The sequence below is a fragment of the Meles meles genome, chromosome 4 (assembly GCF_922984935.1).
Source record: "Meles meles chromosome 4, mMelMel3.1 paternal haplotype, whole genome shotgun sequence".
Lineage (NCBI taxonomy): Eukaryota > Metazoa > Chordata > Mammalia > Carnivora > Mustelidae > Meles > Meles meles.
The window spans coordinates 137,035,449-137,107,537 of record NC_060069.1 but is presented as its reverse complement, the minus strand read 5'-3'; the positions used below and the strand labels follow the sequence as shown (position 1 = coordinate 137,107,537).

Sequence of the window (72,089 nt, the reverse complement as noted above, 5' to 3'; positions counted from 1 at the left end):
TTTATCTGCAAATTTTACTTATCATTTCTCAGCGTCTCTACTACTAACTACCTGGGCCAATGTGCTATCATCTTACATGTTTCTTGAAGTGGCTTTCCAACAGGGTATCCCATTTCTACCCTTGCTTCCTTCCCTACTTCTTACTCAACTCAGCAGCTAAAGTAGTGCTATTAAAATGTAAATGGTATCATGTTAATTCTCTGCTCAAAACTTCTAATGATGTAGCAATTCATTCAGAGTAAAAGGACAAATCCTTAAAATAGCCAAGACCTTAAAAGACATTACCCTATTAACTCTCTCATCGTTTTCCCTGTTAGTCTTCCTTTTGCTTTTTCCTCTTCTTCAGCCATAACGACCTTCTGGTATATTTGTATGCCTACCAGCATCCCTCATTCAATCACAGGACACACGTATTATAGAATGTACACCACGGTCAAACTAATTCATTCTTAAAATAACCATAACTATCGTCTAGAAGAATGGGTGGGTTCTACCACGCTTGATAAACAGTTAGAAATCCCTGGCCTGTAGTCAAACCAACTCTTAAATGGAAATGCTAATAATACCAATTCTGGAAGCTGAATTTCTGGATCCTTGCCTTATTTCCAAATACAACCAGCCAATAATAGAACTTGTAATGTGCTAAACTAACAGATTGTTTCCTCTTTTATTACGTGATGTCATCAAAATTCATCTGATCCTTAAAAACAAAAGTGTATTCATCACGTCGTTAAAATATTTTTACTTAAGCTTATTTACATAAGTATTCTCCTTAGTAGAGATACAACAGAATCCTGTTTTTAAAAAGTAATAGAGATAATCTGGAAAATTCTAGAATTAAGTGAAGCTAATCCTTTACGTAGACTTTGGAAGCACACTTTAACCATTTAGCTGAATGTGAGCCATATAAGCTCTGATCAAGAAGAAAGTACCTCTGGTCAGTTATCTTAATTCAAGGATGTCATTATACCAATAATAGAGATTTATACTTGTATAGTGCCTACATAATAACTAAGATCTGTTTATATGACAGAAGAAATAAATATAAATGGAAAAGTAAAATGTTAATATATCATTTCACTTGTACTAGGGTAACAATTCAAGCCTCCCTCACTGTATATACTTAGTGTTTTCCAGAAGCTAAGATAGAGAGAACTCAACCTACAAAACAGTAATTTCCCTTTCGGGCATTACAAATCTATGTTAAAGTAAAAATTTAGACATTATATGCATGTGTTTATTAAAGTGCTGTTTGTAGTAGTGCAAACTGGAAAAAACAGTGTTTAACAATTGAAGAAGGATAAAAATAAGTGGTGATAGACCAGTAAGAATTCACTTATATAGTCATTAAAACAAAATTTTAAACAATGTTCAAAAATATTCATATAGTTGTATGAGGTACAAAAGGGTAATATGTGCCTCATTTTTTTCCCATTAGGTATATAAATATTTACTTGTAATGGGACTAGAATGATTGAAATAAAAAATTAATATTTTTTTAACTCAGTGATAAAATGATGAGTACTTCCAATTTTCCTTGTTTTTTAATTCTTTACAATAACTATATTTAATTTTATAATAATTCAACACCTTGCATTTGGGTTATTTTTGTCAGATACATAGGAAAAAATCATTGGTATTGCAATATATTCTGAAGAAAGGAAATTTTCATAATAATATTATCCAAGATATTGTTAATTTTCTGCTTTTGGTTTTCCTTTCTTTCTTCTTCAAAATATTTCATGATATAAATTTTGAAATAGACCTGATTGGTTACTAAAAAACTTTATTCTATCTCAAATAAAACTGATTGCATCAGAAAAAAATATAATACCTTTTGTTAGATTTGACAGACTGCTAATAATTCATTTCTTGGTCATTGAAAGCTTTAAAATACTAGCCAACTGTCATTAGAGATGGGTTACAGTGTTTCTAAGCAATGAAGCTGAAAGGGTAAAGAGTGATCTGTACATGGGGGCGCCTGGGTAGCTCCGTGGGTTAAAGCCTCTGCCTTCAGCTCAGGTCATGGTCCCAGGGTCCTGGGATCGAGCCCTGCATCGGGCTCTCTGCTCAGCGGGGAGCCTGCTTCCCTTCCTCTCTCTCTGCCTGCTTCTCTGCCTACTTGTGATCTCTGTCTGTCAAGTGAATAAATAAAATCTTTAAAAAAAAAAAAGAGTGATCTGTACATGGAGCTAGGAAAATCTTGCACTGTGAAGTGTCTATACACCATCACCAGATAAAGACACAATAGTGAAGCCAAGTGAGCACAGAGTGTGTTTTATACATATGTAATTTGCAGCTGTGTTTAGTCATCAACTTTGATTATCCAAGGAAACCACAAAGTTTCAGAGGAGATGCATATTTTCTATATTTACATTTAAAGTGTGATTAGCCATACAAGAACCAGAGGAACTGCAGACCAGAAGGGATTACTAGTGATCAGCAAGAAAGATAATTATGCTGAAACTTTACAAGAAAAATGAATTGAGTCTGATGTTCAATATATACAGATTATACTATCAACACTCCTACTTCAGGAAATGAATGGACTAAACTACATTATTAAAACTTCTTTTTGGCCATGTATCTCCAAGACTGACCTTGATAGCAGCTGCATATATGACAAGAAAACAAAAATAGCATGCATACTTTTGGAAAATTACTTATTTGGAAACATTATTCCTAGAAAGCCTTATATCACGAAGTAGTAATTAATATTAAAAATGAAAACAAATGGAAGTAAATCCTAGAACTTCTCAGCTATAATAAAAGGGGATGGCCAATAAAAGAAGTAATTTTAACCGAACCCAAATTGTATATTCATTTATGGCCATATAGAGGGAAGATGAAGTTTCTGTTTTATACCAGGTAATGTAGTGATAAGGAAATTAATCAGTGCATTTAAATATGTGAAAGATGTATTTTATAATAGCATTTTATCATGTAGCAATCATGTAGCAATTATATTACAAGATATAAATGTACCAAGCCAACATGTTGTACATCTCAAAATTACACAATGTTATATGCCAACTATATATCAATAAAATAAATATAAGAGTCTTATTAACCCTTATGTATTCATTACATGTTGGTTTAGTAAGATGTTACTATTTGCATAATATTGAGATTTTTAGTCAGAAGCTCCTATGGAATCAAGATAAGAAGAACTAACATCCTAATCAATATTAGCACTAGTTGGATTACAACCTGAAGGAATTCAGGTTATAACACTTGGAGACATAAACAAGAACAAAAGGTTTAGATGCCCAAGTCAAGAAATGACGCTTCACGCTAAGAGCAATGGAGCCATTGAACAGTTTTCAGCATGAAGACAATTCCACTGGAGAAAGATCACTGTGTGTTGAAAGATGGAGAAAGAGGCTGAAAACAAGAAAACCAGTAAAATGTTTCAGTAATTCAGTAGAGAGATGGTAGCCAAATTTAGGAGAGTGAAAGTAATGATATAAATAAGTAGATAGAATTAAGAACTGTTTAGGAGTTAGATGTGATTGATTGATGAGGTATGGATAGAGAGTTGAGAAAGAGGTCACAGGTGACCTATAGGCTGCAAACCTGGGCAACTACTGGTTTAGAAATGACAGGAGGAAGAGCAAGTTTGAGGATAGGTGAGTGTTGAAGTCTGAATATAGACGATAACTTCAGAACTTATATAACGCAGGAAAAGGAGGCATTCTTAGCAAGCATAGAGAAGTACTGTTAAAGCGTGAAACCAGTTGTACAGGGAGCAAGAACTTGAAGTAGGTGTCAACTTAGGATAATTACATTGTTAAATATACAGTTCTTTCCTTGGAAGTCTAGTTTTAATTTCTCCAAATCAACTCTTTAATTCAACAGTTCTATAATTAAATCTCCCCAGGAATTTTTACAGATCAGTGATTTGCAAAGTATTATCCAGAAAACAGAGGTGCTAGAGGGCAAATATTATATTCAAATTTCAAGCTTTGAAAATTATACATTTGAATGACTTTAAAATAGTTTAACAATATGAATGCTTACTCAAACGTGATACAGGGATGCTACTTTGATGACAGATCAACAGCAAAACCACTAATACAGTTAGGTTTATAAACTCATTTGTGCAATTATCAGAGGGAAGCTTTTGTTTTCATCTTAATATAACACATGAATGTCTGGTAAATGTGTCATTAATTACATGACTGCATATCTGCGCTGATCTGTTTCTGAAATCAGACTATTACCAGCTTGTCTGTTGATAGAGAATTCTGCAAGCAAATATATTTCCCTATAATCAAATGACAGGTAAGGCTAAGAGGCCTCTGTCCAAGGATGCCTGGGAGGCACAGTGGGTTGTGTCTGATTCTTGGTTTTGGCTTAGGTCATGATCTCAGTATCATGAGATCTAGCCCCATGAGGAGCTCCACGCTCAGTGGGGAGTCACCTTGAGATTCACTCTCTTCCTCTACCCCTCTCCACCCTCTCTCAAATAAACAAACAAATAAATAAATAAATAAGTCTATCTTAAAAAAAAAAAGGCCTCTGCCTGGTGCTAGCCAACATGATGGTATGATAACCATCTAAAGTATAAAGGGGACCTGATGAAAACCTTAAGAGAGCATATTTATTGTTTAATGTAAGTTTTAAGATTTTTTCTGATTTATTTTTCTGATTTTTAAAATGTCAAGTATAATGCATTTTTTCATATCTTTGTTTTTGTTTTCTTTTCCTGCTCAGCACATTTTCCCATTAAATGGCTTCTGAACAAAGCAATCCCCTAGACACACAGATGAACATAGGACCCAGGCATCTCCATTTTTCCCAGCAATACCGGTAGAAAGAAAAAATGGGGGAGGAGCACAAATGTTAAGCATCTTTCCCCTGTGGTTGACATGGCCAAAGCCTTTCTGTCGCAGAAGAGAATAAGGCACCCCTTTCAGGTGAAGCAGAAATGAGAAAAGGATGGAAACATAGACTGGTAAAGAACTGAGTAGGTCCATTTCTTCTGAGATTCAGGTCTTCCTTTGATTCAGTAAGTTACTTACTAAAGCAATATTCCCAGCACAATGTTTCAATAATTCACTTTTGTTTTTGTTTAAACTACTTTAAGCTAGACAACTCTCAGTAAAGCCAAGAGAGTTCTGTCTAGTACATTAAATAACTGCAGTTTGGAATTTGAGGGTTAATTGGTATTAATCAACAGCGATCAACAGATATTTACTGGTATCCAATGAAAGCATATCAGGTATAGTCACAGCATTTTTCAGGTGTCAACTCATTTACTCATCACAACAACCCTATAAGAAAGTAACTCTATTGTCTTCATTTAATTGATTAAGGAAATTGAGACAAAAAGAAAATTTTTTTAATTGCTCAGAGCATACACTAGTAAAAAGAAGATTCTCAATTTGAACTCAGACCTTCTGTCTCCAATGTCCCAACTCTTCACCTTGACCATATACTACCTTTCTGCACCTGAAATGAGTTCTGATTCAGTCATCTAATAGCTGAGTGCCTTAATCTTTACGAAACTTAATTTTTTTTTAATCTATGAAAGACAGTTACTGTTTCTTATGTGAAGATTGTTCTAGGAATCAAAAGAGATAATGCTTACAAAAGCATATTGGAAACTGCCTTGTGCTAGAGAAATGTCAGTTCATATTATAAAATTATCAACTACATTAAAGTTTTATCAGCTATGAATCTTGTAACTGAGTTACTACAAAATTTAATCAACATGTTTCAGCCAATATTATCTCAAAAAAGTAGATACAAGAGTCAATTCATGTCAGGAAGGAGCTTTTAATCTAAACTAAGATAAATAATTCTGGTGTATAAAATCTGTCTTTTTCCAATAATGATGATGATGATGACTAAGATGAAATTAACTTACACTTCAATATCACTTTAAACTTTCAAAATTATTTTACATTTTTTACTTTGTTAGCATATTTCGATGCCTTGGAAAATGGATTACATTTATTTTTTACCCTGTTAATGTCAATCCAATGCTACTGGGCAAGTTTTAGTAATAAGTCCTCTGGATGACAAAGCTTTATGTAGTTCACCATGGAGCTCTCAAAAATGGTAAATAGGGAATATTTATTCAGATCTGTTTTTGAATGTCTTTCTTTTACCTCTCTTGACAACTAACTAACATCTTAGAATTTCCCAATATTACATGCAAATAAAATTAAAACAAAATATTCACTATAAATATTGACTTACACATTTGCACCCAATTGTTTATTGCTAATATGAAATAAAAGTTCCCCAATTCCTTATGGTTCATATAAAATAAAACTTCTCTAATATATGTTCATGCATTTACTCATTTCTTCTAAGTTTAGCACTTTCAGGGGATCTTTATGTATTTAGAGGTTTTAATTCATGTTTATTTTTATTTATATTGGTGTATACTTTACAACTGGGCTATGCTAATTAATCATACAATAAGGAAGAAGGTCTTTAATATTGCTAAATGTTATGATTTAGTTTGCCAACTCTAAATCTTATATTCATAATTAATATTTGTAACTATCCAAATATCCCACAATTCTGTATAGCCCTACATGATTTAGAGAAGATTTGGGGTTGAAGAAAAATTTTTTGGCCTGAATCATATACTGGATCATTTACTTTACTAATGTAATGTCTTTATGAAATTTGCAAAAACATTCTAATGAGGTCACTACCAGGAAGTACATTCAATTTATGTAAATCTTAGAGGAAGTCAAAAGAGAAGGGAATCAAAAACTGGAGAATGTGAGCAAAGAATATATTAGAATGTAAACACCCAGGCAACAACAATACCAAAGCTAGAAATTAAATGTATATGTTCTGAATTTACAGGGTGATAAATTTGATCTCCATAGATACCTTTAGCAATTCTAAAGTAGTTTACCTAAGCCAATTTCTTATGCCAATATTATTTCTCAGAAATAACCTCTTTTCACATTTATACAAGTCACAGAGGTTTATTTTATGAGAACACATAATCAGGCAATAAAATGTTACATAAATTGTAAAAAAATATAATTTGTTTTTTAGTAGTATGTTAATAAGCCGCAGCAGAGCAATTCTTTTATAGTATCTTAAAATTAGACAGATACAAGTATAGCTGCTGATTTGTATTTCCCTTATTTGACTTTTTATACATATGCAATATTATTTTTAAGCTCATTTGTATTCACGTGAATCGGATTGCAATTTAAAGTCTGGAAGGTTTGATTTCATTAAACATTTTTGCCTCAATCAAAAAGTCTGTATACACATGAATGTTTTAAAACTGGTATCCATTTCTTTTAAGACCTTCGGTGCTGCATTATTAACTATAATGGCAAGGAAAATATACAATGGGGGTCTAACATAAAATTTTGTGAAAAGGTGGGGCACCTGGGTGGCTCAGTGGGTTAAAGCCTCTGCCTTCGGCTCAGGTCATGATCTCAGGGTCCTGGGATCGAGCCCCGCATCGGGATCTCCGCTTGGTGGGGAACCTGCTTCCCCCCCCAACCTGCTTCTCTGCCTACTTGTGATCTCTCTCTCTCTCTCTGTCAAATAAATAAATAAAATCTTTGAAAAAAATTTTGTGAAAAGGTTTATTGAATAATCTGAACTTAGTAGGAACCAGAGTCCAGAGTAAAACAAGTTTATTTTCTTATTTTTACTACTGTCTTTAATTCATGCTATTCTGAATCTACATCCATTCTTCCTGGAAAAAAATCTTGGGAATTTTTTGTGGATCATTTGCATTGCAATTTGCAGTTGAGTCTAATACTTTCATCTCTTCTAGTTGGGCTTGCCTCAGGCTCAAATTATGCAATGGTAGAGAAAGAGTAAAAGTAGTCTCTTCTTTCCACAATTCATACCTTGAGTTCCTTTTCCCCAGTTACTATGCTGGCTCATGATACAGAAGAGAAATGGAGAGCATAGGGTGTGGAGAGGATCTTTCTTACTTAGGTCAGCTGTAACGTACATTGGTGACATTTTTCATGGGATGCTTTTGTGAGCCCTTATGGTCAATGACTGTTCCTTTCAAAACGAAACACCCAGGTTACTATCTCTAGTGTCCAATCTGGGGGTTCAGAATATTGGTGCATTTGCCAATGTGGGCACATTTACCAATGTGGGCACATTTACCATGGCTTTCAGATATGAGACCTAATTCAAAATTCTAGATCACCAGGAAAAGTCGCACCTGACATCCTGTTATATATACTATTATATAAGTTTCCATTTGAACAAACTATATTTGGGATGCCCCCCAAAACCATCACTTTTAAAGAAAACATTTAGAGATTTCATTCTAGCAGAAAGAGAATTCAAATCAAGATGGCCCAGGATTCATACTTGGATATATTTCTACCACTTCAAATACATAGCAAGGTAAAGAATGTATAGGAAGAAAAAAATCCAGCAGAAAAAGATAGGCTCAAATGGGATGAAATCTCAATGAATGAAAGCCAGAAGAGGAACACACATCAGCAAGTTGTGGTTAAAGGGTTGGGTCCATAGTTTGAAAGCGATCAGAGTGATCCTATAGGCAGCCCCTGATGGCAAAAAAAATTGTCCACATGAGTTGGAGAACCAAAGACAGCCACGCCCTTTGTTCGAAATCAGGGAATAAGGTAAATAAAGCTCACTTGTTGAATGAAAGTTTGAACGGGAACACGGAACAACAACAAAACAAGGCAATCACACCTGAAGCTGTCAGGGAATTAGCTTTACAGATGGATAGGGCTGAAGTTAAAGGGAATACAGAGAGTTTTTCTATCAGCAATTAAACCAAACTGTCAATGGTTATATGGCTAAGATAATGGGTTTCCAACCTCAATGCAGAAATGGGATAAGGGAGGCAACTGCAAACCTGCTGACAGGAAGCTGACAAGAAAGAGAATGCGAGACAAGGGGAGGAAAATCCCCTAACTTGCTTCTCACTCAGAACGAGTTTGCAAAACTAAATACCTAAACAGATGGACAAGTATAAAATAGAAAAGAGAACAACCTCAAAATTGGTATTTTAATTCATTCACTTGTGATTTAATTGATCTTACACAGCAACCTAACAAAGGCTAATAATAAGTATGCTCGGTAATAATGTCCACTTAAAAATAGTGTATCATAGCAGATATATACAAAAATACGCTTACATGAAAAATAATTAAAATCATAGTAATTAAATTCTACAATCAGTAAAATGGAAACCTCAATAGATAGGAAATATTCTAGGTTAAAGAAAGAAATAGTGAACTGGATATACCCAACAAGTCACCCAGTTTTACAGGTAGATTTTACTATCTCTACCAAAGAACACATGTCCTTTAATGTTCACAAAATGCTTCATAGAGAAAAAGAATAGAAAGCTATCCACTTCTCCTTATAAAGTTAATATAATTTTGATAATAAGACTAATAAGAATAGTGCAATTAAAAGTTGTAGTCTTGTCTCATATGCATAGGTGAGGCATCTTAAAATATCAATAATCAAAATAAAAACATAAATTAATATGTTTTTGAAATATAATCAATGTATTTAAAAGCAAATTACCCTATAAATAAAAGACTACTTCTGTATCAGATAGTCCAATCTTGTAATTTATAAATGAGCAGATCACAGGAGTTAAACTTATCCAATTACCACAAGAGAGGAGTGATTAGACATTCATTTATTGAAAAACAAATAAAAACCCAAAAAATGTTAAACTGGGAATCATAAGACATGCCTTAAGTTTCTTTTCTTGCAACCCCCCCAAAATGCTCTCCTTATCCTTTTTGTCAGCTTAAATTTCTCTATGGAATTTATAGCCATACAATGTACTATATATTTTACTTCATGTACATCTGCCTTTTTCTAGTACAATGTAAACTTCAGGGTGGCAGAATCTTTGTTCTGTTCATTGTTGTGTATTTAACATCCAGAAGTTTCTCTAGGATCTACTCGTTCTCTCTTCCTGAGTCAGCTGTCACTCATATTTACATTCAATAAGATAGTGAAACTCCCAAGAGTGATTTGAGGGTCCCTGCTTCTTGTCAGTCTTTTTTGCTACCTTTATGAGACAAACTGAAGGTTAAAAATTAAGTTAGACTTTAGAAATGTTAGAACAAAGTAAATTTTAAATATGTGAAATAAAACAGTAAGTGGGGGATTGAATCTTAAACATCTTATTTTATTTTCTCTAGAAATGTAATTTTATTATGTTTTCTAAAAATATTAGTGTGCAAAAATTAAAAATTTTTTAAAGAGTCTCCTTCACCACCAGTAATTTAAGAAGTACTACAATAGAGAACTTACCAGATTGCCTTATCTTTTTTTTCTTGACTTCCCAACTAGATTCCTAGTTCTTTAGCAAAAGTAGTATCTTTTGTTTTCTGTAGTATGTAATACACATTTGTGAAAGCATGAATGGGGTTGATTTACAGTCTTTTATTTCCACATTATTAATATAAAGTATAATATATCCATCTCACGGACTTTTATCTAAAAAATATAGATGTGAAACACTTCGGCATGGTTTGGAGTTCTATTATAATTCATTGTATGACCAAGAGGAAGCTGGTGTCATTATTAGGATTAGGAGCAATAGTATTTTACAGGGAAATATGATTAATGGACTCTATAATTTCATTGAAATAATATACTACTTTAAAAGTAGAGATTGAGAGGGTTGTGAAGAATCTGGAAAATTTATCATATAAAGCATGACTAAAGTAAGTACTGGAGTTTTCACACATGAAAATGTAAGGCACGATAACATAACTGTTTTTAGATCTGAAGAAGGTTTTGTTTAACTATAGGAATGGATTTTAGGTTATCATACAAATTAAATTTCAAAAGTTATAAGGGTTGCCTTGTGAAGTAGAGAGTTCTCAGTATTGGTAATATCCAAACATAATTTGGAAGAGCGTCTGCTTTTTGGTAAAAGATTAGACTAGAAGTTATTTAAGGTACTTCAAGTCTAAGCTGTTAGGATTCTATGACTGAATGCCCATGAATGAGTTGGACGACAGCTAAAATTTGGTATCTGTTTACATTAAAAATCAACATGGTGCCAACAATTTGGAATAAGGGGGAGATAGGAGAAGGCAGCTGAAATTTATTAAGATTCTACTCTACTACTTATTGTGATAGTTTTCTAGAATCTCCTCATTTGAGACTTTTAGTAGTACAACAATGTAGTCTTTCTATTTTCTACTTGATGAAACCAAGGCTCAGAGAAGTTGAATTACTTGGGTGTCTATAGCTGGTAAATGCAAGGGTTAAAACTGAATATGTCTATCCACAGCCAATTTGAATGCTAAATTGAAGTTCTTTTCACAAAACCAAACTGTCCCCATACTCAAGATTTCTCTAGATCCATAAAAATTGTATTTTTACCCCCAAATGATTTAAACTAAAGGTCACAATAATACTACGACCAACACCATCCAATATTTAATGGTATTAGTAGCCACTGTAAAAATTCCAAACCAGATTACTATAGCAACATTCAGGAAAATGTTTTAAATTTGTAAAAGTGTCTTATCTTAAAAAGAAAATCCAATAATGTCTTTACTTGTGCCTCATGTGACTCTAAATTGAGGATTAAGTTTTTAACATCAAGCGCCTTGAATTGAATTTGTCTGATAGGGAAGCCACAAAGAGAGAACACAAGTGGAGGCAACACAATGCATGGGGAGCCTGGGTTTGGTCAAACTTTTGAATTAATCATGTGATAGCCAAGGAAGGTGTGGGATAGAAGAAAAATTTCAACTGGGCAGCAAAGCTACTCCATGTTCTTACGAAAATGTCTAATTAAGCAAATTGACACAAAGGGCCAAAACGGTGACAGAGCATGAACAATCTCAGGCCCAAGATCATATAAGAGAGGAATTCACTTTATGATACAATTTAAAATATAAAATTTCAAACTACCCAAATAGATAATCCATTTCTAATCTGGGAAAACTAAAATCTGAGCTTGAGCTTCAGGCTCCTGAATGCAACCACCACTGGACTTTGCATCCAACTTGAGTTCATTGGACATGTATGAAGTGACCTCCAATGATGCCTTCAGGAAATTCATGTCAATAATGAAGCTTCTTTCTAAGCGTTATTTATGGAGAAATAATTGAAAAATCAGCAAACCATTTTATGGAATAAGAAAATTAATAACTTCTTTTTTTTTCCCATTTTATTTATTTTTTTCAGCATAACAGTATTCATTGTTTTTGCACAACACCCAGTGCTCCATGCAAAACGTGTCCTCCCTATTACCCACCACCTGTTCCCCCAACCTCCAACCCCTGACCCTTCAAAACCCTCAGGTTGTTTTTCAGAGTCCATAGTCTCTTATGGTTGGCCTCCCCTCCCCAATGTCCATAGCCCCCTCCCCAGAAAATTAATAACTTCTTAAGAGAAGAGGAAACTCAATGGTGTTCTAGCTTTCTTTGGGGCTCTAGAATTAGATACTTCCTCCTGAACTGTAGCTTGTTTTCTTTCTATTACAGAAAATCCATACTGCAACTATTAAATTATCCTATTCGTTTTTTTCTTAGTCCTTAGCTAAGTCATACAAATAAACATTAATGAATTTATTCCTATGCTTTAGCTGAAAATACAATTAATTTTATTAAAATATTTGTTATGATTTTCTGTAACTTTTTAAAGAAAGACCAATAACAAATAAAGTGATTTTACCATGATTATTACCTTCTACAAGGTACAATTTAGTTCTATTTACGATAAAGTGCTTGCCAAGCAGAATTTACCATATATTTAATGTCAGTATAAATATTAAAGGCAAACTAAATTTCCCACTTTTTCTGCATGAGACTGAAAGTCAAAATTTCTGGGGAAAGATAAATGGCCTGGTGTCTTTGATAAATAGAAACAGGAAAAAATAAGGCATTTATGGCATACCATATTTGGAAATACTTGACTAAGGAAAACGAAAAACCATATGGTCCACACACACACAAAAGCCCTTCTCTTTTCTCTGAAATGATGCAAATTAAAAATGATGTCCATATCTATGCAAAAACTGCCTTACTACTGTGTATTTTCAGATTCCTAAAAGTGCATGCAAAAACATTTTTTGGCCTTCATATTAAACAAAAAGTACACCAGTAAAATTATGGAGGCCATCAAGTAACTTGTCAAGGAATAATATTTTGCTACCATTTCATGTATTTGTAAAACTAAGCACCAATTTTCTGCAGATGGCATGCCTTTGATGAAACACTAATAGCAAACATCATAGTGGTTACAGTGAGAAACCTCTTATGGTATTAATCAAAATAATTTTTAAAATGTCATTTTGACAAGCTGAATTTATTCCTTTTCAATAAACATCAATATTTATTAAATAAGAATGAAGCATATTTATCTTATAGAAGTTCCAGTTAATATCTACATGAAATGTTTTCTTCTATTTTCAAATGGAGTCAAAATAGTAATTATAATCCATACTTGGAATTGTTTACTTAATAATTCTTAAAGAAAAATTTTTATGTTCCTTTAGTCAATTTATTGCTGAGATACTAATTAGCTTTTAAATATAATTTCTATATCACACTGATAGACTGATCAAGTTATTGGTAGGTGATCATCTTGTCAGGAAGGCTTTTTTTATAGTTAAAATTTTATGTAAGAAATGAGTGAGATTGAGTGAGATAAAGATATTTTTTGATCATAGAGGACAAGAATCATTAGTAAAACAGGATGTGAAGAAAAAATGTGTTTTCCCTGATTATTGTTTATTATTGCTATTTATTTGGGTTTGAAAAGCTCTAAAATCTCTAGTCTTGTGACTGCCAGACTTTGAAAAAAAAATCACAGAAATCTTAAGACATATGCTATCTAAGACAATACTGTCCAATAGAACTTTCCGGGCTGGTGGAAATATTCTACAGTTTTTTAACATCTAATAAGACAGTCAAAAGCCCCTTGTGTCTGTGAACATTTCAGATGTGGGGAATACAACTGAGAAACTGAATTTTACACTTTCTTTAAATTTAGTCAATTTAAATGTGAATAGTCACAAGAGTCTAGTATTATCGACTGTGAGTTTAAAAGCCCTCTGTCCATGTCCTTTTGGTTCCAGATTTCTAGTATTTCCAAGAAACTGTGGTCAGAAAGAGTGAATCTGGTAGCTCTAGGACAGCACTTTTCTATCTGAGAAACCTGATGCCACTGACCCTCCCATTAGAATTCCAGATGACCCTGATGTAGCTCAAGATCCTGACAAAAAATACATTACAGACTGGGATGGACCAAAATAAAATGGAACCTTGGTAAGTTTGAGTTGCTCTAAAAATAGAACTCTCCCCACCCTACTCCTCCCTAATCCCTCCCCACCAACGAAATCCCCACAAAACCAAAAGCCAAAACATTGCCAGACTCATCAACATCTCTAAGGCTTGTACCTCAGGAACAATTTCAAGATCCAAGGATCGGAACTGCCTTTCCTCCCTACCCACCTGGTTGGGAGGTTCCACTCTATTCTCACAGAAATTCTTAGACTTGCTCTTCCGTGCTAACTGGCTATCACTGTCTCCAGCTGGACTCTCAACTTTACCTCTGAATCCTTTTTGTGATTTCTCTTCCCCATGCTCAATAAGAGGATGACTTCTGACTTTGGCCTTCTTTTTAAAAAATTTTTTGCTTTTAAAATATCTGCCTGCCCGGGGCGCCTGGGTGGCTCAGTGGGTTAAACTATCTGCCTGCCCATCTTATCTATTCTCACAGCCTTCATTGCTAAGTTTACATAGGTATATCTCCCTAATGTCTACTCCTACTCTTTCCTAAGTTCCAGTCCAGGATTTCTAGCTAACAGTTACATATTTCACCCTGAAGGCCTTGGCACCACTTCCAATTCAAGACATTTTAAATTGAACCTTTCTTCCTTCAAAAAACAATAATAGCAACCAAACAAAACAAAACAAAAAAAAAAGAAAGAAAAAGAAAGAAAAAAAACAGACCAAACATACCCAAAAAACCTCTATCTTTTCACAGTCTCTACCGTATTTTGCTAATGATTCTAGTTATCCATGATCAAAATCCTTGTCTTTTGACTATTTGTTTCATGCTTACAGTTTGAAGAATCAAAGTGGTTAAATTCAGACCTCAGATTCACCAGAGAGGGAAGCTGGATTCGACCCTTGCCCTTACTTTTATGGCTTGCATTAACTCGGATATATTATCCCAATTGTCTAAACTTTACCACAAGCAATGAAACTAGGAATAACTGACATTTGTAGAGTGAGTTCAAAGTACCTTATGTCCATTAAGACATTAAGCCTTTACAACTCCATGAGGTAGATCCTATCATTATTTCTTTCCTATAGATGCGAAAACTGAAATTCAGAGAGTTAAATATTTAAGTTTCCAAAAGCCACAGAAGTGTCTGGGATGCTCTCCCAGACACTGTGGCTCCAAGACTGAAACCACCATACACACTGTCTTCCTGATTATAACAGCTTATCTCATAGTATTGCTGAGGATAAAATTGAATGAAGTCTATAAAATATTTGTCAATATCGGTTGCTATTATCCTTGTAAATTCTAGATCGCCAAAGTCAGAAGTAACCTGTCCACTTTATGAATTCCTATCCCACTTACTCTTGGATCACATGGGTTATATACTGCCTTGTACTACATCACTTCAAAATTGTGTCTTCTTACACCATACAGATTATAAAAGTGCTTGAAGCTAGAGATAGTGTATAAAATTATCACATGCTCAGTAGCTATGAAAAGAATTAATGGATGTGAAGGACTTTTACAATTTGTGATTATGACCAATATCTATTCCACAGTCTCTTAGATCCTAGACCTTGGTTGTCCTCCAGTTTATAGATGGATGGACTGTCACTTCTCTAATTTGTGAGACCTTTGCCTGAGCTCATCCTCCCTCTACCAAAGTACTTTCCAGTTCCTGTTCACTCACTTCTGAAGCAGGCTTATTCCTGTATTCTACGTGCTGTTTGTACCTCAGCGTGGTCTCAGCTCAGTCTCAGCTCCCCAGCATGCCCAATATCTCCTTACTGGCTCCAGAATGTGCTCAAGGACCTAGAGCTTAAACACAGATGTTAGGCTCCAAGGTTACACTCCCAATCACCTAGACTACAAAGAACATGTGTTGATTGGCCAGGAAAACACTAACTTGGAATGTACTTTCCTATCCTTGCCAAATAGTCTGTGAAAATCAACAGGGAGGGGCTACATTCTTAAGTGTTAATTATGCTGCTGTTAATATATAATATTCAAAATTCTCAAAAACTATAGACCTAAAAAGTTATCTCCAGTATAGGTTAAAAATGCTAATTATGAAAGAATGCATACAACATGGGCCAACCGATGTATGCAAAGATGTATACGTGCAGAGAAAAATGTATGAAATTTTGTATACCAAAATGAGCATGATTGACAGAAATTACGAATCATTTCTCTATTTCTTGTTCAGCTGCATCTGTTTTTTTACCATAAACATTTACCATTCATACAACAAATACAGCATTTAACAATGTATTAAGCAACAACGTTTTCATTAACTCTTGCTGTTGTTTCCAGAGCCATAAAATTAGCAAACTATCTAGCAGTATTTTACATCAGTAATCTGAAGCAACAAATTTTGCTATACTTTTTTTTTCCCTTTAGGATCTTACCTAACATCCATTTTTCAGGCAATTTTTAATTTTTTTTTTTTTTTTTCTTCCTGGCATCAGATACATGGATCACTGATAATTTATAAGCTACTTTAAATGTATTCTACATTTCAAGGACATTTTTCCTCAATCTTTAACTATACATCTTTCTTAGCCAATTTTGCTGGTCCCTTGAGTTGTTGCTTAAAACAAGATTTGCTGTCCACGGGCAAGTTTTTTATAACATCTATTTAGAAAACAGAGTACTCTCAAAGCTGGGTAAGTCATTTGGGTTTTACATAGGTCCTTTTAAAGAACAAATTTGCCATTTGCCATTGGAGGAATAATAAAGTTTAAGTGGCATGTAGCAATTAATAAATCAATATGACATACCTTCCATACCTTCTATATGTCCATATAAAAAAACAGTCTAACCCTATAAAGAAGTATGAAAACAAAATACATAAATTTTTAGACAATAAATGTGGTCTTTAAACCACTGCTTACCAGCATATTGTATTAACACAGCAATCCAGTTATACAATGTTCCTACCTAAAACCAAACAGGTCTGTTTTCTAAAGTGAAGTAATACTGATGACCAGAGTTTCATCCCAGAGCACTGATCATCCATGAATAATTCTAGATGAGCTGTGAGAGCAAAAATCTGCCTGCAACTCCATAAAGTAAAACCTCAGTGAATAGAACCCAAAAAAAGCAATCCAGAATAAGCAGGCAGGCAATGAGTATACTTCACAGACAACTTTGTGCGAGGAAAAATATATATGCATACGAAAAACATTTTAAATGAGATATTCAAAATTGTGTAAATACTGTTATATCTCTCAGCGGCATCGTAGGAGGTTTGCAATTCAACTCTTGCTATCAGCTTCAGAACTGACTCTTTCAGATTTAGGGGTAAAAAGTATTCTATCTAAATATCTGCAGAAGTTTCGAGTTTCTGCCCCTTAGGATTGTTGTAATGGAAGCTGCTCCAGAGAAGGATGACATTCCATTGATTAGAGCACCTGTGTCCAACAGGTTCTACCTAAAGAAATTTTCAGTGTAAATTAATGTATTCTTTGTTACCATTTTTTTTTTTCTTGAATAGACTCCTGGACTAAGAATATGTACCAGAAACACAAGATTTTCAATACTTGGTCCATACCTTCTGTACAACATGCAGCAGGGAATGAGGAAGAGGTTAGATTTGGAATTACAAGTCCTGATATTCAGTCCTCACTGTGTGACTTATTAACCTTGTGACTTTGCCAGTCACAGCTCTTTTATTTTGGGAATGTGTTTTTTTAAAGATGTGTTTATTTATTTGAGAGAGACAGAGAGTGAGCAAGCAAGCATGGTGGGGAGGGGCAGAGGGAAAGGGAGAGAGAGAGAGAATCTTAAGCAGGTTCCACACCCCGGGTGGACCTGGACTCAGGGCTTGATCTCACCACCTTGAGATAATGACCTGAGCCAAAATTGAGAGCCAGAACTTCAACCAGCCGAGCCACCCATGTGCCCCTATTTGGGAATTTTTTTATTTTAAAAAGTTTATTTATTTATTTGACAGAGAGACACACAGTGAGAGAGGGAACGCAAACAGGGGGAGTGGGAGAGGGAGAAGCAGGCTTATCGCAGAGCAAGGAGCCCGATGTGGGGCTCGATCCCAGGACCCTGGGATCATGACCTGAACTGAAGACAGATGCTTAATGACTGAGCCACCCAGGTACCCCTCTATTTGGGAATTTTTAAAATAATATTTTGGAGAGGAATTTTGGAGGGGTTGATGTGATGGTCAAGTGAAGCTACATACAAAATTGTACAGTAGGCTGAAAATGCCATAAGGAAATATTTGGTGATATTGTTATTAACTCTATCTCTCTGATAACAGGTATGGAGTGTGAAGGGTGGGAGTGAAACTTCTGGGTTTTGTACTTGTGTTTACTCTCTTATGGCATTTATGTATCTTGGTCCTGAAGCTCATTTTCGTGACCCTCTATTTCATATATTTATAGAACAGAGTTTTGAGTTGAATTTGTTACTTATATCAAATTTATATCTCTGTATCTTGAAAGCTCAAATAGAAACAATTACAGTAGCAGAAAAAAATGATAAACACTCATCATTCAGAACTATGTGTCTGAGATGGTGGTGGGAGCCTTTAATTCTCCTGTAATTCCTTACAATGCCCAGATTTACAAAGAGGAAACTGAGATATACTGAGGGCTACTTAATGTTGCTCAAGGGGATTCAGGTAAGTGCTTTCCTGCCTTACTTTCTACATTCTTTGGGTGTAATCATATTCACTCTTATTCTTTATCATATCAGACTGGTGTTGAAGTTTGCAGATAAAGCTAACATTACCTTCATCAAATCACTTTCTGTTTTTTTTTCTTTATGTATCTTAACATGTGGCAAACATAAATTCAAACTCAAATTGAGAAGTGCAGGTATGAGAATAGACAATTTTCTTTTGACGAATTGTATGGTTTCCAAAATATACATTTATGTTGTGTTATATCTGGGGGTTCGTCATTTTTATAATTTTTAATGTGCTAAAATATACATAACATCACAGAATTTATCACTTTAGCCATTTTAAGTGTACAGTTTTGTGACATTAAGCACATTTACACTGTTGTGCACCCATCACTATTTTATCCAGAACACTTTCATCATCCCAAACTGAAAATCTGTACCCATTGAATAATAACTCCTCATCTCCCCCCTCCCTGAGCCCATGGTAACCACTGTTCTACTTTCTGTCTTTATTATTTGACTATTCTAGTTACCTCATAGAATCATACAATATCGATTCTTGTATGTCTGGTTTATTTCACTCTGCATAATGTCTTCAAGGATCATCCATGCCCGAGCATGTATCAAAATTTCATTCCTGTCATTCCTGTCTAAGGCTGAATAATATTATAGCATTTGTATATACCACATTTTGCTTTTCCATTCATTCATTCATCACCAAACATCTGAGGGGCTTTCACCGCAAAAATAGCTCTCACATAGAACGCTGCAATCAACTTAGGTAAGTAACTACCTGTTCCAGCTCCTGTTTTCCAATTCTTAGTCATGCATCCAGAATGTTAGCCATCTTTTGATACAACAGATCCCATTATTATGTCTTTGGGGTCTAGAATTCAGTAATTCCTTGATCCTTTTATATAACATCAGCTTGAATTTCATCAGCCAATAAATACAGTTTAACAATTTAACTGCTTTCTGCTGCCCATGCTGAATAATTACATTTTTCTTGCCACCATCCTTGTGACTTAGAACATTAAACTTTAAACTACATTGTAATAAAAATTACTTTTCTTATAAAACTAGTTTATAACTCATCTTTTATATACACGAAATGGTTGGAAAAATGTCAAATTCTCGAATTTTAGAGAAAGAATTTTCAGAATTAAAATATGTTATTTCTCACTTAATAGCATGTATAAATACTCATGAACATTAATTTAAGCTAATCATATCTGACCCTAACTCTAATCCATAATTTAAAAATATCAAATTTTGTAATTCTTTATATACTTCTCTGCAGTTTACCAACAATACTTTATAAAAGCAAAAATAAGTATACTTCAGGCAAAGCTTAAAACCTTAGGGTCAAAATTAAGAGATTCTTATTCATATAAGCAAAGGTAGTAACTTTACTCAAAAGAAAACAGAAATGATTTCATCCAAGTGGATTAAAGTTATCATCCTTTCATCCAATTATAATGCTAAAATTTTATTTATTGGAGCAAAACTATAAAAACATGAATCATTTATCACATATTTTTATAATTCAGCACACAACTAAGGAATGTAGCATAGCTTATAAAATCTTGTAAAAACACAGCATAAGAAAGACAGGACAGAAAATTCAACTACAGAAAATATGATTTGCTTTAATAACTTAGACAATAATCTATATTTTTATGGCCTATTTTCCCCACGACAGGCTTGTAACAGTATTAAATCTTTCTAGAACCTATGCCTTTTTATGTCCTCACTCTGCATATGTGCTGCTGTGTGATATGGATTTGGTGCTGAATAAAAATACATTTCCCAGATAAGTAAACTATGGCACACCCAGACAATGAAATACTATTCAACACTAAAAAAGAAATGAGCTATTAAGCCATAAAACGACATGGAGGAAACTTAAGTGTGTATGACTATGAAAGAAGCCAGTCTGAGAAGGCTACATACTGTATGACGCCCACTGAATGACATTTGGGAAGAGGCAGAACTCTGGAAACAGCAGCAAGACCAGGGGTTGCTACGGGTGAGGAGAGAGGGGAGGATGAAAAGGCGAAGCACAGGGAATTTAGGGGGTAGTGAAACTATTCTGTATGATACTCTAATGGTGGATTCATGTAATTATACATTTGTCCACATTCATAGAACATGGGGTGCCTGGGTGGCTCAGTCATTAAGCATCTGCTTTCGGTTCAGGTCATGATTCTGGGGCCCTGGGATCGAGCCCACATCGGGCTCTCTGCTCAGTGGGAAGTCTGCCTCCCCCCTCCCTCTCTCCCTGCTTGTGTTCCCACTCTTGCTCCGTCTCTCTGTCAAATAAAAAAATAAAACATTAAAAAAAATTTACAGAACATAGTCAAGTGTAAGCCCTAACGTAGACTGTGGATATAGGTTTAAAATGATGTGTCAGTGCAGGTTCCTCAGCTGTTACAAATGTACCACTCTGGTGGGAATTTGAAAACGGAGGAGTCTATGAGTGTTGGGAGGGAGGGGTAGGAGGCATATGGGAAATTTCCATACCTTCCTTTCAGTTTTTCTCTGCACCTGAAACTGCACTAAAAAATGAATTCATTCTGCTTCCATTCCAGACTTGGTTCCAGGTAATATAAAAAGGTGAAAGTAAATAATCCCACTATTTCTTTATTGAGGGTGTTTCTTTCTATTCCCCACACCTAACTAGATTTCTTTACAGAATAATCCACACATTTCTTATTTTTTTTTCCTTCCATGAAACCTCAAGGTAACACCTTTCACAGATTTACATCAAGCTTTTTGTATGGAAATTTCAAAATTGTCTCTTCTTTGAATAAAATTTTCTAGGGTGTGAGTATATTCATGTGTCCATAAATTTACTCTGCGACACTTGCTGGTGATACTAACGTGTATCGGCTACTACCTGCTGAACATTATGCTGCATAATTTAAACATTCAGTTTTAACTACATAAAATTTTAGAAGTCTGTTTTTAATCTATAAAAAGGGAATTCCCTATGGCTCATTACGAGATTTTTCTTTTAGCTCATTTATTCCTCATGAAAACCATGGAATGCTGGTACGACTGCTATTTTATTTTACAGACTGTGAAATTGAGGCTTAGAGATGTGAACTGTGTATCTTGCCTTGGGTTACATATACAGTAAGCAACAAAGCTAAGAAATGAGTGTAGCGATCTGACTCCGATTTGGAAGAAATCTGCTGCTGCGCTATAGCAAGATGGTATACAGTGAAGTATATTTTGTGGGCATTTTTCTTCATTCCCGAACTCCGTCCCTAGAATAATCTACTCAGAGGAGATCACTACACAAAGGAGGACCTCATCACAAACAGCAACCCAAAGGTCACCTGCGAGCTTTCAGAAGTGCCAAATCTCAGGCATCCTAACACTGAGTCTTCATCTGCATTGTAATGAGATTTCCAGGTGACTCCTATGTCCCTTTAAGTTTGAGAAGATCTGACCTAAGTGATCTTAATTTTTAAGACAACGAGAGGATGCAAAACCCTTAATTCTACAGTCCGATGGGTATAAATAAAGTGTACAAGTAATACAAATGTTCTGTAACCCCACTCTGTCCAGTGCAAAATAACATTTTTATATGTAATTTGGTTCTACACAAAATGAATCTTACAAATGCGTGCATCCCCTCCACCCTTTTTTCTCCCCACAAATCTCTTTAACTTATTCAGGGACTAGATATCTCTTATATTCCAATATCCACAAGAGCGTGTCTTTGTTTGCTGTTTCACTTCCTGTAATACACGCAAAAGGTGGCCTTCCCTTTACTCCTAGAACGCTTTGGATAGAATCCTTGACATGGTGACACGGAATATTTTCTCCCACTAGATGGCAGTAACAGCAATTTAATAATACATTTTATAAAGCAACTGCCAGCCTGCCACATGCAGACAATGACTCTTTGTGAGGCTTTCATGAATTGCTGGTTTTAATATAGGGAGCAAGGACTTAGTGACAAATTAGAGAACACTTTTCTCTATTGATGTCTATGTTTAAATTTCATTTTGCTTGCTTTCCAAAATTAAAAGCAGTCTTGTTTGCCCATCTCTTACCCTCAGCTATAAGAATCAGCCATTAAGAATAATTTTCACTTGTAAGAGTTTGAAAAAACCACAAGTGGTTGCTAAAATAAGATACTTTGTTAACATAACTGTCAATAAATTATTTCATTATTCCAGTTTGTGAAGAGATTTTTTTCAATGTCTTCTCTATCAAAGACCATACATGTATGATTTCTAAGTGCAGAAATTCAAGATTTTCATGAGAAATCACAAAAATAATATTTTGTTAATTTTTTTCTAATAAATTTTTAGAGATCACCACATATAAATACTATATACTATAGAAATTAAGCATTACCAACGAGGAGAAACTGGGTTTATAGTAAACTACTATCTGGGTTTTATAAATGCAGCTCTATTGACATTCTATTTAGTGTTTAAATATGACTTCTTGCATGCAGAATGTTTTCACATAAATATTTAAATATTTCTTAGAGAAAGGAAGAAGTGTATTAATCAAATATAAGTTCCTTTGGGGATATAATTAAGCAACTTCATTGTAATCTTGATGCTTCCAGGGAGTAGAAAAACAATACACTTTACTATTGATCAGGCTTGTCTTGTAATGATCTATGTTAAAACTGTAAAAGCCTTAGCCCAGTGCTTCTCATACTAACTATGGTGAAGAGCCAGACTATCATTTTTTTTCCCAAATAATGATGAACTGATACTTCCAAATTCATAATAACAATAAATAACTAGAAAAATTATATTAAAAAAACTAACAACCCCATTTTATAGAGTCAATAGATACAAAATAACTCTGCTAATGTTTTATAAAAATTTGTAAATGCTTACTCTTAATTTTTATACTTATGTTTTCTGATTGGTATCACAGCATTCTCAGAAGGATCTGGCCAGCCGATCACACTTCATGTAATCCTGCTCTAGACTGCCTCCTAGCAAGTGAGCCCCATCTACTGGGAGCTTAGTAAGATTTTAAGTAACCAAATGTAGTAAAAACCATTTTTGGTTGGAATTTACCATTGAAAATTTCTAGGGAAGGGGCCCACTTGAAGACTAATCTGGGTGTCTTGTTTCATCCAACAAAGGTAGACTATTTTACTTTTCTTTCCAAATTTGGTTCTTTGGTTCTGCGACACATGACAGTAATTTTGCATTGAGGTACTAGGTTGCAGGAAGAATACTTCTATGTCACCACTGGATTTACGTGCAGCCCGAGATGTGGGCTCACAATCTGATATTCCCTGACACAGGGGGATTCTTTCCTCCCAGCTGGGGTTCACCTGAGCCTTCACCTAACCCCCCTCCAAGTCCCCACTCTTGTCCTTTTTTCCCTCCCAGGTGAGTACTCATGACCATATTCTCTTCCAGGGCCAGATCTGGACATTAACCAACAGCAAGTTCTACTGTGAGCAAGAAAAGCAGAACCCTTGCCTCTGCTTGCATGATGTGGCAGCTTCTAAAAGTCAGCTGAACTGTGTACACTCCTTTGGTAGCAGGATGAAAGGCCAAACAGCTCTCTATGGCAACATCTTTCAGAAGGCACTTTTGTGCTAGGCTGATGGCAAATAGGCTTGAATGCATGTTTTTATTTCTGAGGTTTCAATTCTGTTGGGACATTGTCATATTAACTTTCTAAAGACTGGCAATTTAATTTTAAGATCATTCCGCAAGGGGCACCTGGGTGACTCAGTAGGTTAAAGCCTCTGCCTTCAGCTCAGGTCATGGTCCCAGGGTCCTGGGATCGAGCCCCGCATCAGGCTCTCTGTGCAGCGGGGAGCCTGCTTCCCTTCCTCTCTCTCTGCCTGCTTGTGATCTCTCTCTGTCAAATGAATAAATAAAATCTTTAAAAAAAATCATTCCGCAAAGAGTTATGAAAGCATATCTATATCAATATTGATACATACAGTTTGGAGGGGCTTGATGTATGTGAAATTAACTTTTGTGATGTAGGTTTTACATTTAAAATCCAAAATGAGTTTGGTGTCAGCTTTTATTAATCCCACATATGTTAGACTGACTTTCAGCATTAGAAGATTTCAAAGTTGTCCTTAGATATGCAAATTCATTTATCATTAAATTGGAAAGATTTACTGAAAGACAAGCATTCATGAGGTGAGAGTCTTCCAAAATATTACTAATACCTTTTATGACTTTAAACACTTTATTTTTCTACTTTAGTATACAAAATATGGGATATGTTGAAATTATCCAGTTCATTTACACACAAGACTGGTGAAGTTTCCAAGGTATATAAATTGGATTGTCCAATCTAGGTCTGAGAAGCAGGACATTTTGTGTATACTATTTTTTCATTCACTTAATAGTCTGCTTTTGTTTATTTTGTTACTACATTAAACGTGTATGTTATAAATATCAATCAGTATTTGAAGCTCAAGTTAAAATTAGCACTATTTGTCATTCTGTCAGGCTACAAAGAAAACAACATCCCCTCCCCCCCCCAAAAAAACCACAAAATACACACACACTCACAAAATAAAAAAACCCGCGTAAAACTGATTTGTGTACCAAATAAACCCTTTGTTATAGAGCAGTCCTCAGGAAACTAAAGAAGCAATAAGTCGAAAAACAACTTAGAAAAGAACAGTTTTCAATAATATGCCCCTCTCTCTGTACCAAGCCATGGATTTCAAAGAGCCCAGTTACTGTGATGCATGGTTGTGTAGACATATGTACCATTCCTAGCAACTGAGACTGAAGCACTGAAAAAAATTCATACAAAATAATAATACACAGAAAAGTCATATCTAAGGATTAGCTAGAGCTTTAAAAAGTCAACCTAAAATGAATATATATATATATTTGAGGATCAGATTTTCATAGAAATGGGGGGAGCTTGATTAGACCTCAATTTTAAAAATGGAAATAGAGGGGCACCTGGGTGGCTCAGTGGGTTAAACATCTGCCTTCAGCTCAGGTCATGATCTCAGCATCTTGGGATAGAGCCCTGCATCGAGCTCTCGGCTCACCAGGGAGCCTGCTTCCCTCTCTCTCTGTCTGCCTCTCTGCCTACTTGTGATCTCTCTCTCTGTCAAATAAATAAATAAAATCTTTAAAAAAATGTAAATAGAAATGTAAAAATAGGTTTATTTTAGCTGCTAGTTTTCTTTAAATTAGGTCATAATTATAACTTACCCGCAACTTTAGAATGAATAAAGCAGTGGATGTTACACATATTTTTCTTAAATGATTCTATGTAGTATTGCACACCCCCAAATCCTTAATGTTTGATTTTAGCAAGGAAAGAGGGCTATATTTGTAAAAGCATTTGAGGGGACCATCATTCTTCTTAAGGGCATCATTTTTCCTTACGTCTTTTGATAATGTTAATGATGATGATGATGATGATGATGACAAAGAGGATGAAGATAATAGGATTTACAGGAAACTCACTATGTGCCAGTATTGTTTGAAAGATCCTACACACAGAGTATTCCGTTGTGAAGATTAAATAGATTATAAATCAAACATCATATATTCAAATAATTCTATTTAAAAGCACCTACTGGAGGGGCATCTGTGTGGCTCAGTCAGTCGAGAGTCTGCCTCTGTCTCAGGTCATGATCCCAAGATTATGATCCCAGGATCCTGGGATCAAGCCCCATGTCAGGCTCCCTGTACAGCAGGGAGCCTACTTCTCCCTTTCCTCCCTGCTCATGCTCTCTCTCACTATCTCTATTGCCATCTCTGTCTCTCTTGCTTTCTTTCTTTCTTTTTTTTTTTTAAGATTTTATTTATTTTTTGACAGAGAGAAATCACAACAAGGCAGAGAGGCAGGCAGAGAGAGAGAGAGAGGGAAGCAGGCTCCCCGCTGAGCAGAGAGCCCGATGCGGGACTCGATCCCAGGACCCTGAGATCATGACCTGAGCCGAAGGCAGCGGCCTAACCCACTGAGCCACCCAGGCGCCCCTCTCTTGCTTTCTTAAATAAAATCTTTTAACAAAAGTAAATAAGGGCACCTATTGGATACAAGTCCAGTCTTCTGAAGTACTACTGTAAGTATTGTATTGTAAGTACTGTAAGTATTGTAAGTATTGTATTGTATTATAAGTACTGTAAGTATTATAAGTATTCAACTGATCTTCCACTTTTCTCTCAGGCTATTCTTTACACAACAAAGTGAACTCTTAAACATCAAAATCAGTTCGTATCTCGGATCAATTGCCTGTGATGGATGGTTTCCCATTTGACTTAGAAGGAAAAAAAAAGTCTAATATTCTGAACATGGCCAAGAAGAGCTTATATGGCCTTGCCCCACCCTATTGGCCACTTCAGTGTTCCCAAATATGCCAGGTACCCTCTCCTTGGAAACTCAACTCGGGTTCTTCACTCTGCCGGGACGTGCCTTCCTAGATATTAGTGCATAGCAAGTCACTTCTCAGATGCTACTAACTCAGAAAAGCCTTTCCCAAACTAAGATAGACGATACTCTTCCCCTAATTTCCCACTTGATTTTATTTTACTCCACACTATTCATCACTATCAAAAATAGTATGACATTTTTTTTATTTTGTTGGTTGTTGGTTAATGTCTACACTTCCTCTGCCCCATCACCACCACAAGAATGTAAAAACCTCACTTGTCAGGACTTGTGTTCACTATGTACATAGTGAACATAGCAAATGTTTAATAAATAGTGGTAGATATTGAGTAATTCTTGAGTTGGATCATTGAATCATTCCTGTCAATTTTCTCTTCACACATTAAGTAGGCTAAAACTGCCTGATCCCCAGTGTTAACTCCCAATGTAGGCTCAATGCTAAAAATACATATGCACACACCATATCCTCACACAGAGACTTCAAACTTGTGAACTTGAGAACCTTTTTAAAAGCAATGGGAAGAAGATATGAACAGACTCTACTCCAAAGAAGACATACAAATGGCTAACAGACACATGAAAAAATGTTCATCATCATTAGCCATCAGGGAGATTCAAATCAAAACCACACTGAGATACCACCTTACACCAGTTAGAATGGCCAAAAGGAACAAGACAGTAAACAACAATTGTTGGAGAGGATGTGGAGAAAAGGGAACCCTTTTACACTGTTGGTGGGCATGCAAGATGGTGAAGCCACTTTGGAAAACAGTGTGGAGATTCCTTAAGAAATTAAAAATAGAGCTTCCCTAAGACCCTGCAATTGCACAACTGGGTATTTACCCCCAAGATACAAATGTAATGAAAAGAAGAGCCACTGTACCCCAATGTTCATAACAAGAATGGCCGCAGTTACCAAACTGTGGAAAGAACCAAGATGCCCTTCAACAGATGATTATGGATAAAGAATATATGGTCCATATATACAGTGGAGTATTATGCCTCCATCAGAAAGGATGAATACCCAACTTTTATATCAACATGTATGGGACTGGAAGAGATTATGCTCAGTTAAATAAGTCAAGCAGAGAAAGTCAATTATCATATGGTTTCACTTACTTGTGGAGCATAAGGAATAACATGGAGGACATTGGGAGATGGAGAGGAGAAGTGAGATAGAGAGGAGAAGGAGAAGTCAGAGGGGGAGACAAACCATGAGAGACTGTGGACTCTGAGAAACATACTGAGGGTTTTGGAGGGAAGGGGGATGGGGGTTGGGTGAGCTTGGTGGTGGGTTTTAAGGAGGGCACATATTGCATGGAGCACTGGGTGTAGTGCATAAACAATGAATTTTGGAACACTGAAAAAAAATTAAATTAAATTTAAAAAAAAAAGAAGACATTTGCAGCACATAAAGCTAGGAAAGATTAGTGACCAGATTATATAATGAGGTTTAAAACTAATGGTTTTAAAAATCCACTTTTTAAAAATGGTGAAAGATGCAATTTAGACAGATGGAAATCTGCATGCTCAGTAAAGATAGAAAAGAAGTACTCAAGCTGAATAAAAATGGGAAAATTAAGGCCATGATGGGGTTCATTCCCAAGCACAACAGATTGGAAAATTTTTAAAAGTCTGGTAATACTGAGTATCAGTGATAAGGTGATAAGAGAATTTTCAAAATTGTTTCATTAAAAGCGGAGTACAAAAAAATTAAAAATTAAAAATAAGAAAATAAAAGCATGATCTAGCTTTGTCATACTGTTGTGTTAAGATTTACATTTTATAAAATAAAAACACTGTATGGTCAAAAGCCGCACCTATCAGGATGGAAGATATATCAGTATAATATATAGAATATATAAATATATAATATAATAGATATACCAGTATATATGTGATATATTTAAATAAAGAATATTACATTATAACACTTTATATAATACATGTGTAGCTTTCTGATGACCAATACCTTTGTAAACAAAATTGCTTAATGTTGTCATTAATGAATGCTATTTACCCTCAAATATGATTTTACTATGTTTATTTTCCTTGAATTATGTTCATTTGTAAAAGTCTATGGTTTAATTTATGTTTGCTCTTTTCATTCTGCCTAATCTTAAAAGAGAATCCTGAATACTTTCACCACTAAAGATAGTATAACAGCAAATCCATCCTCTAACTCATTCCTTTCTACGGAAACACAATTTTATAATGTGATTCTTTTTTCATCAAATGCAGTGTCGGAAGAATGCAACCATTACCTTGTAGCAAAGCAGCATGTATTCTACTGTAAGGATCAGATACTGTTGGAGATGGATGACAACATACCACGGATAGATGAGTACGAGAACTCATGTTTACTGAATTATTATCCACTTCATAAATCTTGATATCTGTTCTAACATAGGACTCAGAGTCCTTTTCATGACTATCAGAGCTGGAATGAAAATATGCCTGAGATGTGCCATTCATGGCAATGCGGGTACTTTCGAATTTATGTCTGTGATAGACAAAGGACAGTGAACAACCAGATTTTTATTTTCTTTAATTAAAAGTTAGTGTGGCAAAGTATGGAATACTGTGCATATTAACCTGAAGGGATAATTATAAAAAACAAACTGAAGAGTTATGTTTTTGGTATTTTGTTTATAAAGACAAATATCAAAAGCAAAAATACTCCTTTCTGACAAAAGAGATGTAAAAATATGCATCTGTGCTTTCTGAGGTGGGAGAAACTCATGTGAGTGAAATAGAGCGGCCCCTGGCGTACCTGGACATGGTCTGCCCGAGGGGAATGGACACCAAGAGGAGGAAAAGGTTAGAAACTTTCTCTTTATAGGAGTCTGTTGTGAGTTTTACAACATATAGCTTTATAAATGATATATCAATATAATTACATATATTTAAATATTTGTATATACTTATATAATTTACTTATATGTACTTACATAATTTATTTAAATATATTACATATTATTATATACTCATATGTTATATTATTACATAGTTCTAAAACCTGTAATGATATATTACTATCTAACCACTTAATCTCTATGTATGTATGTATTTGTGGGTTGCACACACACACATATGTATTTTTAAATTCACCAGTTGTTTTGAATTTAACATTGTTCTTCTGTGTCTTATGACTGAGGCTTTGTTAAGTGCATTTTTGTATCAGCTGTCTTTGTGTAGAAATCTTATAAACAGAAAAGTCTATTTTCATGTCAGAAGAGGAAGTAAATCCACTGCATTAAAACAATACTTTATTAAAGTGTTGGCTAATAATTTAGCCAGAGCAGATATTTTAAATTATTCTAATGAAAAATGACCAAAGGTAAAATATTCTTCCAGTCTGTTGTGTAGGATGTATGTCCATTTCAGAAGAAAACATGTGGATGATCAAAATAGCTTATTATAAATATGAAATGTAGTAAGATTCATGGTTTAAACGAGCAATGGCAATATTTAAATATGAAATGTAAGTGTATGATGTTGGATCATCTAACTCTAGTAAGGAAAGAAGGCTTCTTATCATACCTATCTCATTTGGTGTAATAAGTAGATGTTCTGACTGACAAAAGTTTAAATCCAACATAAACATTAATTCTTTTCAGCACAGCAAAAGATATTATTGTTGCTCTCAAAACAGTTAAGTTCATAAGCCTTTGCTCCAAAAGGAAAGATTGTTTCAGGGGGGAAAAAGGGATATTGAATTAGAAGGGAAATACTTTGTTGACTTTTCTCAAAAATAGGACTGGACTACAGCTTGCCAAATCCAAAAATTATTGACTAGCAGAGTTTAGTGAAAAATATTTTGGCTTCAAAAAAAAATATTTTGGCTTCATATAAAAATATACTTTGAGGTCTACAGGTTTTTGCTCACATTCTATGGCCGACACTAGTGTACAAAATTAGAAGGGAAAATAATCGCCAAATACGCTGTCATACATTTAAGTACAACATTAAAATGATAAGTCTTTCAAATGATTAAGACTTACTGTTATGTCTGCATCATCTCTTTACAGTGCCATTGCAATGCTCGATAGCCTGAAAGGAAAAGAAATGAATCAAGACGTGGTCATCATTAAAAATGTCCATACTTTGCTAAGAGTAGAACTTTAATGTTCTTACAAGAAGAAAAAGATAAGTAGTGAGGTAATAGATGTATTAATTAACTCTGTGGGGGGAATCCTTCTCTACTCAGTATGTATGTCGAATCACCACAATGTACACTTTAAATCTCTCACAATTTCATACGTAGTTATACTTCAATAAAGCTGAAATGTAAAACGAAAGTCCTGAACTAACACACATCCAAAATGTTCATTTTACATTTATTCAAAGAGAGATCTTAAAATAAAGCATCCTCATTAAGATGAGATGTCTAAAGAATTTACATATTTCACTATAAATTCTGTCAGCTGGAACCACTTTTCCTATAATAAAAATAGTCATTCTCTTGGGACCCCTGAAAAGTATTGCAATGTAATAGGATCATTAATATCAATAAATTACTTTGCTTGGAATAATCAATCCAACTCACTGTGTTCTTTCTAAATTTGGAAATATATGACTTCCAAAAATAAAAATTCACAGGAATCAAAATTAATAAAAATATTAAAGCAGGTCCAGCCAAACTTAAGTTTACATATATTAACTATGAAGGCAAATTGCCCTCTTATTGTTATTGTTACTTTTTATAAAATATCACAAATTAACATTAGAGACAGAAAGTTGTCACATGGGTAAACACATGAAATACAACCAATTAATTTTTTAAGTATGTGTAAGTTTACAAACACAATTTTTTGAATCATAGGGATTATTAGTGGAATGATATTTTTAAAACAGTTTTATTTTAAAGTGTTAATATTAAAATATGTCATCATAAATTACATCTAATGTCTCAAATTTTAATATTAAAGACCCTACTCCAGGTTTTTGGTTTTTTTTAAAGATTTTATTTATTTATTTGACAGAGATCTCAAGTAGGCAGAGAGGCAGGCAGAGAGAGAGGAGGAAGCAGGTTCCCTGCGGAGCAGAGAGCCCGATGAGGGGCTCGATTCCAGGACCCTGAGATCATGACCTGAGCTAAAGGCAGTGGCTTAATCCACTGAGCCACCCAGGCACCCCCCTACTCCAGGTTTTTAAGAAATATTTTTAAATCAGTCTTTTTATATGCTTTGCATACAATAAATTTCCTTACCAATTTTATTTGCTGTCAAAGGCATTCAGAAATTAATTTATATATAAAAGTAACTAAGAGAATTTGAAATGAGGTGAGGATTTGGAGAAACATATACTGACTGATGAGGTTTTACAAATTATACTCCAACTCTGTGAGAGAGAATCTACAAATATTAACAAAATGATTGATGGGCTGATCCAGTTTTTCAAACAGCAGAATATTCATGTAGGCTGTAGAAAGAATGTTTTCCTTCATTGACCTAGTTCATTCACAGTTGGCAAAATGTTTGGAAACTAAACCATTGAGGAAGGCTAGTATCCTTTCCAAATCATGAAAATGCAGAAAGAGGACAACAGAATCTTAGTTTCTATCCCAAATTTTCAAGATTTTCATTTTAAGCTGACATAGTCTCTCCCTCTCCCTCCCTCTCTTTCTCTCTGTATTTTTTTTTTTTTTTGGCTTAAAAAAACCCTACACAGTATATAAACAGTTCAACAATTATTTTTTGTTTAAGAAGTACAGCTAGTTATTTGTCTATTTAATACTAAAGTGAGTACAGAAATATGGAGAACTTTATGAAGTCCAATGTAAACTATTAAAAATCAAATACTATTATATTTACATTTGTGAAGTAAAATAATGTATGACCAGTTCTATGGTTTTTACACTCCTTGTAGAACATAAAGGTAAGTAAACAAAGATCTAAACTTAATTCTGTTAGTGCCTATAATTTAGTTTAAAATACTCCAGTAGGTATAGTATGAAGTACATTAGTTTACCTTTAACTTACATACTAGAAAAAACGTTAAGATTTGAAGAATTCTAGTCAAGGACTTACTCTCTAGGTTATTTAGGATTTCAAGTTTCTTAATCAATAGTTTGAACTCCAGGGGCAACAGTGACGAATGTTTTGAATTTGCAGATATTGCTCTGTGAAATTATACACGGGATAGGGTGTTTGATAATTTACAAAGAATGTGACACTTTTTCATTGGTGAGACAAGTGGGCTCCAAGATATGTGACTGGCTAGAAATACAGGGCAATCGTCTCTTCATTCCAGGAACACATGTACAAATCCTAGCAGAAGGCCAAGAGACTAACATCTTTGACACCTGAGATTTGAAATTCTTTATTTGTCACCCACTCCCCAATTAAGATGGCGCCTCCTTTGCCTCGTGCTACTAGATGGCTCATTGCTCCTGTCACTGGAATACTGTTGTGTTTGCTCAACAGTTGAGCTGTAACACGCTGAAAAGGACAGAGAACAGAGACTACCCTAGATTATTAGAATGGGCTGTTTGGTGGATTTTATAACTGATTGTTAGTAACAGTTTGTATGTTCACAGAAATTGGTCTGTAACTTATCTGGGGTTTTTTGTTTGTTTGTTTGTTTGTTTGTTTTTTGAACAAACTACCTGGTAGGAAAGTTGTAAGAGAAGAGATGTATAGTGTCTACCTATCTTTTATTGTCAAGAAGAAAATATGGACAGAAATCCCTGAAAACTGTTGAGGAAAAAAAAAAAAACAAAACCAAATTCTCTTCAGTCAGATCACAGTATTCATCTATGGACTGGAAGATAACTCAGGTCCAGTTTTGCTAGAGAAAATAGGTTGTGCGACAATAATAACCAATCTCCATTCTAGTGGCTTAAAATTACAAAGGTGTATTCGTCACTCATGCTAAATGTGTATTACAGATTGGCAGAGGAGCTCTGCTAATCATAGTAACTCAGGTAAATAGAAAAACAGGGTAGACTCCATCTCAATTACAGAGAAAGACACAGGAAAGTGGAAGGAAGACTGGCGATTAAATGTTCTGACCCCAAGTATAATACTTATTGGCCTCAACTCCTTTACTGGCTCACTTAAATCACAAGAAGACTAAGAAATGCGTTACAATTCTATCGTGTGCCCAGAACAGGGGAGAATCAGAAATATTTAGCAAACTTTGTAAGTATCAGGGCAATTCAGCGTCTAAAACTGAAACTGAGTTTTTTTGTTTGAATATATCCTAAAGCTGCAGTATATCCTAAAATGGAACCTTTTGGGGGGGAAAAAAAGATGACTAAATTTGACTTTGCTATTGAGTTCCTTAATTGAAGAACAAAATCTTTATGACTGAAATAAATCCTGTTCTAATAAAAGTAATCTAGAATATGAGTGGGCAGGTTTAACTATGTACATGATATAAACAGTCATTAAAATTTTTTGCAAAGGGAGATTCTTAAAAAGGATAAAAAGTCTATACTTTGTACTTACACACTATAGCAGGAGTGGCCAAATCTTTATGTGCATGCTGGTAACAAGGAGTATTTGTTATAACACGGATTCTTGAAACTTGGGCCAATATTATTATTTAATAGAACTAGTGTTTAAGTTCAGGATTCTACATTTTTAAAACACGCCCATTTAATTCTGATGCAGACAGTTCTGGGTCCTGGAACCAGATTTTGAGAAGTGATGGTTAGAGCTAACTGGTTCCAAGAAGCAAAAAGCGTAAGCATGGAATTGAATTGGGGGAAGAGCGAGTAGAGCTTTAATCAATTCATGGCATATGAATGTACTTAGTTGCCTAAATTATATTATAAAACAATGGAAGAAGAGAACATCTGACTCAGCTGTCTCGAGATGAAACAGCCATGCCTTGGTATTTCTTCTCTGATTTGCATGAACCATTTGAATAACTAATATGTGATTAATCTCCATTTAAATCATGAAGAACAGGAGCATACCATTTTCTTTACAGACATTTCCCAAATTGATATTTCTAGTCCAGACTCCTCTCCCAAGTGCCAAACTCAAATATCCAACTTTTGACATGAAATCTCCATTTGGACAGACCAGAGAGACATCTCAATCTTCACATCTAAAAAACCAGATTCTTAACACTTGCCTCCCAAACTGCTCCTCCCAAAGCCATTTCCAACTCAATCAGTGACAACCATTCGTTCAGTTACTCAGGTCAAGAACCAGGAAGCCAAAAAGAAAAAAAAAAAAAAAAGAACCAGGAAGCCATCTTTGATGCATCATTTTCTCAACCATTTTCCAATCATTTTCTCAACCATTTTTGGTTGTATCATTTTTTCAACCATTTTTCAATCCGTCAGCAAAGCCCCTCAGTGATTCTTCTGGAGATGCCTTCCAGAATCGGACAACTTCTTGTTGTCTCCTGAACTACCACCCTTGTTTAATTGAAGCCTCCACCACCTCTCACCTGAACTGTTATAATAACCTCCTAGTGTTCTCCTCTGAGATGTGATGATAAATGATAACTTTATTTATAAGTAATACATACTGATAATGCTATGAAAGAAGGAAAAGGAAGGAGAGAAAGAAAACAAAGAAGGGAAAAAAAGAAGGGGAGGAGGGTTGAAGGGAGGAAGGAACAAAGGAGAGTAAGAAAGGACAAAATGAAGAAGGGGCAGAGAGAGAGAGAGAAGAAATCTGTGATTGACAGTTTTTGCAAACTTGCATGGTATAAAGGCTCCCACCGTGACTAACTGAAGGTGACATGACTGTGTGTCCTAGAAGAGATGAGCACAGTGACTTTTGGGGAGCCAGAGGGAATACGTTCTAGCGTGTCACAGGTCCTCCCTTTCACACTTCCCAGTGGATCTTCTTTACCGTAAGGCTGCAAGAGTGACCTGAGTCTGATGACGTCACTCCTCAGTCCAAAGCCTTCCAGAGACTTGCCGTTTCATTCAGAGTAAAGTCTCAGATCGTAACACAACTCTGAAGCCTGCGCTAGATAGGACCCAGGATCCCTGTGCTCTGTGGTCCCAGCGTCTCCAGTCTTGCCTGGTCCATTGCCCTCCAGGCACCAGGGGCTCTTCCTCACTTGACCTTAAAAATACCAAGCATGCCCCCACTTTAGGACCTGTGCACTTTCAGTTCTCTCTGCTCAAAATACTTTTTCCTGTGATATGTCCCTTCCTTACTTCCTTCTGGTCTTTGAATAAATAGCACCTAATCAGGGGTCCCTGTCTTGAATATCTGACATAAAATGGCATAACCATCTTCCCTCTTTAGTCTTTCAGCTTGCTTTATTCTTTATAGCATCTTTTACCACCTGATGTTTATACATATAGATAGCTATTATTATCAACATTTATTACTGTCTGTTTCCTTAAGGGCACACATATCAGTTCGGTTCCTGTTTTCCTATCTCCAGTTCCAATGGCACTGTCTGTCCCATAATGAACTAATAAAATTTTATTGACTAAAGAGACATACAACATATAAGCAAATAAATGAAGAAGGTAATTTTAGTCTTGAAAAGTGCCATAAGGCAAATAAAGGAGGATGGCGAGGGATCCCATGGGGGCGCCGTAGCCAGTGGGTGGCAGCAATCTCAAGAAAGGATATTTAAGCTAAAGTTAGAACGACAGTACAATTAGTACAGCCCCAAACAGGAGTTCTTAGAATTGGAAAGAACTTTATACTTTCAAGGTTTATGATTTTCAGATTTATTTACTACTTTATGTCTCTCAAAGACTCAAAAATAGGCAGAGTTTATTATTATTATTATCCCATCATTATTCCCATCACTAAGAAAAAGTGCCTAAGACTCACAGAGAGGAATGCCTTCTCTAAGGTCAACAGACTAGCAAGTTACTGAACAAGGATTACCTAGCAGCCAGGTGTCCTCACAGGGACCTCACATTATACTGTATCCAGTATGCTATGCCACCTTGATAAAAACTGGCAGGAGATTACTAGAGATCGCCAATCTGCACTACCTGAACTCAATTCTCACAGTGGATTTGTGTTTAAATTCCAGCTGCTTGAATTAAAGGTTGACTTTGAATGCATGGCAGAAAGGCCAAGAGTAACGTTAACCTTCAAAGATTCCTCTTGTCTCCTCTACTGAGTACAGACTCCTGAAACTGGTATCCAAGGGCATCGCTGTGACTCCAGTGGGAATTTCCAGCTTTTCCTCACACATACCTTAAGAAAAATTTTAAAACCTTCTTGCTCATGCCAGATCACTTGTCCAAGTCACTCACCATGAATAAAAGAGAGGAAAACATGACTTATTCCACCTACAATATGGATATTTCCTTTCCTTCCTCTCCTCTCTTTCTGTCCAGTTTAGCCATCTTTAAGAAGTCTCAGCAAAGCCCTCAAATCAGCTGTGTTGTTTCTTTTTTTTTCACTTTTCAAGCATTACACCAGTAATAGCCTGCCTTGTACTATAGTTACTGGAAAAACTATGAAATACCCCATTCCTTAAATAGAATAAAACTGAGGTGACAAAAGGGACTGTCCTTTCTGTCACTTCTTCAATTTTATATTCCTTTTGCAGGGAATCTGCCATATAGTGGGGAACCAGTGAATATTTGTAGAACTGGATAAAACCGATTTTAAAACTGTAGCCTTCAAATGAATGATTTCAACACTCTTGAACGCAGAAGGAAAGATATGAGAGGTACAGAGCACAGAGTGAAATCAATAGAAGAAATTATATGAGAGAATGAAGAAAAGTAGAAGTGAGTAAAAGAAGTTAACCATATTTTCAGAAGCTGGCACAATGCATGGGGCACAGACGCTTACTCAATAAATACTTGCTGAATGAATGAATGAATGAATGAACAAAAAGAGGGCAAATGAGAACAAAAAACTATTGAAAGATAACCTTAAAATTGGGTCCATCATTTCAAGCTAAATGGGCAAACACCAACGGAAATTGGGGCATCAAATACACTATTGAAAGGATAAGAGGAAATATCTGTATTACCTCCTCTCATGCCCTTTTGTTAGAAAACATTTTTCTAATTAATTTAATTTGAAACAAAGAAAAGTTCCATGAAGAGGCAGGAGAAATATGATTCCACCCATTTTATAGATAAAGAACAAGGTTGAGAGGGAAAAGTCTCTAGCTCAACATCAGAACTGAGGACAAAGTCAAAACCTGAACCCTTTAGTTACCTCTTTGACATTCTGTGCTCCACAGACCAGCAGCATTTGTCACCCGTGAGGTCTCATCAGAAAAGCAAAATCTCAGACTCCCCCCCGAGATGCCTGAGTCAGAATCAGAATATTAACATTGCTAGATTATCTTAAGTGTCCAAGTTAACTGTTTACCTGACACGAAACAGGAAAATCTGTCTGCTTTCATAGACAGATGGGTAGATAGAGAATGGTATATGATATGATACCATATATGATATCACATATATGCCATAGATAAGATTTATAGGTATGTATGTACACACATGTATTGCTATATATGTATATATATATATATAGCTAGAAGAAACATTACATAGATATATTACTTTAATAACATTGAATATTATTATCAATATATTGTACATAATATATATATTATGACATATTTAATATGATTAAATGATAATATGATGTAAGTAAGATATATGATAATAAATATAAATTAGAAAGAAACATAGTTTGGGTCCATGGATACAGCTCTAAAAGAAATATTAAAGCAAAATTGAACAGTTTGCTGAACATATTAAAGATTCAATCATGTCTTTGAGAAAAAAAGGAATGCAAAAGGGAACACAAATATAGCAATATATTTGCAACAAAGCAAGCACAATAGTTGGCATCCATCTATAAAAACAAAATACTGAGAGATGCTAACATCGGAAGTTTCTTACACACACACACACTCATACACACTCATACACACACACAAAATAGTTGAGTAGAATGGATTTGATGTTCAACCAAAATAACAAGATTGTGGCATGCAAATCAAGGGATATTCTTTATCTATAAAATGGGTGGAATCCTATTTCTCCTGCCTCTTCATGGAACTTTTCTTTGGTGATCTTTTGTTAGTAATAACAAACAATAATTTTTGGAAAGCAAGGCAATAACGGAGTCTAACGGCTTATTATCAACACATGTACACCTCATGCTTTAGATAAAAGAATGAGCTGCAGTAGGAAGTTCATTTCCCCTTTCAGAAGGGTTAGAGATTGTTTTTACTCTGCATTTTTTTTAAGGTTGAGACAAAACATTTCTTAAAAAGTGGTTGAAAGTTCAGAGCTAAGTTTCATATTCAGTCACTAGAGCTTTTAGTGTGAAGATTTCTGCATATATTTTTCAGTTTGCCCATTGCCATCTATTTTATTATGATTTTACCTTGGTGAAAATGTAAACAGAACAGATGGGTAGAGAAAATGAGTGGGTAAGGTGGACAAAAAGGCAGGAAACAAAGCCGTTCCTGAGAGAAGGGAAATACTTACAAAAGAGAGGATAGTTGAGCTAGGTCCAGAAAGATGAATTAACTTTTCCAGAAAGAAAATAAAAAAGAAATTTTGTGTTATCAAAAGGCAAGATAGATTCTTAAAAAAAAATGTTAAAGGTCTATTTTCACCTCTAAAATCAAAAAACAATGTACTTAAAAGTGTATAAATATAGTAGGGCTTATAAATTATCTATCAAAAATCAAAAGTATTTTCATTAAAGACCTTACATCAAATAGTCATTTAAAAACCCTTCGTGTGTAAGTCTCTTGCATTAATGTTATTTTCAAATTGTGAAGTACTATTTGAAAGAAAGAAAAGTTCCAAATTATGTGGCATAGAGAAGAGAATTTTCCAAGGCTAAAATTTTGTATTATGCTCAAGATGGTAGATATAATGAGAAAGCAAAACCTTCAACAAATTTTGATTGGCTTTAGAGTTCTCAGAAGCATAATATTAGTATATTCAAATAATTTTTTTCAACTATCAGAAACATCTTATTTAAGGAGTACTCAAACGCGTATGTTACACATATACACAACACAATGTCGTCTACGTTGGATGTCTGTGGCAATTTACATTGGGTTTAGAACTGATTATGTTTATCATATGACAATGGTGAAGTACCTTTGAGAATCCTGATTTTATGTGAACTGTTTCCTTTCATTCATAAATAGGACGTACAACTAGTTTCTGTATTTTATCTGTCTTTACTAACTCTTTACTTAGGTCTATATTAAGAATCATGTCCATACCATCTTGACTATACTGTTCATATTGTATGTGTAGATATGGAGCTCTCTGTGATGGGAGTTGAAAACAGAAAGCATATGAGATTATGTGCTGGGAGTTGAAAACAGAAAGTACATGAGATTAAACTTGGAGAATTCTTGGAATTTGTAATATAAGTGTATATTAGATTTAAAGTAGATAAATTTATATTCAAATGGTTTTCTCTCATGATAGCAGCACATTTAAGCTTCTTTCTTCTCACACTTGATGATCAGGGCTCCAGAAAGATAGAGATCATGTATTAATCATGTCTAGATCCTGAAAGTATTTTTGGACACAATACTTGACCCAAATATAGACACTCAGATTAATGAACTAATTTGAGGGCAATATAAGCTGAGGTGCATAGTGCTTGGAGTGCAGTGATTGGGAAGGTAAATGAGAACCATCATGTAAGTAGAACTATAATATATCATTTCATCTACTTTACAAAGTAGGTCTCAGAGATACTTGAAAACACGTCACCATAAAATTCATTTCTTCAAGCAAAAAGGCCAAAAAATAATCCATTCATGGGTTACCATAAATAATTTATTTATATGAATAGATATATTATATGACTTTATTATGTATTTATATAAATATAAAATATATTTTGGATATCTGAACATATATTTATATGTAAATATAAATATAAATATATAAATATAAATGTATTTTATATTTTCATATATAAATGTATATATAAGTATTTATAAATATATAACATATATAAAATATATAATAAAATAATTTTATAGCATATCTCACTTTATTTTTATAAATAAAACAAATTTATTTGTTTAATAAATACATAAATAATTCATTATTTCACCAAATATCTATACTTATAATCGGCCCATATTTAGAGATTTTACCTACAACGAACCCAAAGATCAAATGGGAATTAAGTAGCTTATCTGTCAAAAATGTGTATTTCAGTTTTTCGCTCAGATTTTCCTCTTTTTTTTCCTCATAATAATGTCATCCAAGAGGTCAAGTGGGTTAATTCTGATAAAATACTTGAAATGAGATGATATGCAATACAAATGTATAAATTACTTCAAAATACCTCACCTTGGGTTTTTTTCTTTTATTTCTTTTCAGTGTTCCAGAATTCGTTGTTTATGCACCACACCCAGTGCTCCATGTAATACGTGCCCTCTATAATACCCACCACCAGGCTCACCTAACCTCCACCCTCCTCCCTTCCAAAACCTTCAGTTTGTTTCTCAGAGTCCACAGTATCTCGCCTCGGTTTTATAAAAATTCACTGATAATGAAATGAGTCGAAGTTAGAGACCCATTTAAAAGATGCCCAGCGGGGCGCCTGGGTGGCTCAGTGGGTTAAGCCGCTGCCTTCAGCTCGGGTCATGATCTCAGGGTCCTGGGATCGAGTCCCGCATCTGGCTCTCTGCTCAGCGGAGAGCCTGCTTCCCTTCCTCTCTCTCTGCCTGCCTCTCTTGTGATTTCTCTCCATCAAATAAATAAATAAAATCTTTAAAAAAAAAAAAAAGATGCCCAGAAATTTTCATAACCCTGTTGTCACTCACTTAAAAATTAACTATATATGCCAGAGTATATAAACACTTTGTTAGAAAAGAGATAAAAGAATAAACAGAGATATTTATTTAGGTAAATTAGAAAAGTCAGAAAGATATATTTGAATTCCTGATATAAAAGCTAAATATTTAAGGAAAATTTACAGTGTCTAATATTTTCCACAATTCTCCCTCTCTTTCTTGTCTATTTTATATAATTAGTTTAAATAGTTTTGTATTTTAGACAGGTTTAATAGAAAACTTCTAAATTTATTGACTTGTTAGTGGTTATAATTTACCTACAAAGATGGATTCAGAGGGGAAATTAGGCAATAGTGTACCTGTGGATATTTAACAACAGCTTCTAAAAAAAAATTAAGAAGGCCTTGATTTGCAGTATTGGCCAATTTCTATGGTGCAAATACTTCTGCTATATCTGATTTCAAGCTAAGAGAAGGATATCTCTTTAAGATGGAATTTAGAAAGGAATTGTTACAATGAGTTCCTCCAAGATGGTTTTAGCTAAGCTAGCTTCAGCACATCATTGAAATTAGGTCATATTAAATTAATAAATATTTCATGAGGAAGTTGATTAAATACATACATACACACAAGTTAATAAGTACTCATGAAAAAATTAAATAACTGTGGAAAATATGCTCCTCTTAGGGATACACTATATACATTATTTTTTTATTGCCCAAAAAATATTGCATATGAGCAATCCATTTAACATTATTTAATATATCAACTCTCATACATATTTGCTCCCAGGATTTTTTCCCCCCAAAATACCTAAGTAACATCTTTTAGAATAATAGTGTTTTTTAGAATCTCATCTGGGAAATATGGCTCTGGTTATACACTTCTAGTCTCACTGGACTCGTAGCAGACATTCAATAATCACAGATTACTGACAAAAACTACTCATTTGTGTAGAAAGATCATAACAAAAAGGTGAAAAAAAAAGATACATGAGTAAGTAGAGGAGATTCTGTCCTGTCTTTTATGGGGCTGAATATTTTTAGTTAATTGTTTCATTATTGCAATTGCAGGTTTATTAATTTGTTAGAGAGGTATTTTATTGAGCATCTACTATATTCAAAACACTATCAGACACTAAACCACTGGAAGATTTCAGTCTTTTTATTTTAAATGCTCCATTAGTTAAGGCAAATTTAGTTTTTCTTTTTTTTTTTCTTTTTTGACTTTGCAGTAAAGAAGGCAAAATATATTAATTGTTCTAAAATTTAATTCTAAAGAATATTTAAATCCAACACATCTTGTCATATCAGTAGAGTTTTTGTTGCAAACTCCATATAGTATGGACACATTACTGAGCTATTCAATACTTCAGATGTAATCTTTTTTAAGGAAAGAAGCTGTCATTTCGCCTCTAAATACTCAGTATGAAGTGTCCTATCTGCATATTAATGTGTTAAAATAACAGCGTTTAAATAACTATCAATCTGATTCTATGACAATGTCTCCAAGTGTTTACATATATCCACATTTAGCAAGTTAGAGTAATTTATGTTCATACATAAATATTCATAAAACTGCGTATGTTTTGAAAAACAAAAGAGCAAGACTAATGGCTAAATGTTAACTGAAAAAAAAAAAAAAGCCAGCTATTTATTTTGCAACAGATTTCAAGCAGTCTCATTTTTTAAAAAAATTACAATTTACAAGTTATCATGAAATATGTAAACCTTAGTGCATTTGCTTTTGTTTTGCTTTCCTTTGGAGAATTGACAGGTGAAATTTTCCACTAAAGGAATAACTGGCACTTGACCTTTGCCAGCAAGTATGATCTGTTGTTATATCAAAGAAACTCTGATGTCGAATTATCTTAGCAGTAAGTAAATTATTTTTTTAAAAAACTGCAACATCCTTTAGATAATAGGTCTATTACTTATACAGCATATGCATTACTATAGTAAAATAGCGACACCGCAGTAGTTCATTTTTTACCCCACATGCTTTTCTCACCATCCAAGCACAGAAATTAATGTATCTCAATACATCGAAAGAAATAAAACCGTATGCATATGTTTAGCCATGAACCTAGCTCACAACACGGCATCGGTATGGAGGAATATGTCAGAAAATTATCTTCTGATTTCTCAATTGAGAGTATAAAATTGTGGCTATCATGATCACCAACCCTTAATTGCCTTTGTAAACCTACAAGATAATTTTCCTCCAAGGTTAAGTATTTTTAAAATGAATATTTCCACACCACCAGACCATACAGGGCTCATTTATAGTAATACACAAAGCTTCTGGAAAATAAATTTAATGAAAGTTGTTTTATGCCTTGCCCTTTGGAGCTTTCCTTCTTTTTTATCCTCTAATTTTAACAATGTATTTGCAAACAAAAATTGCTCAAAGGATAGACTGCATGGAAGATCTGTAGTTAACTGTACGTCATTGGAAGGGAACAAACGTGAGTTCTTCTAGTATTTAGTTATGGTACATTGTTACGGGGCTAGTTTATCTACGTTAATTATTCACAGATCTGCATTTTGTGTGGTTATTATGTAGAACTAGCCTCAATAATGCCGAATATGCTATATTTTATATTTGTTAAATTTTTATTCAAGTAGCATCAGCTGCTAGAATGTCACATCACAAGATCCAACTTTACAACTAAATAACCCGCAGAAAGGGGGAAAAAAACTTCTTTTATTTGAATCTACAGACTCGTTGAAGTAGCATGCAATGAATAAAATATAAATGCATGAATCAGAAACAGAACTATTGTCGGAGGCCAATGGTTTTGACATAGATTTGAATTTTGAGTATTACAAAAGACAGAGGAAACCCCACACTTGCTTAAGAACAGTAACACGACACCAAAGAACTTTCTCACCAAATGTCCTAGCCCTCCTCATGAGATCTAACCACAGAAATGAACATAAACATGGGAAAATCCAGGGCAAGAAATCAAAGAGGATCCGGCCAGGGAGAGAGAGATTCACAAGAACATGTATTCAATGTCATAGTCCGGCAAAAAAAAAAAAAAAAAAAAGGAAATATTTCTAAATGATATCCATAATAAAGATGTAGTAACAAGACTGTATGTGGTCCTGCCATGGCGGGTGGGTATATCTTGACCCTTGACCTCTTCTCACACAAGAGCCGGAGAAATGAAACTCAGGTTTCTCATCACTGTTCGTTTTATACAAATCTACTGCCTTTATTTAAACTGGTATAAAGGGGGAAAAAATTCTATTCTGAAATAGCCCAAGTCAGGTTCTTAACAGTCATGTGACTTTTTTTCCCGGCCAGCCATGTGCTCCGTATCATTTTACTCTGAAATAACTATGTGGATTTCAGCTCAACCTGCCTTCGCTTATAATGCATGGCATACCCCGTGAGGGAGCCTGAGAACAGACTCCCTTGAAAAGCAAGGTTCTCATAGTTGGCCTGTAACCATGGAAGCAGATGCCGGTTTCTTCTTACCCCTGCTTACCTCTTTGCAGCCTCGAGCTGCTCCCTATTGTTAAAAGGGGTACGCCTTGATTTTTCTTCATCGTGACCGAACTTGCCTCTTCTTCAAAGGGCATGATGCTGCCGGTCATTGGTCTAGACTGTTTGCACGGTCCAGAGAACAGCCTTGATGTAACCCTTGCTCCGTCTGAGCCACACCACCAGCCGTGCATCTGTAGACTGTAGAGGACATTGGAGATCTGTATTTGAAAAGAAGTCTGTCTGATTTTGCCATTGTGCCTTTTCACTCATCGATCGAATGAATATCGAACCTTCTGTCGTTGCATGTGTGAAATAGATAGCTTAGCAAGCACTTTTGTGCCCAACCTGTGCGGTGGGCCAAAAGGTTTTCGTTTAGTCTCAAGAATTTTTTCTTCAGACTTTATGAATTTCCTGTTAGCTTAAATTATTTATATGCTTTTATTTTATCCAACTCTTAAGAGGACTGTTTGAGTTAATTCGTCAGCAGTGACTCTCTTTTGCTATTAGGAGTATATTCTTTTCTGTCAACTATGTGTATTTTTTTTTTCTTTTTCTTTTGTAGCTTTTTAAGATCTTTTAGCTTATTTGTAACTACATGTGGTATCCATGTATCCTGTTAAGCCAAAAAGTTGAGAAAGCTTTTCAAGAAGATGATTAGATGATGTCTATCATTTAACAGATTTAATTCCAGAAAGGTGAACTTGAACTGCCTCAAGGTAATTTCAGTGATTTGTAAGAGTAAGTAAATCAAATAATCACATTGATTTTAAGTTAAACAAAATATTTGATAAAGTCTGTGAATGGGAAAAATTTCCTTTTTCCCCTTTTAAAAATTTGTAAGAATGTTAGGCTGGAGTGTTGAAATATACTTAAATATACTTTAAGGCATATAAATCTACCACTGTGATTTGGTATGTTAAATAAATACCATGTATTTATAAAATGTACCTTATGGCATGATTTAATTAGAAAGTATGCAATATGAAAAGACGTTGTTTACCTTTCATTTTTAAGACAGTTCAGTGCTATCCTTAGTACCTGATGTTAACAATAACCAATGGCAACGATACCACCTGCTCATTCTTAAAATGTATTCTTTCGCTTGAAAAAAATCAGAGCCACTTCAAAATGCCTCATAAGCTGATCCTCAGTCTACTGCTTAGCAAGCATTGTCTGTGTGTCATCAGTTTTGTTTTGTTTTGTTTAAAAAAAAAAAAAACCACTATCTCATACTTCAAGGCATACCTATTTTCTCTAATTGCCACAGGCAAAGGGGAGGTCCATGACAGAATAAAGAAGGTTATTGTGACAGATGAAACATAATTCACAATGAGTACTCTTTTCATCCAGCCTGAAGTAGAAGAGCATTACTTCCAAGCTGAATTTGGTGGCAGAATGTAGGAGCTGATTTTATTAACATATAAGGACGGGCCAAAGGCAGAAAACCTGTTTCTCTTCAGCTGGATGGTGGTTATTTTGTGTGTCTGTTTGGGGGTCTTATTTCGTTCACCTCAAATAGAAGAGATGCTGGACAGAAGACAGCCTGAAGAAGCCGAGGGAGTAGGTGGGGAGGAGAGTCGGAAATAAGAAACTTAAAGCAATAAAAGTTGGGGTTTTCTATACTAGATAATGAAAAATGATGGGTTAAATATATTTTTACATTCTTTGGCATGCACATGAAATAAAGTCATACTTTTTTCAACAAATATATGAGCTGCAAAAGTAGGTAAATTTTATTTCATAAACTTAACTTACATTTCTATAGATAATGATATTTTTTTTTGTCTTTCCTATTCTTAATCTCAAATGGTTCGCTAGATTTCCAGATGCTGTTTAGTTTTATATGAGGGCTTACTATTAAACTTCAGTTAAGTAGGTATGTGTTTACTTGGATATTTTACTTGCTTTCAATTGTTTGTTTTGTTTTAAATGACAGAGCTTTTATTTGATCTTTACAGAATTTTTGTATTCACATATAAATAATTTTTTCTTTCTCTTTCTAATGAGGTCAGATTTTAAATTAACTCAAAGATGGGCAAAAATTTGTACTTGATGAACATCTGTACATCATAAGAAAATTCAGACTATACCATCCATTGCATTTCATTTGTTTTAAATAGAGTTTTATTTACATTCACCATTGTGGTTTTGTTATTCCTGAAAAAAGAATGCCTTTTGCATTATTTTCAAATACTTCATTGGAGTTGTAGTTGAAGTAGTGTTCTATTTGTGAAAGGAAAAGTAAGGGTTGTTCTCTCTGCTAGCACATCTACTGTTACAAAACTTACAACAAAGTGTTATTTTTCTGCTACGTTCCTGTCAGTCATGGTTTGTTATTCCAGAAAGGGAAAAAATCTAAATTCTAAATTGAGGTCTTTCTTGATATAATGGATATATTTCATATTTCAGATACTCTAATGAATAATTCAGATACTATGAATTTATGTAGGTATTTCCTGGAGGAAGGCATAAAAATAATAATCTACACTTTATCCTTCATATATATATATATCTATATATATATTTAAAGCACTATAATATGGTTCTTTTCTATATATTGAATATGTGACTTAATATGAACTAAAATAATTCTGCTTATTTAAGTTGGCTTTGAAGCTAAAAATTTTATAAAGTATGCAATCAGATTCTTTCGTCTTAAATTTGTTAATGCTATTAACAAATACTACTACATTAGACATTGGTTTCTATTGACCGATTTTTCATTTCTGTGTATGCTGTGATTGAATTGTTACTGTTCAAAAAAATAGTAACCCAGAAATAACAAATAAACTATTCTAAAACTTCAGAAAATATTAGAAATCATATAATTATTATCTGTTGATTGAAATAGAAATATTTCCCTATAACCCCTACAAAAAAAAAATGCTGAAATAAATCACATAGTAGGGAATACTTAAGAATGTTCTTTCACATGTTTTTGTTACTACAAACAAGAGATAATCTTTAAACCATAAAAGAATTTCAACGTGAAAGTATAAGAATATGTATGCATTTATTATTGCCAGATCATCTACAGAGATTTTCCATTTGTAGTTTCTGTATCCTTGCTAATATTTACTCTGTAGAAACATGCCAATGCACACACCTTTTGCATTTGGTAAAATTTTCCACTTCTGCTCTTATTTTGTAATTATTGCTTTATATCATTTATTTGAAATAACCTGTGTGATTTATTATTACAACATATGAGTGAAATTAATGAGGACTAATGTGATATTTTTAATTAAAACTTCAAGAAAACTTTAAGAATGAAGGAGTTGATACAGAACTTACTTAAATGTTCACAGTAGAAATTTTTAGATAATAGGTTTTATTGTATGCATGACTGAACTGAAAATCAAATGGTATATTGCATGATCATATCTAAAAGCAAGATTCATTTGTACTCCCCGAATATTATAAAATATTATAAGAAAATGATTATATTAGTCTGAGTATGAGATTTTCCTTTGCAAGTACATGAGAGTTTTTTTTTTTTAAATAACACCCTGCAACTTGAAAGTGATATCGTTCTATGTATTTTTAAATTAAGCTGTATACTCAAAACAGTGTCGCAAAATAAATAATAAAAATAGGGGTAAGTATATTGGATTTTCATGTACTATTTCTGCAGAGTCAATCGTTTTATTTAAAATGTATTTCCTGTGTTTCAGGGCAGAACATTTTTCCTATCGCTTTCTTCTTCCTCCCCCTCCCTAGAGCACATTTTGCTATAAACTTCTGCACCAATCACTAGGAAAGACACAAACAGCAGTAGCAGTTCGGGAAGCAGGCCTGTGAATGTAAAAAAAATCACAGACTTTGATTTTATAAGACAAGTTGGATAGGAGTCAAAACTGCCACATGCGGTGTGAAAAAATGCCACCCTGGTGTGAACAAAAGGTTTAAAATGGAGTCAAGAAGCGTGCGAGCTCGATGTCTAAGCCTTTCCTGTGAATTGTCTGCCACAACCTGCAGGGTATCAAGTGGGCGGGAAGAATAGAGGGCTCTTGGAAGCTACAACTGAGAAGCATAGGCAGTCAAATGTGTTAGTTTTTCTTTTTTTTTTTTCAATTTTGTTATGTTTTGTTTTGTCTCATCTAGGCATCATTATACTAAACTGTTTTACCCAAAACATAAAACAAATCCCAAAAAAGTCACATAATGTGTGAAGAAACTGTTGCTTACAAATGAATTGTTAGGGTTTGTGTGTGTGTGTGTTTTGTTTTGTTTGGTTTTTGCGTCCCTTCATTTATAGCAACGTAAGTTACCAACTATATACTTCATAATTAGATTCCTTGTTTTGTGGGCCTGAGTTTTATTTACAGGAGGGTGAATAGGGGAAAATGTTCATAAAGTCTTGAATACTAGAGTAAAAAAAAATCTACTTATAGTACTCATGTTTGATTAGCTTCTAAATTATAACAATGGGGGAAGAAAGCTAACAGTTCACTATAGGAAATAGGTATTTCATATCTTAATAAATAACAAGGATGAATCGGAAGGAACATGCAGCAGAAACAGTCCTTCGGAAGCAATAACGCTGCATTATACTAATGTTATACCTTTCCTAATATGTTGCAATGCAAAAATTTGCTCCACAGCCAAAACTGTTTGTTAATCAAAAAAGAGTCAAATAGATCTGAACTTAAACAATCATCATTTACTTAAATAACTACAAATGGCAATTCAGTTTCAAGGACAATTAAAATGCATACCACTGTGTCATAACCCTCACTTCAATAATCTTAATATGTTTACAAAGCCACATATGAATGCTAATTACATGATGAATTATGAATAGCATTGAAAGAAAGTAACATTTCCTAGGTGATTGTGATCTAATCAATACAAACACATCTTAAATGCAACAAGAAACATCTTTGATGAGCACTGAAAAGATCCTTAAACGTAGAAGCCAGTTTTATTACATTTGCATCTTATCTCTTATTAAGGATTGGGTCTAAAGCCAGCAAATCCCATTGGTTATGAATGCAGGTCAAGACAGGAACATTTTTCTATTTACTCTTTGTAACACTGGATAGAAATCAATCTGTTACTTTCATTACAACCACACAATCAATTCCATTTAAAGTATAATACAACAGCCAAGTCCAAGGACAATATGGATCCTTGGAAAAAGCTCCTACCATTTGCAAGGCTGTATTTGATATAGCTCCTGGTGAACTGTTTTCTTTCTAATTAGTGTACATGGTCATTTAAAGCAAACATACCTAAACTGGTTTTTCAGTATAGAATCCAACCAAAGATAAGGGGACTATTTTTGTCAAAGTTGCAATTAAAAAAAATCATTCTTTTTAAACAGTGAAAACCTTACAAGGAAAGAGTCTGTCGACATTTTCTCTAATGTGAACAAAATGTTATTACAGAGCCATTTTGATATTTCAAGGAAAAAACTGCACATAGCAAAAATTCTGCTTTGAAATTAGCATATGAAATCCTTATTTCAAATGTCACCTTCCTCTCATCTCTCAATAAATAACTTTTTTTCTGATCAATCTTATCTGGCCTTAAAAATTACCAAGATTTTTGCCTCCAGGAGTTTTCTTGCACAAAGCACAGCTCAGTAAACAAAAGAAATACATCTACTGTGTACTTCATTTATATATAATAGGATCATCACTTCAATTACTTTTAAATATCAAGACTAAGATCACTTTCAAGCTTATAAATCACTTGAAAGCACAACCTAAACCACAGTCCACCAACACTAATGGTAGCTGAATGAATTATTTTCTCCTTATTTTATAAATGAGGATACTTTCCTTTTTCACAACAGGTTTAAACATTGCAATTTACACAGTTTCTTACTTCCTCAAACATACAGTAAATGAACGTCCTCAAGAAGAGCACAGTTTACAGTTCTCTCAGGTATAATCTTTAAAATACATACGCTATTCAAAATGCATTCTGCCCCCTCCATATAAGAGGGATAATTCAAATTTAAATCAAATCACTCTTGGTTGTTTCATTAAAAAGACTATGCCATTCATGCAAATTTCATGATCTTGAAATTTTGGAGTCTGGAACAGTTTTCTCCACTTAGAAAAATATATTTCGAATTTAGTGTTAATATTTCATGCTCTCTGTGAGACTGAGGCCATGCTTCTCTGTCACTATTCAATATTGTAACTTGTTAATGAATTCCCTTTCTAGTGATAAGAAGTAGTTCCTAGGATGGAGCTCTCCTCAAACACAGCCTATAAGTAAGCTCTGAGATGAGATGTGAGGGTACTCCCATATGTTTTAAGGGGCCTTAAATGTTTCTGAACAGAAAGTTGTGTGTTTAGTGCTATATTCCCTGCATAAAGCAGCACAGGCCAATGAACTCAATGTCAAAGTCTCCAGATAGACTGTCACTGCCTAGAAGAAATTCTTCTTTACCTCTATCGCTCAATTTCTGATGGCCTTGAGTGGCCTTCAGACTATCATACAGTTTTTTCTTGTTTTCAATGCCTTCACCTCGCCCAAGAGCATCTAACCCCATTTTCCTGCTTTCTGGCCTACCTGCCAGTCTCCCCTTTTTAGACCAGCAAGCACTACACTCACAGATGATTTGCACAAATCACACTCTGGGCCCCTGTGAACTTAGAGTAAATCTGGAGTGTAGAGGTCAAAGACAGGCAAGCCAAGCCTCTGACAGCAACTCAGAAGACACCAGGATGAACTTGGACAGACAGAGTCATTTCAGAGTAAAGGTTAGCTTGGGCCATTCATAATAAAATCACTTAAAAAAGCAGAAAAGTCATTTCAACTCGGGAAGCCAACACTTAAAAGGAAGATGGATATCACTTTCAAGTTTCAGCAAAGGCAAGGGAACTAAAAAACCTTATGTGCTGATTTTTATGTTTATTAGTTTTTATTGTAACTGTCATGTTGTTTTTAAATGTTTCTGAAAATACAGAGGGAGTTCCTAAAAACATTAGCTTTTAAACTTGTATCCCTGACATGGTATCGTAGTATTTAACATTTTCTGTATTTTAAGGTTTTTTTGTTTGTTTGTTTGTTTGTGGTGTTTTGTTGTTGTTGTTGTTGTTTTATTTTGTTTTGTTTTTAAGAGAGAGAGAGAAAGAAAGAGAGACTGAATTTTAAGCAGGCTGCATGCCCAGAGCAGAGTCTGACACGGGGCTCAATCTCACACCTTGAGATTATGACCTAAAACCTAAATCTAGAGTTGGACGTTTAACCCACTGAGCCACACAGGTGCTCCTATTTTAAGTTTTGCATTCAGCTCCAGCATTTATCCTTATAAATGAGAGATAAACCTCCTGAAAATTCAGAAATAGTTTCCTTCTTCATATTCTATCAAGTTTTTCTGGAATGTAGGACTTCTTAAAGGGAGATCAGAATCACCATTTATATTTTATTTTCTTTATTTCTATTTGTCATTTGAAAAACAAATAGGGCTAAAATGTAATTTTTTCATTTTACATTTAAATTTGTTCATGGAAGTTCAATTTTCATTTATCAAATGATACAATGCAAAATACTTTCTATATTGAGGTGATTTTGAAGAAAACTAATCAATATAATTACCATTAGTTTTCTATTGGATGCATTACATTTTGGTAAAAGTAATGAGCTTAAATTACCAAATCTCTAAAAAGAAATCATAAAAATGTATTTTTAAATGTCAAAATTATATATACAATATTTTACATGTCACAAGATTGTAGGCCCATACTAAATATGGTTATAATATGGTTATAATATGTTTTAGTAGGCAATGAATACTTTATTTGCTTTTATTGTTGATCTAGAGTGTAGGCGAAACCCCATCTATCAGATACACTGTTTTCTATTAAAAAAAAATATGTCATTGTGGTTTGGGGGAAAAATATATCTTAATCAATATTATTTCTCAAAGCAAAATCTCAAGTTCAAATCTATTACTAGGAGCCCAGTACACTGGCTCATACTTCTCAAATTCTACTTAATAATTTAAAAAAATACAATTGATGGGGCGCCTGGGTGGCTCAGTCAGTTAAGTGCCAGACCCTTGATTTTGGCTCAGGTCATGATCTCAGAGTAGTGAGGTTGAGTCCTGTGTTGGGCTCAATGCTCAGCGGGGTGTCTGCTTGAGAATTTCTCCCTCTCCCTCAACCTCTCCTTTTTTTTCTTCCCTCGCTCATGTGTGCTCTCTCCAATAAATAAATAAATCTTTTTTAAAATTTTTAAAAATTAAATAAAAACACAATTGAGATATTTATAGTATTATAACCTTTACTATCAAAAACCAATATACTTCAGAATATCTTTCTTTTTTTTTTTTTAATTTATTTAACAGAAATCACAACTAGGCAGAGAGGCAGACAGCGAGAGAGGAGGAAGCAGGCTCCCCGTGGAGCAGAGAGCCCGATGCGGGGCTCGATCCCAGGACCCTGGGATCATGACCTGAGCTGAAGGCAGAGGCCTTAACCCACTGAGCCACCCAGGTGCCCCCAGAATATCTTTCTAAAGACCATTAATTCTTCCATAGATTCCTCAAAAAAAGGTATATACAGTTTGAAAGATTAATATGATAAACAATGTAAACTTGCAATAAATCGGCAACTGTTCTTTGGGGATGTAGATCATTGAATAGAGGCCTTCTCTCAAGATATTTCTAAAATAACTCATAAAGTGAAATAGGTATTGACAATATTTTCTGTCAAGTAGTCCTTTGGTCTTAAATATATTCATTCATCTAACTAAAAATTTTTACTGCCTTTGTGCTTTCCCACGTTTTGAGGACATTTATACATTCAGCCAATATTTGTTACATATCTATTCAGCACCATTCCAAATGCTAAGTATGTAATCACAACTTTAAAAAAATCACTTTTTAAAGGGCTTTTTTAGAGTATTATGTGTTATGATGGAAAACAATGAGAGTTAGAAGAAGAAAGAGTTCCTATATAAATAGGATAGTCAGAAAAGGTCGAGGGGAATGGTCTCCAGAGGCAATATGTGAAATGAAGTTTGAAAAATGAGAATGACCCAGACATGGAAAGAACAATATATAGTTTCTTCACTAGAAATAATATCTTGGATGAGGAACCCGGTACAGAAAGTCTCAGTATATTAGAAGCAGTGAGAGGAGACCATCACTTCTAGAGCATAACCAGAGCGCAGGGGAGGGTTGACTTGAGTCTAGCTCAGATAGGAGAGCAAAAAACTCACCCATCACAGGCTCATAAGGCCACAGGGAAGAGTTTGAATTAATTCCCAGGGCAGTGGCCACCTTCTGAGGCACAACCTCTCAGGAATGAGATATTGAGAGATGATTTTTTTTAACCTTCTTAGATTTGGAGACTATCAACTGTAACTTGGTGTATCAAGCTGTACTTCTTAATAGTATCAAAAAATTATCCCCGTGTCATTATTTGGTGAATAAGCTGGACCTCCTTATTCTTCTTAACTGAAAACTGCATTCTTGAGATATTTATTTTTGGATTTCATTCCCAGAAGCTAATGAAACAAGCACCTGTCTAAAATCCAGTGTTAACTTGGGTTAATCTGGTTATCAGGTAAATTACACGATTCTGGAAACAAGTATATGTAACATTCTATCAAGAACAGCTATAGCCCCTGGGTTTGCCTACTCACATGGCAAAATAATTCACGAATGAGATTTTATTTAATTTTACATGTGTTTACGTATTTAACTGAGAAGTTTAAGGGCATCACACTACACATTAAAAACTCTGAATCAGGTATTTTCAATTTATTCACAATTAAATTAATTGAAGAGCTTCTTTATGTTACAAATAAATGTGATGCTATTTTCTACTGATCATGAGTAATAGTCAATTAAAAATATCCGTTAAGTTTCTCATAATTTTTAAAAGTTAACTGATTAGATCTATTTGGGGAAGATAAAATATATTCACCAAACTCAAAGGAGCAAGCTCTAAAGATTGGATAAACATTTGGAATCATTATTAACAAGCTGTGGCCAAGGTTGCAACTTTGAAAATTAATAAAGCACAGCTATTAATCTAAATTACAAGGTGTTTCTGCTGAGATGTTTAATCACAAGTTTCATTGTACTTTTTCAGCCCCTTAAAGACAAATCATTACAGCATTGTCAATTCTAGATATTAACACACACTAAGAGCAACATGCTTTAAAACTCACCGTAAAAGTAGTATAGTTGACAGCTTTAATTGGGGCTTCTTGTTAGTGAGGTTTTCCCCAAACAAATATCTTGCACCTCTTCATAATATACAGATCATTCCTTCCTGGAAACTCATGTTTAACCAGGTACAAGATGAAATCTTTCAATAGATGCTTGACACACTTACGTGCAGAATATTTTACTTAATGTTGAGAGTGAACTTTTATACATGCATTCAACATTTTGGTTTCCATTAAAAAGTTTTTTGACATGGGACATCTATACTAATCTTTATATACTGAAATATCTCTTAAGTCTTCCATTTGCTAAATCTAACTTAAAACCAGACAGTCAAAATTGTCACTTTATAGAAGATCTTATCTATTTTATGTACATATCAGTGCATTATATTAGAAGCTTTTACTGGGGTAACAGTATATAAAGGATATTAGATCACAAAGTGAGTTTCAAGACAGACATCCTTGTACCCATTTCAATCTAGGTGACACACTGAAACTATAAACACCTCAGAATAAGGGGATATGAGAGGATTTTCCAAAGATTACTTTGGGGAGCACTATACCTGCCCTCTCTATCAATTTTAGTGATGGGTTTTCAGACCCCTTGGAGAGTTGGAGTTGGGAGACAGAGTGGGAATACTCCTACCTGGACCACATCCGTGACACACATTGATGAGCAAGCTGCTTTAATGTTTAGATCAAAGGAGAACTTCCTGCAATGTCGCCATTTGCTTGAATTTCCAGAGTTTACTGGTGCAAAGAATGCATGCGTGAGTATGGCCTGTGGACCAATGCAGTTCAGTTCCAACCATGAAAAGAAACTGCCCAAGGAAGCACCTGGAAGGATGATGGATGCCATGAGGGAGTTCAAGTGGTGTAGATCCCTTAAAATTCAAACTGAGGATGCCACAGCTAAGAGAGGAAAATCTACTACCTGATGCATGGAAAGTAGAGTAGAATGTTCCCATTACGGATCTCTGATGTGCATCCAAAAGTGCCCTAAGAGCTTTAGACAATTACCCACCCTAGACAATGAGAAGCCCACTTAAGACAGTAACAGTAAAATGAATATTCTTGGTACCCTCACTGGTCTCTACTATAGCTTTGATACTATGTAGTAGAAACTACCCTTAAGAAGATGCTAGAGGGAGAATGCAAGCTTGAGGTGGAAAAGTATAACAGTCCTTCCTTCTGTTTCCTGGGCCACGGATACCCTACCTCAGCAGATCCCCTCTGGGCAAAAGGAGAGATGAATTTGGAGGGATAGGCAGTGGACAGTTAATGTAAGGCTAGGCCATTTTTAAAATTAGACTATATTTTAGAGCCATTTTAGGTTCAGAGTAAAATTAAGTGGAGAGTACATATTTTTCCCGCATACCTCTGTAACCACACATGCAGAGCCTCCCTCACTATCAACATTTCTCAACAGAGTGGTACATTTTTTTAAATAACTGAGAGACCTACCTTGACACAGCATTATAAACCAAGGTCCATTAGGGTTCACTGTCTCTGTTGAGCATTGTATGACTTTGGAAAAATATATAATGACAGGTACCCACCATGACAGGACCATACAGAACAGTTTCACTGCCCTACAAATCCTCCGTGCTCCACCTGTTTATCCCTCCCTCCTCCCCAATCCCTGGACACCACTGCTCTTTTTACTATCTCTGTAGTTTTATCTTCTCCAGAAAGTCATACTGTGGTTGGAATCCTACAGCACGCAGAATTTTCAGATTGTTTTCTTTCACTTAGTAAGTTATATGCAAGTTTCCTCCATGTCTTTTTTTGACTCGATAGCTCATTTCTTTTCAGCATTGAATAGTCTTCCAATGTGTGGACGTACTGGGGGCCTTTTGTTGTTTTTAAAGAAAGTTTTCAATCTGTGTGCAATGGAAAGACCTCATAAAGTTTTAAGAGGACAGGCATGATGAGATTTGTGATTTATAAGTATAAATCCAGCTTCTTTATGGGGAAGAGGTTAGAGAAGGATAATGACAGAGTCCAAGAGAACAGTTGGGTACTATTACAATCGTTCTGAGGGGAAAGGAGAGAGCCACACCCTGGGGTGTTAGCAGTTGAGATGGACAGAGTGAGATAGTTTAAAAATATATGTATGAGGTAAAAGTAATAGCACTTGTTGAGGAATCAGATTTTGAGGATTACAGGAAGAGAGGTCAAGTATGAATTGTGGATTTGGGGCTTGAGTAATTGGGTGGATGAGGGCGGGTGGTAAACTAAGGTTGAATTCCGACCGGAGTGGATTGACGCCAGGCCAAAAACTCAGCACCTCAGAAATGTTCTATTAGAGGTTTATAAAAGTCCTCACCAAACATAAATCTCATTTCCTTCTCCCTGCAAATTGTTGGCCACTCCTGGTAGGCTCCAGGGATATGAATAATGCCCTTAATAATGTCAAAGAATTTCCATCAATCCTTAATTGCCCACTAATCCGCTTCCACTATCCAAACCACCTCCTTGATAGTGTTCCCAGCCATGACTTAACTTGACATTTTACATCCGGCAGTACTTTCTCAGTGTGCTTGTTAGTTGAATTTTTCTTTTGTTTTCTTCCTTTTTTTGTTTTTGCTTTTTTTTTTTTTTAACCAATCTTCTATTATTTGCAAACATCTATATCAAAATTCAAAATTATTCATTGGAACTCTAAATAAATGGCATCCAAGGAGTCCATGACAGAGTGCTAAGATAATTTTCAGTGGTTTGTGTTCATAATCACTGGTTAACCATGTACTGTCCGTCATATTAGCTCTCATTGGCTAAAAGATTAAAATAACGCTCCGAGCATATAAATAGTAGTTTATAATATTTTTCTTTCCATATATTTTTAAGAAAAATAATTGAGAGACTAATGGCATTAAAATCAATCAGCAATACCACTGTTAATTTCTCAGTTTTGATAACTGTATTGTAATTATGCAAGATATTAACATTAGGGGAATTGGGGCCGAGGATATACAGACAGTCTGTGTACTATCTTGTAACATTTCTGTGGGTCTAAAATTATCTCGAAATGCCAAGTTAAAAAGGAAACCATCCCTGCAAGGGCAGAGTTTAAAGGGAAGTACATTTCCAAGATATCTGAATGAAACAGGTATTGAAATATCAGCACTAAGGGGATGAAATGCAGTGGTATGCTCTTACTTATTCTTGATTAAATACATGAGTTCACTTAGATTTGCAAATCAAATATGATTAAATTATATGAAATAAGATAAAATAGGAATACATGAATAAATATGTAACTATATAAAATATTTTGGAGCTCAATGAATAAAGAAGAATTAGTATTATCTTAAAGATTTGAAAAGGAGTTAAGAATCCACCATAAATCTAAATTCAAACTTGCTTACATTCTAGACCAGCTTGCCTTTGCTCTTAAGAAAAAAAAATTTTATAAATTCCCTTGGTTCTTTTAGCTTTACCTAATCGATTCATCACACCATTCCTCTTTACTCTTCCTTCTTCATTTTTACTTCCTTTGAGTTTCTAAGTCAAGCCAAATCTTTGTCTTCATTATCATCACTTTTTTTTTTTGAGAGTGAGAGAAAGAAAGCAGCGGGGGAGGGGGCGGGGGGGGTGCCGAGGGGGCGGAGGAGGGAGAGAGCAAGAGGGAGAGAGAATCTTAAGCAGGCTCCGAGGCCAGTGCAGAGCCAGATGCAGGGCTCTATAACATGATCCTAAGATCTGAGCCAACATAAGACCTGAGCCAAAATCAAAAGTCAGATGCTTGAGCTACTGAGCCACCCAAGCACCCCCATTATCTTCACTTTTTTCTTATGTTAAGCCCTTATTGCTTTCTGGGTTACTACCTAAGACTATCCTCCTAAATACCATCCTTGTTTTCCCTGACTCAGTTGGTCCATTCTACATATACAAGATAAATCATTCTCTATAAATTATAGATCTGGTCATTTCAAAACCCTTCAAAGGAAATATATCACTTTAAAAAAGAAAGGAAAACAGAACCAAACACTCCCCTGGAATCTAGTTTATACATCGTGACTCCTTTGAGTCTTCTAAACCTCAACTCACCCTCCTCTTTCCATGTATGTTCCCTGCCCTCCTGCCAGAGTGGATTGCTTGCTGTTTCCTTAAGGGGCTCACAATTTTCCATCCCTGCTTTTGTTCACATTGTTTCCCTCCAGCTGAAATTTTTTGTTCTCTTGGTCATTTAAAGGACCTGCCTTAATGCAGTCACCAGAAAAGTGGGGCCTTGGAAAAGATCAATAGAATTAAGCAGAACACTGAAGGTGTTCTCTAGGAAGTAAGGATCACTCAAACTCAGTTCCTGATGAACTCCTCCTTTTTCTATCCTTAACCTTCTTACCACATCAAACTCATCTATGTCCTTTTTAGCCTTAAAATAGTGACAAGCATGCTACTTGGGTCTTAGTGCTTTTTAGAGTTTGGATTAATAATAATCAGTGATCCACAATTAAATATGACACGATTATAGTTGTAGAAGCCATATATCTCCTTTATTCTGCATATTGTTCCAATTTCCAACTGAAGGGAAGCATAAATGAGCTAGAACCATGACCTACCTTCAGCTTACTGTATTCAGAATTCTATTCTCTCACTGTATTGATTATCTAATATTTACAGAACCCCTGCAGGTGGTTGTTTGAGCAGTGCCCTGTGAGAGGGACACAGGGAGAGGAGTGAAGCTGCAATCTAACCCATACTCTGCTTACCAAACCATAAATACGACTCCAGTTACATTTGCAATATGCATGTGTCATCTGTACAGAGGAAAGAGCACCTTTTTATAATTCACAGAAAATGCAAGGGGGAATTAACTGAGTCAATAAACTTTAATATATCATATAGAAAACTTTTCAATACTGAAATCCTTGGTGTGTTTTTGTAAATCCAATTTTGTTGATAGGAGTGCAGTTTCCATCTAAGTGTATTCCAACATAAAAGCAGTAAAGACTTCTATGAATTAAACATACACATTCAACATAAAAATAATAAAAAGATGCATTAGGTCATTGGATCGATTTCTTTTCCAATGTAAGATTGTTCTCTCTTGTGTATTTTTCATTGCTTTATCCCATTTGAGTTTAAACTATTTAAACTATGGTTCTTATTCTATTTCCCAAGGGTGTATTTTCAAGAATCTAATAGAAGTCCATGATAATGAATTGAGGGGTGGGCATTCTTACTTTATACTTTTTTGGTGAGGTAAACTGGCCTGGAATTTGGGGCACTCTTTATTACTCTTATGCTTAATATTATTATTATTACTAATCAATGATTATCTATTGGCCAACTCTTAATATTCATCATGCTCATTATCTCTAATCCTCTCTACAAAGTAGCCTAATAGGTAGCACAGTTCTCATTTTTCACAAATGAAAATTCAGGTGTTTAATGATTTCCCCAAGTCCAGATGGTAAGCATGTGTTCAAACTCAGACTTAAATATAGTCTTCTCAGCTACACAAGATTTTCTCACTCCTTTAGGTGAAATCTTGCAAAGTATGTTCTACTTTCTTTAATACATTTATTTAACAAATACTTACAGAATACTTCTTATGTGTCCTACATTTTCCTAGATGCTAGAGATGAACAAGAGAGGTAATATTTGCTCTTAAGGGACTTATAATAGGGAAGGAGACAATAAGCAAATAGATAAATATATAAGCTCAGGTATGAATAAGTATTATGACATAAAACAAATCAGGGTAAGGAAATAGAGAGAAATAAGTTGGAAGTAGTGATCGGAAGGTCAGAGGAAGTCTTTCTGAGGAAATGATATTTTAATAATGGCCTGAATGTAGTAAGAAGAAAGTCACGTGAAGGGTGAGTGCAAGAGTGTCCCAGGTTAGAAGAACCTAGCATTTTAGAGAAACTTTATGAAGGCAAGCATCTGTAGTTCAGGATGCAAAAGTTGAAGAGTGGTAGGAGATCTAGTTAGAATGTAGGTAGATCTCATAATGCAGGATCAAGCAGGCAAGAGTAATGAGTTGAGGTTTTTCTGTTTGTTTGTTTTATTTTGTTTTGTTCTTTTTTGATAAGAAACCATTGGAGAGCTCTATCTAATTTACATTTTTGAAAAATCACCTTGACTGCTATGTAGAAAATTAACTCTGGAGGGAGAAGAATGGAAACAGAAATACCAGTTAGAAGCTATCACAAGAGCCTTCCCAAGGGAGAACAGTGGCTCAAGGAAGAGAGACAGCCATAGAGGTAGGGAAAAGGGGTTATATTGGAACCAAGTTGAAAATCGAGTTGGCAGGTCTTGCTGATGGAAAGGATGTGGGTGTCAGAAAAAGAGAAGAATCCAGGATCACACCTAGGTTTTACACTTGAGATACACAGGGGATGCTGGTGCCATTTAGTGAGACAGGCAAAATTGGAAAGGAGTAGGATTTTACGGCTGGATAAGTGGGAAATTAAGAAGCTAGTTTTATCCATGTTATTTCTTCTTACGGTACTTCGTATAACGTGTATACATGTTTCTCTGCTGTTTGAGTTCTATAACATTACACCAGAAAAGATCTAAAAGGTGTTGGCAGATACCTCCCACAGATTTATGTAAGATGGGAAAACATGTCTCTACTCACCCACAAATATAAAAGTGCTCGCACTATTTTTTTTTTTTGCACTATTTTATATTATACCTAAATAATTATTCATTGGGACACATTGTTTGATTTGGACCATGAAGTCAGTGATTAAGTCAAGCCAGAGAAGAAACATGCAATGAATATTAATCTTCTTTTTGCTCATAGATCATTCCTATGACATCCAGGGGCAATCTTCAGTGAGTCCATTTTCTCTATTTAAAATATATCTTTTCCTATAGTGCTGAGATTGGAAACAAAGACACAGAATTCGCTGAGATATTTTTGCCTTTGATGGCTTTTCTGTCTCTCTTTCAGAATCTTTCTCAAAATACATTTCTTCCAAAAACCTTCTGTGATTGTTCCAGGCTATACAGAAAAGAGCCCTAATCTCTCCTGAAGTTCTGAAGAGTGTATCATTTATATCACTTCTGGAGCCCTTAGAACTGACTTATGAATCTAAGCTTTCTTTTTATTTTTAGGTGTTTCTACCTATTAGGATTGCAAGCTGCTTAAGGTAAGAAGTTATGTCTTTTGTATCACTCACTGAGAACAGGGATCACTATAAGAGGACTTTGATTAGTTTTTGTTGATTTAAAAAGAAAGAAAAAAAGTCTCCTTTTCCAAAATTCAGAAAGGATACAAAATAGCAAAGTTATTTGGTGACTTTCCTCATGTATTTGTGAAATCATAAATGGCTAACTCTGGAAGCAATATTACAAATAATCTTATCCAATTCTACTCTGCATTTGAATCATTGCTAGGTAAACTGCCACTTGCTAAAATCAAAACAGAAAAACAATCAAAAAGGACCAGAATGTACAACTGAGCCTGCCAGGGAAATACTTTGGTTTGCTGGTGACCGGTTTATTCTTTGGAGTTTTACCTTTTAAAATTATTTTTGTCTATTTTGAACATTATTAATAGTCCTATGACTTATTTTACCTGTAAATGGGGCTCATCAACATGAGTAGTAAGAATGGAGGTCATAACATCACATGGAAAGGAAGCTTTTCTCCAACTAAGTTGGAACTTCATTGGAGTTGACTAGAACTTCAAGTGATGATTATCTGGTGGTAGTCATTAGGGTTAATGACTCTTTTGATTCTGTAATCTGTAAATACTAACAGCACTACCTAAATGGTTTATTATATGAGAAAAAAATATTTTGCCCAGACAACCAGTACAGGTGTCCATATATCCTTGGTTAGTTTGCCTTTTTTCGATAGGTTAGTCTTTTACAAACTTGAATTTCTGAAAGTGAAGTTTCAAGGACCTTATCACCTTTGAGTAAAATGACAAAATAAGTTTTCTAGCCAAACACAGCAGAGCCCTGGAACACTGAGTCTGAACTGAGGTCCAGATCCTTTTTGAGGTTCAGCCTAAAATAGTGAGCTTTAGTCCTTATGAACCTGTTTTACTGGAAAAACATGAAAGATTTACCATGAAAGGAAATGAGGCAAGGAGTGCATATCTGTATTATAAGACTTTTCCAATGACGCATAGAAACACAAGAATTATTTTTCTCAAGCCACAAGTTGAAAGTATAGTAGCCCCATTTCTATTTTACATCTATTCCCATTGATCAACATGGGTAGATAATTCCACCTGCCTTTCCCACAGTTTTGATTCAATCTGTTATAAGTCCATCTTTTAGAATGCTTGCTGTGCCCAGTGGTCAGAAACAAATTTGGTTCAATACTAAACTGAGTAATTCAAGTGGACAGCCAAATAGCTGATATTATACTCATCAGTGACTGAAAACAAAACAAAACAAAAAACCCCCACAGGGATAAATTGGATTTGGTGAGAGAGATGATAAAAGACCTTCATGAAAATATAGTAAGCAGATTTGTCAACATGGAGAATTTCTATTTCCCTTCTTGAGTATGTTTTTATAGATATGATCTTGTGATATAGCTTATGCTTTTAACATAGTATTTCTTAATCTTCTACTAACACAATGGCTTGTCACATTGCTATGTGTAGCAGGCCATCAGGAATTCTCCAAAAGAATTTTACTTAACAAATGAGCTTGCATCTTTTAATATAAAAGTCATGAGACTATTAATGCTAATACTAATCACCTAGAAATGTCTAAAGGGGAAATGAAAAAATAGGGTCCTGATTGTTTTCTCTAGAGCCACCAAATCTCAACGAAGAGAGAATTATCAAGATGTAGTTTTAAAACATTCAAACTCCTCTTCATTATGAGAAGAATGTGTAATTAGCATATCTGTGTTTGGGAAGATGAAGGTGAGCTCATCTTGTGTTAGGAATATCTTCAAATATGACATACAAATTCATGTCAATTTCATCACTCATTCACCTCCTCCTGTGTGCCAGGCACCGTGGACAGAAAGAAGATAAGTAAGACAAGAAGCTACAAATTCCAAGACAAGATGTAGTGTTTCTCCCTTAATAAGACATCCTTATTTTGCCATAACAGAAGAATATTTCCTAAACTTTCTCTTTGATTTGAGCAATTAGAACCCTTGCAGACCTCGGGTTGATGCCAAGTCTGAAACCTTAACTTTATGATTCCAAAGAGTTGCCAACATAGAAAAGAGGAAATGAGTGAGGGATGAAAAATAAAAGAGAGAGGGAGAGACTGAGGATGAGTGAACATGGAGAATGGATTTAACTCAAATAAGAGTTTCAGTTGGAAATTATCAATCTGAAGTTGTCTTAGGCTGATCCTTCACAAAAGTACTAGTAAGACTTTAAGTTGGAAAAGAACGATCTATTTGAGTTATATGGTAATGGACTTCGGAAGAAATATGGTTCTAAACCATGTCGTTATGGTCAGAAAGCCACACAGTAAGGATATTGTTTCTTTTTTTTAAAATATTTTATTTATTTATTTGACAGAGAGAGAGATCACAAGTAGGCAGAGAGGCAGGCAGAGAGAGAGGTGGAAGCAGGCTCCATGCGAGCAGAGAGCCCGACGGGGGGCTTGATCCTAGGACCCTGAGATCATGACCTGAGCCAAAGGCCGAGGCTTAACCCACTGAGCCACCCAGGTGCCCCAGGATATTGTTTCTTTTAAGGCCACAAAGAATGATATAAAGAGGGAGAGACCAAGACAGACAGATACTAATCAGAATCCTGCAAACCTAAGAAAGACATGAGGTGATAAAATAAAATAGAAAAAAATTAATATTAACTTTGTATACAGTTTTCCTAATTTGAAATGGTCCATATGCTGCACTCAACAAAATGCCTGGAGCATCACGCTAATTCAAGGATAACCGTACAGCCGGTATTCAAAACTGTGTGATTTTAAAGACGCTCACTATGCCATAAAGGGTAATGTTAAATGTGAATGTTGAGGAGAATAAACTACCAGGGATTTGGGATGGCTACATCCTTTAAAACCCTTTAGTGAACATGAAATAAGAATGGAGACGATACAGCAACATTCTGTTTCCTGAGGACACCCCAAGTACTGAGTCAGCATGATTACTTCAACACACGTTTTGCATGGAGCACTGGGTGTTGTGCAAAAAGAATGAATACTGTTACGCTGAAAAAATTAATAAAAGGGGGAAAAAAAATGGTTTCAGAGAAACAAACTGTACTTTGATCATCTACAATTGTTTTTTACTTCACAATGCTTATGTTCTAATGGAGAGAGAGCCTAAAAGAGAAGACAAACAACAATGAGGATTTCAATTTAGCTGAAGGCAGCAAAAAACTTCTATAAAAAGAAGAAAATGTCATTGGCAACTGGCACTTAACTATCTTGTAAATTGCACCAAAAGCATTTTTTTTTTTTAAGAATTTAAGAGGAGACAATATTTCCACAAGTAGTAAGTTATGTGTTCCCCAGAATTGAACACGGAAAGTTATAATGTGTAAGATAAGATCCCAGTCTTGGGTTTCTGTTTCTGTAGATTATAATTACTTGTAAATTTTTTTAAAGTCTACCTTCTGAAATATTTTAAATTCTGTCAGTCAGTCATGAAACATGACGCCTCTCAGAAACTTGATTTTCAATAGCACCTGCTTGGACCTAACAGAGTAGAAAAGCGCTCCATCACCAGATTAGATCCAAAGTGGCTTCTGGGGTAATGGAGAATGATCAAACACATCATGGCAACTTCTGCCTCGCTGGGAGAAAAAAATGAACATTACCCTAGGACATCATGGAGTACTGGTCACACCTTCTATAAAATGAGTTCAATGACTTGTATTAATCCCCACCCCCAAATACAGAAATACTTATATTCCCTTGTAATGCTTATTGGGTGCCAAATGATTGTAAAAGGCTGTAGGAATCTAGCTCATTATATCGTCAACGGAAGTATTGGTGGATTTTTAAGAAGGATGTGTTAAGTAGCCTTAGCACACGCTAAGTAGGTCATTGAAAAGAGTATCATGTGCAAATTTTAGGACAAATCTTCTCTTTCACCAGAACAACCTTACTTACTATGTTTTGATCATGGGAAAAAATCTTTTACTTACTACCTATCCTTTACAGATGTAGTTCCCTTAAATAGATGCCAGCTATGCCCTGAGTATATTTGAGGTAAGCTTTGATTCTCAAAGATGATTGTTTTTAAACACTATTTAAGAACGCATGACCATAGATGGGAAAACATGTAGACAGCCAAATTCCATGACATGCGCATACATTTAACTTCCAATAATGCCTGTAGGGTTTTGCATGTACTAGCAATACAAGATTTTGTGGGCGTTTTTACTTACTGACTGGGTTACAAGGTGAACTTTCAGTTAAATTCCCAGCTAAATCACTTCCTGGTGCCTTAAATGTTTGTAAAATTAGCAAATGGCTGGTTGCTGCTTCATTGACTGCTGCTCCTTAACTTTAAAGTTAAAGCATGATAGTTAAAATGCCTTTCGTTGATAAGTATAACTTAGGTTAAGACCCAATACAGAGAGTTCCTTCCACAAATGAAATTTTAGAACAAACTTCTGATGAACAACTGGAAGTCTCTAATAAAATACGACACAGATTGATAAATTAACTTCTGTGAATTAAGAACTAGAAGAGTTTTGACCCTCAGTAGTAGGGCTCAAATGTATTATTTTTCTCTGCTTACATTCCTTTCCTAAATGACTGAGCAAGCTTATCAGAGCAACAAATTACTCAGTGTCAAAATCATAAAGAGAGATTCAGGATGAATAGTACCTGCTATGTGCCAAGGACATAGGACAAGCATAGAATGAGCATTTCTTTATACTTAATCTTATAATTCTATTTTATTTTTCAGGTAAAGAAATTAAGGTTTAAGCTGGAAGATGCATGTATCTTACCCAAGGTCACATACCAAGCACATGGGGGAGACTGGACATTAATATATTGGTTTAATATTAAAACTCCTGCTTCTATTTTATTCCACACTGTCTTTCAGTTTGCATTAATTATCAGAAGCTATAACCTTGATTAGAAAATCCTGAATGCTCATTTGGAATCTGGTATTGTTTTGGGAGGAATCAAGGGAGTTTGCTTAACATAACCTGCTTTAATGGTATCTGTTTGCACTAATCATTTCTTAAAAGAAAAAAAAATAAAACAATTTGCTTATATGAATTGTTAGTTTTCCAGCTTCTCACATCCATGAATTACTGTCACTGTCATTATAACAGTGGCAGCAAACATGGAGAGATGTAGTCTAAGGGAAAGCATGTCACCAAGAGTAAGATCAGAATTTACACAGTCCTAAAGTGTGATATTTTACTCATGATAGCATACTTCTTTGTAGCATAAGCAATAATCAGAATGATTTATTTATCAGCTAAACGAAAAAAAAAACTTTATGTACTCTTTTCATCTTGCCAGCTTTAAAATCTACTTGCAAAAAGGTCAACCTAGAATTACAAGCCCATAAGAAAATGAGAAATTTTCATTTTCTCAAACTTCAAACATGACACAAATTAACAAAAGTCTTTTTCCATGGGGCTCGCTTTTAATTATCTTGGGCTGATAGGAGAATGATGGTAGCTCCGAAGACTTTGAAAATAATAAGAATAACCCTCCCTCAAATTCTCAGAACCCATCCCATACATCAACAGGAGTACTCTGTGTATGTGAAAATATAAACATGGTATGTTTGACATTTTGGAGCATCCTTGGAGAGACATTGATTTGTAATTCAGATCACATAGCATCTTTGATTTCTCCCATTTGCCCATGCCTGCCCCCCCAAATAAAACACAAAAGCTTTATCTGCAATGGATGGAGGGCAACCCAGGAATCTGTGCAGAGACTATCCATCACATTTCTGTCTTAATTGAATGACACCAGAATGAGATCGATAAAATGTAACAAGAGACAGCTTTGCATTTCCACACTCACTTATTCCCCCTCTCTATTACTCTCAGCTACCACCGTGACCAGAAAGCCCAAGTACAGAACATGAACCTTGCTGCCAGGCAAGCTGTTAGGATATGAATAAACTTGTCAGAGACACAACCAAACTTACAAACATTAGAAGGGAGCTGGGGAGACAAAAAGGTTATTAGAGGAGTATTAAACAGGGTTCTTGAGAGAGGCAATTTCATAGATGTATTCTCAGCCCTAAGTAGCCTCCCCCAATGCAATGTTTCAGTTAGAGAATCTCCCCAGCTTTCCCCCTGTACCCAAGATTTCTTGAGAATGTCTGAATGTCTGTGTCTCAAAAGCAGATGTGGTGACGTCTCAGCTCAAATCTCGAGTCCTAGAACAAATGCCAGGCAGCTGTGAGGTCTGCGCATACAAGGTTCCTGAGATCGCCAATGCATTATTGATAACCTCATCACTCTGCTAAAAGCAAAGGCTGACATTGTTATAATCGCAATCTTCTCCTGAAGAGCTCTGGCTTTGCCTTGGAATCGATCACAGGAAGGAGTAAACCAAAGAGCAAAACCGTACAAGTAAAAATCAAGAAGGTTAAGAAGCGCCTGCTGCATTCACTTCACTCGGAGTTTGTTAACTAAAATCACATGGCCTGCTTTGGTGTTTTTATACCTTTGACAGGTTCCAATATGGCCGCATGCTAGGCTATAGGCTATAATAATTCATTTCATATAATATTCCGCACCTTGAACTTGCTAGAAGGAAGAGAAGTCTGCATTTGAAGATAAACGTGTCTTTAAGGTCGTTTCCAAAAAGGCAGATTTTTTTTTCCTCATTCTAGTAAATTTTCTATCATCTTGAAACTTCCTTAGATGTAGATGACTGCCCTGTCTTCCCACAGCTTCCTTCTCCCTGCATGTGATTCCAGAAATCTACTCTATAATCTTACTTTAATGATTGAAGTTATAATGCAAGATTATAGCATTTATTAGTGCCTCACTTCTTTATAATTCTTAAATTTTTAATTATTTTCAGAAATGATCCTTTGAATAAGATGATGAAATATAAAAGTCCCATCTCGTCCCAAGTAGGTTAAAGAGAGAGTTATAATGCATATCCAAAGCATGATTTAAAGCTTGACAATTTTCCATGTTCATACTTGGAGATAAGAATGTTAAGTAGCCTGGCTTTGCTATTAAAAAGAAAAGACTACTCTTTTTTCAGCTGGACGATGGCTAAGTAACCTGGCAAATAATCATTAGTTGCAGGTTACTCCTGAATTCTCAGCAAATGAGCTCGCAATGAAATCATTATTTGCAAATGAAAACAATGGGTCATATGGAACAAAGGGCAAAATGTACACAATTTCCTTGCATCTGCAGACACTGGTCATCGGAGGCAGGAGCGCATGGCTGCCCGACCAGGTAGGAGACGGGGCATCCGTCAGTGAACCTACTTCTCTACCTTTTACTTGTTGAGGCTTGTGTTTGATGTCATGTAAAAAATTCCCCAAGTTGCAGATTATGATAATCCCCATCATAGAATCAGGCCCCAGAAAACGTGGATATAATAGGAAGCATAGTATGCATCTCTATACACGTGCGTATAGATTGGGAAAATTTTTTTTTTAAATTGTTACTTGGTGTATTCTAAAATAATTACAACTTAAAGCACCTCAAAGCTTATCACACTGTTTCATGATGGCTCATGCTTTTCAGTGGGGTCACTGCCCATGTTTCCAACTGCTGCAGGAGCCTATGCCCTAGCAAGAGACAGGTTTTGTGGAATGTGGAACTTCTATGAGCCACATAAACTTGAACTACATTGGAATAAATATGTTCCACCTCCGATCATTTTTCCTACACTTCGTGCTTTTTGCTTCAGTCTGTGGGCAGCACATAAGAGAGTGAGGCCATTTCTACGGGGAGCAAGCATGTCCTTGGGGACGGGGGAAGAAAAAAAACAACCACCACTACAATACAAGCAATGCCATGGGGGTCTGGGAGCCCCAGAATGGGATCTGGTCATCCTGCTATGTGTGCACTTCCCAGTGGGGAAGCTGACCAACCCCATATATGCCACAGAGGTCAGAGGCTAAGAGCTGAACGTAACTGTACAGTGTGAGTTCACACAAAGCACATTGTTAATGCTGTGGGGGTGCTTCTTGTTGTTGATGTTATTGCATGTGTGTTGTTTTTAGTTTTTAAAACGAGGCGGTGGCTAATTAGGGATGTTGGCACAGCTTGGACTGATGAAGAAAACGATTACAATTATTAAAGACTTCTGGGGCCCAAGCAGTCAAAGATGCTGACTGTTACCCGTGCCTGCCCCAGCGGTGTCTGTATGGTTGTCAAGTATGATTATGCTAGAAGCAGCCTGGATTTATTAGGTGCTTTTTTTTTTTCCCCCCTGTAAGAGTCAAATGCCCATGGACATGGCTCCTGGTCTCACCAGACTCCTAGTTCCTCTCCTATGTTTTCCCCGAACAGTCACAATGCTCAAGAAAGAAAAACCCCATCCTATTGTACTGTCCAGAGGCTGTGATAAGGCAGGATGAATAAAAGAGAAAAATTATCTTCCCTAAGGAACTTTTATGACACTTCATCATTCTTTAAACTTAAAATCCAGTCTCCAACATGTGTGTTTTTCACCTTCTACAGATGTGAAACTGGTAAGAACAAGAGAACATGTCCCGTCTACACCAATGAAGTGAGAAAGGAACAAACTGATTTTTACTCTAGAGAACTTATTTTGGGGAGCACAAAAAAGAAAAGGCTAGAAAGAGAACCTTTGTTTAATCCTGCGGTGTAATCTATTGAAATGCAGCATCTAAACATAGTTTACGTTTGAGTTTGCTGCCCCCCCCCCCACACACACACCAAGAGTGTTCTTCCTTTAGGACCTGTGCATTGATTACATCACATTACAAAAGAGCCTGAATGGGTATTCAAATAGCTGCTGTAATCAAAAGATTCTTTTTTTCAAGGCAACAACCATAGATTTTTATAGGGTTTTTTTTTTTTTTTTTTTTTTTTTTTTTTTTTTTTTTTTTTTTGCATTTAGCTATGGACATCCTAAAATGATAGAAAGATTCTCATTTGTTTTTCCCCCCCACTGGAAGCTATTGAACTGGCCTGGTTTTGTACAGTGTAGAACAATCCTGCAATAATAAAACATTTCAACTTTGTACAAAAGGTGAAGCATTCCATTTGAAGTTTTTCTTTAACAGAAAAAAAAATGGAGAAAATGGGCTGACAGCTTTAGAAAATTTAAACAATTCCCCTTGCCAAGATACGTATTTCATGAGTTTTCTCTAATTTCAGATTTGGTGCGTATGTGTCGTGTTAACAATGAATGCTTTCAATTTCAACATTCAGTTTCTTCTCTCCCTGCTCAAACCAATCTTCACCTTTTAATAGTCAATTATTTTTCTAATCATTTCTTAAAAACTTTCTTGAGATTGTGAGACATGAGCTCTAAGTTGCACATAACAGACGCATTTAAAGTAAACTGAGTAAGTGGTAAATCGTAAAATTTTCAAGCACTTGATTGGTAAAAGTATCTTAGAATAAGGAAAAGAAGCAAGGAGGCTATACTTCAAAGTATTAAAAAAAA

The 72,089-nt window shown here is 35.0% G+C and overlaps 1 long non-coding RNA gene across 1 annotated transcript; it reads left to right on the top strand.

Moving 5' to 3' along the window:
- The first annotated feature begins 12,729 nt into the window (after positions 1-12,729).
- Positions 12,730-41,855, top strand: LOC123939714. Its single transcript, XR_006817959.1, has 3 exons — positions 12,730-12,741; positions 13,226-13,241; positions 41,713-41,855. It is a non-coding gene; the product is annotated as an uncharacterized LOC123939714 (long non-coding RNA).
- Positions 41,856-72,089: the final 30,234 nt, after the last annotated feature.